Source organism: Triticum urartu, chromosome 2A (assembly GCF_056163025.1).
Source record: "Triticum urartu cultivar PI428250 chromosome 2A, HENAU_Tu73, whole genome shotgun sequence".
NCBI classification, from domain to species: domain Eukaryota; kingdom Viridiplantae; phylum Streptophyta; class Magnoliopsida; order Poales; family Poaceae; genus Triticum; species Triticum urartu.
The window spans coordinates 105846945-105919033 of record NC_141874.1 but is presented as its reverse complement, the minus strand read 5'-3'; the positions used below and the strand labels follow the sequence as shown (position 1 = coordinate 105919033).

Below are 72089 nucleotides of genomic sequence, written 5' to 3'. Positions count from 1 at the left end.
AAAAAAATTAAAAAAAATTTCAAAACTACTAATGGCGCACCGTGGGAGTGGTGTGCCATTGCGCACCATGCGACGGTGCGCCATTAGTAACTTGGCCACCACTTCCACCGAATGCACCCCCCCCCCCCCCCGTGGACCGCCTTTTCAGTTTTAAAAAAATAAAAAAAATGATGGAAATGTCAAAAAAAATAAAAGAAAATAAGTTTCCCATGTGATATGTGGTCTAGTTGTTGTGAAAATTTACAAATATGAATTTCGACTTTATTTGCGAAATCTCTCGAGAATTTGTAAAATGGGCATAACTTTTGCGTACGAACTCGGATGAAAAAGTTTTTTATATGAAAAATCATCTACTCGAAAAGTTACATCCGAATTTAACGGGGGAACTCTGTTAAACATTTTCAAAATCCTCAAAAACCTAACAGAAAAAAGATACGGGGCTTTTAAGATCTGGAGAGGCAAAAAAATTCAAAAAAATTCAAACTTACTAATGGCGCACCTACCCATGGTGCGCAGTTACTATCTTCCCGCCTTCTAAATTCAAAATAAGTCAAAAAAATAAAAAAAAAAGTTACTAATGGCGCACCTGCCCATGGTGCGCCATTAGTATCTTCCCACCTTCAAACTTCAAAATGAATCAGAAAAAAAAAGTTAGTAATGGCGCACCTGCCCGCGGTGCGCCATTACTATGCCGTATATATGGCTGGGCGTGGTCCTCTCCTTCTTACCTCTTCATTCTTCTCCTCCACTCCACCTCTCCTCCACTCCATCTCCTCCTCTCCTCCACTCCATCTTCCCTTCTCTCCTCCACCATACTACCCTCCTCCTCTCCGGCGACCTCCTCCTCCTCTCCTGCGACCTCCTCCACCTCTCCGGTGACCTCCTCCTCCCTCCTCTCCTCCCCTCCCCTCCCCTCACAGTTTCTCCTCCCTCCTCTCAAGTGAGCTCCTCCTCCCTCCTCTCCGGTGAGCTCCTCCTCCCTCCTCTCCTCCCATCCCCTCATGGTTTCTCCTTCCTCCTCTCCGATGCTCCGGTGAACTCCTCTCCGGCGACCTCCTCCTCCTCTCCGACGATGTAGGCGAGCGCCTCTCCGGTGACCTCCTCCTCCTCCTCTCCGGCGAACTCCTCTCCGGCAAAAGAACACGGCAAAAGAACGTACAAGATCCAAAAACAGGAACAAAATTTGAAATAATATCGTGCCAAAAAACGAGCAAAAAAATGAGCAAAGAATGGGCCAAAAAATCACGATCCAGATCCAAATTCAAAATTCAAAAATAGCAATGGCGCACGGTGGGGGTTAGACGGTGCGCCACTACTATTTTCCTGCCTTCAAAATTCAAAAATACTAATGGCGCACCAGTGGCCTATACTAATGGCGCACCGTGGCCTATACTAATGGCGCACCAGTGGTGCGCCATTAGTATACCAGATACTAATGGCGCACCAGTGGTGCGCCATTAGTAAAACATAATAGTGGCGTGATACTAATGGCGCACCAGTGATGCGCCATTAGTAAAACATAATAGTGGCGTGATACTAATGGCGCACCAGTGATGCGCCATTAGTAGGCAAAACTGGTGTGCCATTAGTAGCCCTTTTCCTAGTAGTGAATCCCGATAGGAGTCGCATGTATCTCATTCTCAGGGCAAACCGGATGAGCACTCCGTACAACTAAAACCAAACCTCGAGTTTCGCCGAGGGGGCGCTGCAAAGGACTCTAGTTTGGACCAACACTCAGAGGAGCACTGGCCCGGGGGTTTAAAATAAAGATGACCCTTGAGTCCACGGAACCCAAGGGTAAAAGGCTTAGGTGGAAAATGGTAAACCAAGGTTGGGCCTTGCTGGAGGAGTTTTATTGAAGGCGGACTATCAAGGGGTTCCCATTATAACCCAACCGCGTAAGGAACGCAGAATCAAGGAACATAACACCGGTATGACGGAAACTAGGGCGGCAAGAGTGGAACAAAACACCAGGCATAAGGCCGAGCCTTCCACCCTTTACCAAGTATACAGGTGCATTAAAGTAAACAAGATATAATAATGATATCCCAACAATAATCATGTTCCAACAAGGAACAAACTCCATCTTCACCTGCAACTAGCAACGCTATAAGAGGGGCTGAGCAAAGCGGTAACATAGCCAAACAACGGTTTGCTAGGAAAGTTGGGTTAGAGGCTTGTCATGGCAATATGGGAGGCATGATATAGAAAGTGGTAGGTATCGCGGCATAGCAATAGAGCGAACAACTAGCAAGCAAAGATAGAAGTAATTTCGAGGGTATGGTCATCTTGCCTGCAAAGTTCTCCGAGTTGACCTAACCTTGATCCTCATAAGCGTACTCAACGGGTTCCTCAATCACGTAATCGTCTCCTAGCTCTACCCAAAGCAACAACACAAGCAAAGGAAATGACAATCAACCATGGTGCAATGCGCAAGCAACATGATGCAAAACATGGCATCATATGCGGGATGTAATATGCAATGCATATGCGTGCTCCGGGAGAAAAAGATTGAACCAGGCCTCAACTTGGAAACCAAGTGTGCCGCTGGAAAGATGAGTTGATTTTGGTCGAAATTTATATAAAGATCACTGGAAACGGATGCATGGTTTGCAAATGGCAAGCAAAACAATAATGGCACAATTCTGCGATAAACAGCATGATGCCATCTAGAATGCAACAAGAAACTAAGCTACTGCACTCTAACATAGCAACAAAACACATGGCAGTGATCTACTCAAGATGCTTGACAAAAGATGAACACTGAGCTACGGCTAAATCACACAATAACAAGTTCAAACAAGCATGGCAAAAGTGCAAAAGATATCAGCATCACAGACTTAGTGAAAATAACAACATGCCAGGAATTAACATCAGGAAGCAATGTTTAGAGCAAGATAACAACATGCCACAGGAACATATCATGGCAAAACAAGGCATGGCATGAATCTACTCAAAGAATATAACAAAAGTCCCTTACTGACCATAAGCCAAAAAGGATCAGAAGATATGATGGCACCCATGTAAACATAGCAAGTTTCATTAAGAGATTCAGACTTGGCAGAAAACTGGACATGGCATAAATAGAATTATGAAGGCCTCTTTGCGAGCTCGATTCACTCACCACAAGGCATTGCATCACAAGATAAGCATAGCAATAGCAAGAATACATGTTCATGAAGCCATGGCAAGAACAATCTCATAGCATGCATGGATCAACTACAACAACCTTGGAAAAATTGATTAACACGTAAACAATCTACCAGGAACATTTTATAGCAAAAGTAGAGAAATATTGAGTCATGCTAGGGCACTCCATAAATGCAAACAAGGGCATGTATGGATAGAGCACGACCATATGTCCAAATCATCCTTACTGAACGTACTCAAAAGAAGTATGGATCTCACTGTAGCAACATGAATACATGGCATAAAAATAACAGTAGAGCAATGACTTAGTGAAATTCTAAGTCCCTGAAATCAGCAATATCATGAGAGCTACTTTGCATGCATGTGATAGTCACCACATTGATCACAAAAATACATGGCATACACCCCTCTAAAGGTGGCATGGCATAGCCCAAAACACATGTAGAGCTCAAGTCCATAGGAAGCACACAACAAATGTAGCAAAATGACAAATGCTCATAAACTGCTAAGTAACAGGAACTAACATTTTATAGCACTCTTGCATCAACAATTGGGCATCAAGATGGACTCAAACAAGCATAGCACAATGGAAGAAAATTAAGAGCACATCATGATGAACATTTTAAAATATTATGCACACGAAACGGAGCTACGATGACAGAGTTATGGCAGGATGAACAGGGTAATAAAATGTATCAGAAAAAGACTAAGAGGAAATCTGGACCTCCAGATCTAGGGTTCCACTGTAGCATGGATTACGAGGTTCGCCGGATCTCTCGCCGGAGACGGACGCCGGAGTGGGAGAAGGAGAGGCCGGCGAGATCGAGGCGGCCGGATCCGGTCCGGCCTGACCGGATCCGCGGCGCGCGGGGTGGCGAGGTCGACCAGGCGGCACGCGGCCTGGGGCGGCGGAGGCAGCGCAGCAGCGGAGGCGGCGCAGCGGCGGCGTCCGAGGCAGCAGGGCGGTCGCGGCGGCCGATGGTGGCGAGGCGCGGTGGCGTCGAAGCGGTGGCGGAGCGGGTGAGCGGCGCGAGGAGGCGGGCGGCGACGCGCGGGCCTCGCCGTGTCGGCGGCGGTGGGAGGCGGTGTGGAGACACGTGGCAGACCCTGGTTGGTCAGGCGGCGGTGGCGGACGCGTCCGGCTCCGCCCGGACGTGTCCGGCGGCGGGGGGGATGAAATTAGGGTTTTGGACTATGGAATTTCGGGGGGAGATGTGTTTTATAGGTAGAGGGAGCTAGCAGAGTCCAAATGGAGTGTGGTTTTCAGCCACACGGTCGTGATCGAACGGCCGAGAGGATGGAGGGGGTTTGGATGGGTTATTGGGCCACTTTGGAGGGGTGTTGGGCTGCAACACACACGAGGCATGTATGGTTCCCCGGTTAACCGTTGGAGTATCAAACTGACTCCAAATGGCATGAAACTTGATAGGCGGTCTACCGGTGGTGTACCAAGGCTGCTTGGCAAATCTCGGTCCATTCTGAGAAAGTTTAACACCCGCACACAAAAAGAGGCAAAAGGGGGCGCTGGAGGACGTAGGAGTGCCGGATTGCAAAACGGACAACGGGGAAAATGCTCGGATGCATGAGACGAACACATATACAAATGCGATGCACATGATGACATGATATGAAATGCATGACATGAACAAAATGCAAAACAAAGACAAAACCCAACCACGAATCACATAACTTAGAGCCGAAAATGGCAAGAGTCGGAGTACAAATATGGTAAGTTACATCCGGGGCGTTACAGCTTTCTTGGCAGCTATGAGGATAATCCTCAGGTTACGGACCCAGTCCGTGTAGTTGCTGCCATCGTCTTTCAGCTTGGTTTTCTCTAGGAATGCATTGAAGTTGAGGGCAACATTAGCGTGGGCCATTTGGTCTGCAAGACATATTGTAAAGATTTTAGACTAAGTTCATGATAATTAAGTTCATCTAATCAAATTATTCAATGAACTCCCACTCAGATAGACATCCCTCTAGTCATCTAAGTGATACATGATCCGAGTCAACTAGGCCGTGTCCGATCATCACGTGAGATGGACCAGTCATCATCGGTGAACATCTTCATGTTGATAGTATCTTCTATACGACTCATGCTCGACCTTTCGGTCTTCCGTGTTCCGAGGCCATGTTTGTACATGCTAGGCTCGTCAAGTCAACCTAAGTGTATTGCGTGTGTAAATCTTGCGTACACCCGTTGTATGCGAACGTTAGAATCTATCACACCCGATCATCACGTGGTGCTTCGAAACAACGAACCTTCGCAACGATGCACAGTTAGGGGGAACACCTTCTTGAAATTATAGTGAGGGATCATCTTATTTAAGCTACCGTCGTTCTAAGCAAATAAGATGTAAAAACATGATAAACATCACATGCAATCAAATAGTGACATGATATGGCCAATATCATTTTGCTCCTTATGATCTCCATCTTCGGGGCGCCACGATCATCATCGTCACCGGAATGACACCATGATCTCCATCATCGTGCCTTCATGAAGTTGCCTCGCCAACTATTACTTCTACTACTATGGCTAATGGTTAGCAATAAAGTAAAGTAATTACATGGCGTTTTCTTTGACACGCAAGTCATATAATAAATTAACTCCTATGGCTCCTGCCGGTTGTCATACTCATCTACATGCAAGTCGTGATTCCTATTACAAGAACATGATCAATCTCATACATCACATATATCATTCATCACATCCTTTTGGCCATATCACATCACACGGCATATGCTGCAAGAACAAGTTAGACATCCTCTAATTGTTGTTGCAAATTTTTTTACGTGGCTGCTATAGGTTTCTACCAAGAACGTTTCTTACCTACGCCAAAACCACAACGTGATATGTCAATTTCTATTTACCCTTCATAAGGACCATTTTCATCGAATCTGATCCGACTAAAGTGGGAGAGACAGACACCCACTAGCCACCTTATGCAACTAGTGCATGTCAGTCGGTGGAACCTGTCTCACGTAAGCGTACGTGTAAGGTCGGCCCGGGCCGCTTCATCCCACGATGTCGTCGAATCAAGATAAGACTAGTAAAGGCAAGTAAATTGACAAAATCGACGCCCACAACAACTTGTGTTCTACTCATGCATAGAAACTACGCATAGACCTAGCTCTGATACCACTATTGGGGATCGTTGCAGAAATTAAAATTTTCTACGCATCACCAAGATCAATCTATGGAGAAACTAGCAACGAGAGAGAGGGGAGTGCATCTTCATACCCTTGAAGATCGCGATGCAGAAGCATTGCAAGAACGCGGTTGGAGGAGGAGTACACGTAGCGATTCAGATCGCGGCCGATTCCGATCTAAGCGCCGAACAACGGCACCTCCGCTTTCAACACACGTGCAGCCTGGTGACGTCTCCCACGCCTTGATCCAGCAAGGAGGAGGGAGAGGTTGTGGAAGACAATTCCAGCAGCAGCACGACGACGTGGTGGTGGTGGTGGAGCGGCGTGGTTTCCAGCAGGGCTTCGCCATGCACTACGGAGAACGAGGATGTGGAGAGGTAGGGTTGTGCCGAGAGAGAGAGAGAGAGAGAGAGAGAGAGACTCGTGTCCTTGGCAGCCCCAAAAACCCCACTATTTACAGGAGGAGGGGAGGAGGGTGCGCCCCCTCTAGGGTTCCCACCCCTAGGGGGCAGCAACCCTAGATGGGATGGAGGGGCGGCCAAGAGGGGGAGAGGGGGGCGCGCCCTAGGGTGGGCCTTAGGCCCATCTACGCCTAGGGTTTCCCCCCTTCTCCTCCTAGTTGCGCCTTGGGCCCTGGTGGGAGGCGCACCAGCCAACTCAAGGGCTAGTCCCTTCCCACTCTTGGCCCATGCAAGCCTCCGGGGGTGGTGGCCCCTCCCGGTGGACCCCCGGAACCCTCCGGTGGTCCCGGTACATTACCGGTGATGCCCGAAACACTTCCGGTGGTCAAAACCTCACTTTCTATATATTATTATTTACCTCCGGATCATTCCGGAACTCCTCGTGACGTCCGTGATCTCATTCGGGACACCGAACAACATTCGGTAACCACGTACAAACTTTCCCTATAACCCTAGCATCATCGAACCTTAAGTGTGTAGACCCTACGGGTTTGGGAGGCATGCAGACATGACCGAGACATCTCTTTGGTCAATAACCAACAGCGGGATCTAGATACCCATGTTGGCTCCTACATGTTCCACGATGATCTTATGGGATGAACCACGATGCTGAGGATTTAATCAATCCCGTATACAATTCCCTTTGTCTACCGGTATGATACTTGCCCGAGATTCGATCGTCGGTATCCCTATACCTTGTTCAATCTCGTTACCGGCAAGTCTCTTTTACTCGATCCGTAACACATCATCCCATGATCAACTCCTTGATCATATTGAGCTCATTATGATGATGTCCTATCGAGTGGGCTCAGAGATACCTCTCCGTCACACGGAGCGACAAATCCCAGTCTTGATTCGTGCCAACCCAACAAACACTTTCAGAGATACCCGTAGTGCACCTTTATAGCCACCCAGTTACGTTGTGACGTTTGGCACACCCAAAGCATTCCTACGGTATCTGGGAGTTGCACAATCTCATGGTCTAAGGAAATGATACTTGACATTAGAAAAGCTTTAGCAGACGAACTACACGATCTTGTGCTACGCTTAGGATTGGGTCTTGTCCATCACATCATTCTCCTAATGATGTGATCCCGTTATCAATGACATCCAATGTCCATGGTCACGAAACCGTAACCATCTATTGATCAACGAGCTAGTCAACTAGAGGCTCACTAGGGACATGTTGTGGTCTATGTATTCACACATGTATTATGATTTCCGGATAACACAATTATAGCATGAACAATAGACAATTATCATGAACAAGGAAATATAATAATAACCATTTTATTATTGCCTCTAGGGCATATTTCCAACACACAGTAGCGTAAGTATTTCCCTCAGTTTTTGAGAACCAAGGTATCAATCCAGTAGGAGGTAACACGCAAGTCACCTAGTACCTGCACAAACAAACAAGAACCTCGCAACCAACGCGATAAAGGGGTTGTCAATCCCTTCACGGTCACTTACGAAAGTGAGATTTGATAGAGATAATAAGATAAATATTTTTGGTATTTTTATGATATAGATTGGAAAATAAAGATCACAAAATAAACGATAATATAAATAGCAAGTTGATATGGAAGTAATATGATGGAAGATAGACCCGGGGCCATAGGGTTCACTAGTGTCTTCTCTCAAGATAGCAAATTCTATGGTGGGTGAACAAATTACTGTCGAGCAATTGATAGAAAAGCGAATACTTATGAGAATACCTAGGCATGATCATGTATATAGGCATCACGTCCGCGACAAGTAGACCGAAACGATTCTGCATCTACTACTATTACTCCACACATCGACCGCTATCCAGCATGCATCTAGAGTATTAAGTTCATAAGAATAGAGTAACGCATTAGGCAAGATGACATGATGTAGAGGGATAAACTCAAGCAATATGATATAAATACCATCTTTTTATCCTCGATGGCAACAATACAATATGTGCCTTGCTGCCCCTGCTGTCACTGGGAAAGGACACCGAAAGATTGAACCCAAAGCTAAGCACTTCTCCCATTGCAAGAACGATCAATCTAGTAGGCCAAACCAAACTGATAATTCGAAGAGACTTGCAAAGATATTTAAATCATGCATAAAAGATTTCATAGAAGAATCAAATATTGTTCAGAAATAATCTTGATCATAAACCCACAATTCATCGGATCTCGACAAACACACCGCAAAAAGAATTACATCGAATAGATCTCCAAGAGAATCGAGGAGAACTTTGTATTGAGATCCAAAGAGAGACAACAAGCCATCTAGCTAATAACTATGGACCCTAAGGTCTGTGGTAAACTACTCACACATCATCGGAGAGGCAATGGTGTTGATGTAGAAGCCCTCCATGATCGATTCCCCCTCCGGCAGAGCGCCGGAAAAGGCCCCAAGATGGGATCTCACGGGTACATAAGGTTGCGATGGTGGAAATAGGTTTTCGTGGTGCTCCTGGATGTTTTCGGGGTATATGGGTATTTATAGGAGGAAGAAGTACGTTGGTGGAGCTGTGAGGGGCCCACGAGGGTGGGGGGCATGCCTACCCCCCTGGGCGCGCCTTCCTTCCTCGTGGCCTCCTCGCTTCTTTCTTGACGTCTACTCCAAGTCTCCTGGATCACGTTTGTTCCAAAAATAACTCTCCCAAAGGTTTCATTCCATTTGGATTCCGTTTGATATTCCTTTTCTGCGAAACACTGAAATAGGCAAAAAAACAGCAATTTGCACTGGACCGTTGGTTAGTAGATTAGACCCAAAAATAATATTAAAAGTCAAATTAAAGCCCATTAAACATCCAAAACAGATAATATAATAGCATGGAACAATCAAAAACTATAGATATGTTGGAGACGTATCAAGCACCAAAGAGGAAACGAGGACACTGGGCGCGCTGGTGCCCGCCTGGCGCCCGCCTGGCCCTGGTCGTCATGGCTTGCGTCATAGGAACCTCGCGAGGCGCCCCTTGCCTTGATCTCTCCGCCCCTCGCGAGCCAGCCTGGTGAGGCCGCCCCCGAGGAGGTCTTGCATCGTCCGCCTCGCGAGGCTTGGCCCCTCGCGAGGGTCTTGAGTGTTTTGCCAGTGAAGATGGGCCGTACAGGGCCGCTGGTGGAGCCACACTGTGGGCCGCAGGCAGGCAAGTCTGGGGACCCCCGTTCCTAGGACGCCGACACCCGGCACCCCGGTAATTATCCGGTGACCCTCGGAACTCATCCGGTGTCCGAATATAGTCATCCAATATATCAATCTTTATGTCTCGACCATTTCGAGACTCCTCGTCATGTCCGTGATCATATCCAGGACTCCAAACTACCTTCGATACATCAAAACACATAAACTCATAATACCGATCGTCACCGAACGTTAAGCTTGCGGACCCTACGGGTTCGAGAACTATGTAGACATGACCGAGACACATCTCCGGTCAATAACCAATAGCGGAGCCTGGATGTCCATATTGGCTCCCACATATTCTACGAAGATCTTTATCGGTCAAACCGCATAACGATATACGTTGCTCCCTTTGTCATCGGTATGTTACTTGCCCAAGGTTCGATCATCGGTATCTCAATACCTAGTTCAATCTCGTTAACGGCAAGTCTCTTTACTCGTTTCGTAATGCATCATCTTGTAACTAACTCATTAGTCACATTGCTTGCAAGGCTTATAGTGATGTGCATCACCGAGAGGGCCCAGAGATACCTCTTTGATACTTGAAGTGACAAATCATATTCTCGATCTATGCCAACTCAACAAACACCATCGGAGACACCTGTAGAGCATCTTTATAGTCACCCAGTTACGTTGTGATGTTTGATAGCACACTAAGTGTTCCTCCAGTATTCAGGAGTTGCATGGTCTCATAGTCATAGAAACATGTATAAGTTATGGAGAAAGCAATAGCAACAAACTAAATGATCACCGTGCTAAGCTAACGGATGGGTAAAGTCAATCACATCATTCTCTAATGATGTGATCCCGTTAATCAAATGACAACTCATGTCTATGGTTAGGAAACATAACCATCATTGATTCAACCAGCTAGTCTAGTAGAGGCATACTAGTGACACTCTGTTTGTCTATGTATTCACACATGTACTAAGTTTTCGGTTAATACAATTCTAGCATAAATAATAAACATTTATCATGACATAAGGAAATATAAAAAGTAACTTTATTATTGCCTCTAGGGCATATTTCCTTCACTTTACACTCTGCAACTGAACAAATATGGTGAACATTTTATTGATATGTACATTTGCAAAGAAGATGGCAGCAAGTGGAGAAGTACCTTTGTCTATGGTGAACCAAAGGCGAGCCAAAGGTATGTGATGTGGGAATTGTTAAGGCGTATTAAATCGCTTGGGACCGGACCATGGTTTATGGTTGGTGATTTTAACGAAGCTATGTGGCAGAATGAGCATTTTTCTCGTAACAAGTGGTCGGACAAACTTATGGCAAATTTTCATGAGGTTTTATCTAATTGCAATTTATTTGATTTGGGATTTTCCGGTGTTCCTTGGACTTAAAATAACAAGCAGAAAGGTCACAAAAATGTGAAAGTGCGTCTTGACCGTGCGTTGGCTTGTCCTCAGTGGTCCTCCATGTTCCCTAATTGCACGGTCTCACATATTATCAGCTCAAGGTCAAATCATTGTCCTCTTCTTATATAGGTGATGGGTGTTCCTCGTCCCGGGATGCTTATTAAAAATCTGAAATATGAAGCATACTGGGAGAGAGAGGCTTGAGCGCTGAAAGATCAAATTGAATTTTGTTGGAATAAAAGTACGCATGTCAGTGACCTAGGAGATGTGGTAAATAAGTTGGACGTTCTTATGAAGTCCCTTCATGGGTGGAGTAAGGAACTGTTGGAAATATGCCCTAGAGGCAATAATAAAATGCTTATTATTATATTTACTTGTTCATGATAATTGTCTATTGTTCATGTTATAATTGTGTTATCCGGAAATCGTAATACATGTGTGAATACATAGACCACAACATGTACCTAGTGAGCCTCTAGTTGACTAGCTCATTGATCAATAGATGGTTACGGTTTCCTGACCATGGACAATGGATGTCATTGATAACGGGATCACATCATTAATTAGGAGAATGATGTGATGGACAAGACCCAATCCTAAGCATAGCACAAGATCGTGTAGTTCATCTGCTAAAGCTTTTCTAATGTCAAGTATCATTTCCTTAGACCATGAGATTGTGCAACTCCCGGATACCGTAGGAATGCTTTGGGTGTGCCAAACGTCACAACGTAACTGGGTGGCTATAAAGGTGCACTACGGGTATCTCCGAAAGTGTCTGTTGGGTTGGCACGAATCAAGACTGGGATTTGTCGCTCCGTGTGACGGAGAGGTATCTCTGGGCCCACTCGGTAGGACATCATCATAATGAGCTCAATGTAATCAAGGAGTTGATCACGGGATGATGTGTTACGGATCGTGTAAAAGAGACTTGCCAGTAACGAGATTGAACAAGGTATAGGGATACCGACGATCGAATCTCGGGCAAGTATCATACCGGTAGACAAAGGGAATTGTATACGGGATTGATTGAATCCTCGACATCGTGGTTCATCCGATAAGATCATCGTGGAACATGTAGGAGCCAACATGGGTATCCAGATCCCGCTATTGGTTATTGACCAGAGAGATGTCTCGGTCATGTCTGCATGCCTCCCGAACCCGTAGTGTCGTGGAATTGTCACGGCAGATGTCCTTAGTGTGAGGACTTAGTCGTGAGGCCAACGCATCTATGTGGTAGCTTGAGAGGGGTTGAGTGGAATCGAGAGACGCAACGCAAGACAAGGGTTTAGACAGCTTCGGGCCCCGGGAAACATCATCCGGTAACAACCCTACATGCTTTTTGTGGCTAGGTCTCATTGTGATCATGGGGAAGTCACCGTAAACCGGCTCTCCCAGTTAACCCTAACCCTTTAAGATTGTTTCTTCTTACTTGTCCCTCTTTGGGGAGCCCTGCCTCTCCTTATATATGTTGAAGGGGCGGTTTACATGTAGAGTCCAACTCGGACTTGAGACTTAACTATTATGACTTCTCTTCTTGGGCTTCTTAACATCTTGGGCTTCATAACGTCTCGGGCTTCATAACGTCTCGGGCTTCATAACTCCTGCCAACCCAGTTACCACTACCTGCCGGGAGTTAACTGGTGCCGGTTTAAGATGGTCTGCCGGTTTAAGAATGCCTGCTGAGTTATCATCTGACTTAACTCTTGTCTTAACTGTCAGCCGGTTTAACAACCGACCGGTTTACCGTCTGGGTTAATTGCCTGTTTTACCTGTCTGTCTTAACTGTCAGCCGGTTTAACAACCTATCGGTTTACCGTCTGACTTAACACCAACCGGTTTACCACCTGCCTTAACACATGCCGGTTTACCACCTACTTTAACACATGCCGGTTTACTAAGTCCCAGCCGGGTTATAACTCCGTCCGGATCATACCGTGGGGTATATTCCCGACATTAGCCCCCAGTTTAATTTGGATTTATCCATGTTAAACTGATCCTGATCATCCTTAAGTCCTTGTCACTTCCTTCTTCTAGAAGATCCGGGTCAATAGGCCAGCTTCATAATCAATTTGCTGACTTTGGCTTGTCACGGATAAATATTGTGAAGAATAACTCCTTTGACTCAGCTCCCAATGCTTAACAAAAATATTGGTCTTTGAAATACTCATCTGATCTTCAGCCGGTTTAAGAATGTATAACTTGCTGGTTTATCATTGCTGGTTTACAAATATTGATGGCACCGGGTCATAGTTGTAGTTAACATCAAGCTTGAAAATGTACCTCTTATATGCCTATCACTTGTAGCCCCCAAGTCTTAAGAAGGTAGCATAGCAACAGCTTAAGACTTGCTTCAATATGAATGTCACAAGCTTGAAGAAATCCAAATTGTTCATCTCAGTCACTAATCAAAACTGAATATTCCACATATGTAGCCCCCAAGTACTGGGTTGTCATGCTTGCAGCAACCTGGGACTTGTAATTGCCTGATTCTCATAAAAACTTCAACCAGTGTAGCCCCCAAGGGTCGGGTCATTATGCAATAAAGAGCAGGGACTTTATAGATATGATCATGTAGACTTGAACAGCAACGTGTAGCCCCCAAGGGCCGGCTCAGTAAGATAATATTGAGCTGGGGCTTTATATATACTTCATTGAGAATAACATTATACAATGTAACCCCCCTCATGGGGCTTGAACCCACGTCCACAAGGTTGAGAGCTTTGTGCTTTACCAACTGAGCAGTGGATCCTTCAATAATAGATGAAAATTTGTGTACCTTGAATTGTTGACAGGAGTAATTGGTAGCCCCCAAGGGCTGGATCATTACGATGTGATGAGTCGGGTCTTCAATAAGTGAGCAAACAATGACTTTGCATTAGCCCCCAAGTGTCATGGTGCATGCTTGCAGCAACATGAGACTTGTGTATTTAATGTAATCCCAACTTGAATAATGTAGCCCCCAAGTGTCGGGTCGTAAGCCTGCAGCGACTCGGGACTATTCCTTCAATTGTAGAATAAATCATATCCATTGATAATATGATAGTCATTGCGCTAAAGCGACTTTGAAAACCTTAATCATAATACTGGTTATTGATAACCATAATAAAATCCAGCTGTGTTGGCTATTAAAGATTTTGAATAATATAACCTGGTTTGAAAACCGATTCCTGCCATATAAGCCAGTATATCCATGCACATATGATACATGCTATGATGATGTAATTATAACGCAACGTATGACGCAATATATGATGATGCATATGTATGATCAAGAGGGTTTAAGCGATGGTTCGGATACGACCAGAGCCCCCATATAATCATAATTGTGGCATTGCGCCGATCAAGAACTGTAGCTATGGTTCGAATACGACCAAGCCCCCAAGTGATTTCCCTGGTGCCCTTATGCCTATCAAGAGGTACAACTATGGTTCGAACCCATAGCCCCCAAGTGATTTCCCTGGTGGCCTTATGCCTATCAAGAGGTGTAGCTATGGTTCGGATACGACCAAGCCCCAAGTGATTTCCCTGGTGCCCTTATGTTGATCAAGAGGGTTTAAGCTATGGTTCGGATACGACCAGAGCCCCCAAGTGATTTCCCTGGTGGCTTTAAGCCTATCAAGAGGTGTGACTATGGCTCGAACATAGCCCCCACGTGATATTGTGAGCTGTGCTCAAGGGATACCCATGTTTGAGCTGTGCTGTGTAGCAAACTCTCTTTGGCCCCTTATGATAATATTGGCTTAATAGTGTTGGGGAACGTAGCAATAATTCAAAATTTTCCTACGTATCACCAAGATCAATCTATGGAGTCATCTAGCAACGAGGGAGGAGTGGATCTACATACCCTTGTAGATCGCACGCGGAAGCGTTCAAGAGAACGGGGTTGATGGAGTCGTACTCGTCGTGATCCAAATCACCGATGATCCTAGCGCCGAACGGACGGCACCTCCGCGTTCAACACACGTACGGAGCAGCGACGTCTCCTCCTTCTTGATCCAGCAAGGGGGGAGGAGAGGTTGATGGAGATCCAGCAGCACGACGGCGTGGTGGTGGGAGTAGCGGGATTCCAACAGGGCTTCGCCAAGCGCTGCGGGAGGAGGGAGATGTGTCATGGGAGGGAGAGGGAGGCGCCAGGACTTAGGTTGAGCTGCCCTCCCTTCCCCCCACTATATATAGGACCAAGGGAGAGGGGGGAGGCGCAGCCTTGGCCCTTCCTCCAAGGAAGGGTGCGGCCAGGGAGGAGTCCCTCCTCCCCAAGGCACCTCGGAGGTGCCTTCCCCCTTTAGGACTCTTCCTTTCCCTCTTCTCTTGGCGCATGGGCCTCTTGGGGCTGGTGCCCTTGGCCCATATAGGCCAAGGCGCACCCCCTACAGCCCATGTGGCCCCCGGGGCAGGTGGCCCCACCCGGTGGACCCCCGGGACCCTTCCGGTGGTCCCGGTACAATACCGGTGACCCCGAAACTTGTCCCGATGGCCGAAATAGCACTTCCTATATATAATTCTTTACCTCCGGACCAGTCCGGAACTCCTCGTGACGTCCGGGATCTCATCCGGGACTCCGAACAACTTTCGGGTTACCGCATACTAATATCTCTATAACCCTAGCGTCACCGAACCTTAAGTGTGTAGACCCTACGGGTTTGGGAGACATGCAGACATGACCGAGATGACTCTCCGGTCAATAACCAACAGCGGGATCTGGATACCCATGTTGGCTCCCACATGTTCCACGATGATCTCATCGGATGAACCACGATGTCAAGGACTTAATCAATCCCGTATACAATTCCCTTTGTCTAGCGGTACGATACTTGCCCGAGATTCGATCGTCGGTATCCCGATACCTTGTTCAATCTCGTTACCGGCAAGTCTCTTTACTCGTTTCGTAACACATCATCCCGTGATCAACTCCTTGACCACATTGTGCACATTATAATGATGTCCTACCGAGTGGGCCCAGAGATACCTCTCCGTTTACACGAAGTGACAAATCCCAGTCTCGATTCGTGCCAACCCAACAGACACTTTCGGAGATACCTGTAGTGTACCTTTATAGCCACCCAGTTACGTTGTGACGTTTGGCACACCCAAAGCACTCCTACGGTATCCGGGAGTTGCACAATCTCATGGTCTAAGGAAATGATACTTGACATTAGAAAAGCTTTAGCATACGAACTACATGATCTTGTGCTAGGCTTAGGATTGGGTCTTGTCCATCACATCATTCTTCTAATGATGTGATCCCGTTATCAATGACATCCAATGTCCATGGTCAGGAAACCGTAACCATCTATTGATCAACGAGCTAGTCAACTAGAGGCTTACTAGGGACATGGTGTTGTCTATGTATCCACACATGTATCTGAGTTTCCTATCAATAAAATTCTAGCATGGATAATAAACGATTATCATGAACAAGGAAATATAATAATAACTAATTTATTATTGCCTCTAGGGCATATTTCCAACAGTCTCCCACTTGCACTAGAGTCAATAATCTAGTTCACATCGATATGTGATTAACACTCAAGGTCACATCCCCATGTGACTAACACCCAAAGAGTTTACTAGAGTCAATAATCTAGTTCACATTACCATGTGATTAACACTCGATGAGTTCTGGGTTTGATCATGTTATGCTTGTGAGAGATGTTATAGTCAACGGGTCTGAATCTTTCAGATCCGTATGTACTTCGCAAATTTCTATGTCATCTTATAGATACAACTACTACGCTACTTTTGGAGCTATTCCAAATAACTGTTCTACTATACGAATCCAGTTTACTACTTAGAATAATCTGGATTAGTGTCAAAGTTTGCATCGGCGTAACCCTTTACGACGAACTCTTTTACCACCTCCATAATCGAGAAAATTCCTTAGTCCACTAGTTACTAAGGATAACTTTGACCGCTGTCTTGTGATCCATTCTTAGATCACTCTTGTACCCCTTGACTGACTCATGGAAAGGCACATTTCAGGTGCGGTACACAGCATAGCATACTGTAGAGCCTATGTCTTAAGCATAGGGGACGACCTTCGTCCTTTCTCTCTATTCTGCCGTGGTCGAGCTTTAAGTCTTAACTTCATACCTTACAACTCAGGCAAGAACTCCTTCTTTGACTGATCCATCTTGAACACCTTCAAGAGCATGTCAAGGTTTGTGCTCATTTGAAAGTACCATTAAGCGTTTCGATCTATCCTTATAGATCTTGATGCTCAATGTTCAAGTAGCTTAATCCAGGCTTTCCATTGAAAAACACTTTCCAAATAACCCTATATGCTTCCCAGAAATTATACATCATTTCTGATCCACAATATGTCAACAACATATACTCATCAGAAATTCTATAGTGCTCCCACTCACTTCTTTGGAAATACAAGTTTCTCATAAACTTTGTATAAACCCAAAATCTTTGATCATCTTATCAAAGCATACATTCCAACTCCGAGATGCTTACTCCAGTCCTTAGAAGGATTGCTGGAGCTTTGCATACTTATTAGCATCTTTCAGGATTGACAAAACCTTCCGATTGTATCACATACAACCTTTCCTCAAGAAAATCGTCGAGGAAACAATGTTTTGACATCCTATCTGCAAGATTTCATAAATAATGCAGCAATCGCTAATATAATTCCAACAGACTCTTAGCATCGCTACAAGTGAGAAAGTCTCACCGTAGTCAACTCCTTGAATTTGTCGGAAACTTCTTAACGACAAGTCGAGCTTTCTTAATGGTGACATTTACCATCATTGTCCGTCTTCCTTTTAAAATCCATCTGTACTCAATAGCATTACGAGCATCGAGCCGTTCTGCCAAAGTCTACACTTTGTTTTCATACATGGATCCTCTCTCGGATTTTATGGCCTCGAGCCATTTATCGGAATCCAGGCCCACCATCGCTTCTCCATAGCTCGTAGGTTCATTGTTGTCTAGCAACATGACTTCCAAGACAGGATTACGTACCACTCTGAAGTAGTACGCATCCTTGTCATCCTACGAGGTTTGGTAGTGACTTGATCTGAAGTTTCATGATCACTATCATAAGCTTCCACTTCAATTGGTGTAGGTGCCACAGGAACAACTCCCTGTGCTCTGTCACACACTAGTTGAAGAGACGGTTCAATAACCTCATCAAGTCTCCACCATCCTCCCACTCAATTCTTTCGAGAGAAACTTTTCCTCGAGAAAGGACCCGATTCTAGAAACAATCCCTAATTGCTTTCGGATCTGAGACAGGAGGTATACCCAACTGTTTTGGGTGTCCTATGAAGATGCATTTATCCGCTTTGGGTTCGAGCTTATCAGCCTGAAACTTTTTCACATAAGCGTCGCTGCCCCAAACTTTTAAGAAATGACAGCTTAGGTTTCTCTAAACCATAGTTCATATGGTGTCATCTCATCGGAATTACGTGGTGCCCTATTTAAAGTGAATGTGGTTGTCTTTAATGCCTAACCCATAAACTATCGTGGTAATTCGATAAGAGACATCATGGTATGCATCATATCCAATAGGGTGCAGTTATGATGTTCGGACACACCATCACACTATGGTGTTCCAGGCTGTATTAGTTGTGCAACAATTTCCACAATGTTTTAATTCTGTGCCAAACTCGTAATTCAGATATTCATCTCTATGATCATATCATAGATATTTTATCCTCTTGTCATGACAATCTTTCAACTTCACCCTGAAATTACTTGAACCTTTCAATAATTCAGACTCGTGATTCATCAAGTAAATATACTCAACATCTACTCAAATCATCTGTGAAGTAAGAACATAACAATATCCACTACACGCCTCAGCACTCATTGGACTGCACACATCAAAATGTATTACTTCCAACAAGTTAGTTCCATTTTACTGAAAACGAGGCTTTCAGTCATCTTGCCCATGTGGTATGATTTGCATGTCTCAAGTGATTCAAAATCAAGTGAGTCCAAACGGTCCATTTGCATGGAGTTTCTTCATGCATATACATCAATAGACATGGTTCGCATGTCTCAAACCTTTCAAAAATGAGTGAGTCCAAAGATCCATCAACATGGAGCCTCTTCATCACGTGGTGCTTCGAAACGACGAACTTTCGCAACGGTGCACAGTTAGGGGGAACACTTTCTTGAAATTTTAATAAGGGATCATCTTATTTACTACCGTCGTTCTAAGCAAATAAGATGTATAAACATGATAAACATCACATGCAATCAAATAGTGACATGATATGGCCATCATCACTTTGCTCCTTTTGATCTCCATCTTCGGGGCTCCATGATCATCATCGTCACCGGCATGACACCATGATCTCCATCATCATGATCTCCATCATCGTGTCTTCATGAAGTTGTCTCGCCAACTATTACTTTTACTACTACAGCTAACGGTTAGCAATAAAGTAGAGTAATTACATGACGTTTATGTTGACACGCAGGTCATAAATAAATTAAGACAACTCCTATGGCTCCTGCCGGTTGTCATACTCATCGACATGCAAGTCGTGATTCCTATTACAAGAACATGATCAATCTCATACATCACATATATCATTCATCACATCCTTTTGGCCATATCACATCACATAGCATACCCTGCAAAAACAAGTTAGACGTCCTCTAATTGTTGTTTGCATGTTTTACGTGGCTGCTATGGGTTTCTAGCAAGAACATTTCTTACCTATGCAAAAACCACAACGTGATATGCCAATTGCTATTTACCCTTCATAAGGACCCTTTTCATCGAATCCGATCCGACTAATGTGGGAGAGACAGACACCCGCTAGCCACCTTATGCAACTAGTGCATGTCAGTCGGTGGAACCAGTCTCACGTAAGAGTACATGTAAGGTCGGTCCGGGCCGCTACATCCCACAATGCCGCCGAATCAAGATTGGACTAGTAACGGTAAGCATATTGAACAAAATCAACGCCCACAACTACTTTGTGTTCTACTCGTGCATAGAAACTACGCATAGACCTAGCTCATGATGCCACTGTTGGGGAACGTAGCAATAATTCAAAATTTTCCTACGTGTCACCAAGATCAATCTATGGAGTCATCTAGCAACGAGGGAGGAGTGGATCTACATACCCTTGTAGATCGCGCGCGGAAGCGTTCAAGAGAACGGGGTTGATGGAGTCGTACTCGTCGTGATCCAAATCACCGATGATCCTAGCGCCGAACGGACGGCACCTCCGCGTTCAACACACGTACGGAGAAGCGACGTCTCCTCCTTCTTGATCCAGCAAGGGGGGAGGAGAGGTTGATGGAGATCCAGCAGCAGGACGGCGTGGTGGTGGGAGTAGCGGGATTCCAACAGGGCTTCGCCAAGCGCTGCGGGAGGAGGGAGATGTGTCATGGGAGGGAGAGGGAGGCGCCAGGACTTAGGTTGGGCTGCCCTCCCTTCCCCCCACTATATATAGGGCCAAGGGAGAGGGGGGAGGCGCAGCCTTGGCCCTTCCTCCAAGGAAGGGTGCGGCCAGGGAGGAGTCCCTCCTCCCCAAGGCACCTCGGAGGTGCCTTCCCCCTTTAGGACTCTTCCTTTCCCTCTTCTCTTGGCGCATGGGCCTCTTGGGGCTGGTGCCCTTGGCCCATATAGGCCAAGGCGCACCCCCTACAGCCCATGTGGCCCCCCGGGGCAGGTGGCCCCACCCGGTGGACCCCCGGGACCCTTCCGGTGGTCCCGGTACAATACCGGTGACCCCGAAACTTGTTCCGATGGCCGAAATAGCACTTCCTATATATAATTCTTTACCTCCGGACCATTCCGGAACTCCTCGTGACGTCCGGGATCTCATCCGGGACTCCGAACAACTTTCGGGTTACCGCATACTAATATCTCTATAACCCTAGCGTCACCAAACCTTAAGTGTGTAGACCCTACGGGTTCGGGAGACATGCAGACATGACCAAGATGACTCTCCGGTCAATAACCAACAGCGGGATCTGGATACCCATGTTGGCTCCCACATGTTCCACGATGATCTCATCGGATGAACCATGATGTCAAGGACTTAATCAATCCCGTATACAATTCCCTTTGTCTAGCGGTACGATACTTGCCCGAGATTCGATCGTCGGTATCCCGATACCTTGTTCAATCTCGTTACCGGCAAGTCTCTTTACTCGTTTCGTAACACATCATCCCGTGATCAACTCCTTGACCACATTGTGCACATTACAATGATGTCCTACCGAGTGGGCCCAGAGATACCTCTCCGTTTACACAAAGTGACAAATCCCAGTCTCGATTCGTGCCAACCCAACAGACACTTTCGGAGATACCTGTAGTGTACCTTTATATCCACCCAGTTACGTTGTGACGTTTGGCACACCCAAAGCACTCCTACGGTATCCGGGAGTTGCACAATCTCATGGTCTAAGGAAATGATACTTGACATTAGAAAAGCTTTAGCATACGAACTACATGATCTTGTGCTAGGCTTAGGATTGGGTCTTGTCCATCACATCATTCTTCTAATGATGTGATCCTGTTATCAATGACATCCAATGTCCATGGTCAGGAAACCGTAACCATCTATTGATCAACGAGCTAGTCAAATAGAGGCTTACTAGGGACATGGTGTTGTCTATGTATCCACACATGTATCTGAGTTTCCTATCAATACAATTCTAGCATGGATAATAAACGATTATCATGAACAAGGAAATATAATAATAACTAATTTATTATTGCCTCTAGGGCATATTTCCAACAGTCTCCCACTTGCACTAGAGTCAATAATCTAGTTCACATCGATATGTGATTAACACTCAAGGTCACATCCCCATGTGACTAACACCCAAAGAGTTTACTAGAGTCAATAATCTAGTTCACATTACCATGTGATTAACACTCGATGAGTTCTGGGTTTGATCATGTTATCCTTGTGAGAGATGTTATAGTCAACAGGTCTGAATCTTTCAGATCCGTATGTACTTCGCAAATTTCTATGTCATCTTATAGATGCAACTACTACGCTACTTTTGGAGCTATTCCAAATAACTGTTCTACTATACGAATCCAGTTTACTACTTAGAATAATCTGGATTAGTGTCAAAGTTTGCATTGGCGTAACCCTTTACGACGAACTCTTTTACCACCTCCATAATCGAGAAAATCCTTAGTCCACTAGTTACTAAGGATAACTTTGACCGCTGTCTTGTGATCCATTCTTAGATCACTCTTGTACCCCTTGACTGACTCATGGCAAGGCACATTTCAGGTGCGGTACACAGCATAGCATACTGTAGAGCCTATGTCTTAAGCATAGGGGACGACCTTCGTCCTTTCTCTCTATTCTGCCGTGGTCGAGCTTTAAGTCTTAACTTCATACCTTACAACTCAGGAAAGAACTCCTTCTTTGACTGATCCATCTTGAACACCTTCAAGATCATGTCAAGGTATGTGCTCATTTGAAAGTACCATTAAGCATTTTGATCTATCCTTATAGATCGTGATGCTCAATGTTCAAGTAGCTTAATCCAGGCTTTCCATTGAAAAACACTTTCCAAATAACCCTATATGCTTTCCAGAAATTCTACATCATTTCTGATCCACAATATGTCAACAACATATACTCATCAGAAATTCTATAGTGCTCCCACTCACTTCTTTGGAAATACAAGTTTCTCATAAACTTTGTATAAACCCAAAATATTTGATCATCTTATCAAAGCATACATTCCAACTCCGAGATGCTTACTCCAGTCCTTAGAAGGATTGCAGGAGCTTTGCATACTTATTAGCATCTTTCAGGATTGACAAAACCTTCCGATTGTATCACATACAACCTTTCCTCAAGAAAATCGTCGAGGAAACAATGTTTTGACATCCTATCTGCAAGATTTCATAAATAATGCGGCAATCGCTAATATAATTCCAACAGACTCTTAGCATCACTACAAGTGAGAAAGTCTCACCGTAGTCAACTCCTTGAATTTGTCGGAAACTTCTTAACGACAAGTCGAGCTTTCTTAATGGTGACATTTACCATCATTGTCCGTCTTCCTTTTAAAATCCATCTGTACTCAATAGCATTACGACCATCAAGCCGTTCTGCCAAAGTCAACACTTTGTTTTCATACATGGATCCTCTCTCGGATTTTATGGCCTCGAGCCATTTATCGGAATCCAGGCCCACCATCGCTTCTCCATAGCTCGTAGGTTCATTGTTGTCTAGCAACATGACTTCCAAGACAGGATTACGTACCACTCTGAAGTAGTACGCATCCTTGTCATCCTACGAGGTTTGGTAGTGACTTGATCTGAAGTTTCATGATCACTATCATAAGCTTCCACTTCAATTGGTGTAGGTTCCACAGGAACAACTCCCTATGCTCTGCCACACACTAGTTGAAGAGACGGTTCAATAACCTCATCAAGTCTCCACCATCCTCCCACTCAATTCTTTCGAGAGAAACTTTTCCTCGAGAAAGGACCCGATTCTAGAAACAATCCCTAATTGCTTTCGGATCTGAGACAGGAGGTATACCCAACTGTTTTGGGTGTCCTATGAAGATGCATTTATCCGCTTTGGGTTTGAGCTTATCAGCCTGAAACTTTTTCACATAAGCGTCGCAGCCCCAAACTTTTAAGAAATGACAGCTTAGGTTTCTCTAAACCATAGTTCATACGGTGTCATCTCATCGGAATTACGTGGTGCCCTATTTAAAGTGAATGTGGTTGTCTTTAATGCCTAACCCATAAACTATCGTGGTAATTCGATAAGAGACATCATGGTATGCATCATATCCAATAGGGTGCAGTTATGATGTTCGGACACACCATCACACTATGGTGTTCCAGGCTGTATTAGTTGTGAAACAATTCCCACAATGTTTTAATTCTGTGCCAAACTCGTAATTCAGATATTCATCTCTATGATCATGTCATAGATATTTTATCCTCTTGTCATGACGATCTTTCAACTTCACCCTGAAATTACTTGAACCTTTCAATAATTCAGACTCGTGATTCATCAAGTAAATATACTCAACATCTACTCAAATCATCTGTGAAGTAAGAACATAACGATATCCACTACACGCCTCAGCACTCATTGGACTGCACACATCAAAATGTATTACTTCCAACAAGTTAGTTCCATTTTACTGAAAACGAGGCTTTCAGTCATCTTGCCCATGTGGTATGATTTGCATGTCTCAAGTGATTCAAAATCAAGTGAGTCCAAACGGTCCATTTGCATGGAGTTTCTTCATGCATATACATCAATAGACATGGTTCGCATGTCTCAAACCTTTCAAAAATGAGTGAGTCCAAAGATCCATCAACATGGAGCCTCTTCATGCGTTTTATACCGATATGACTTAAGTGGCAGTGCCACAAGTAGGTGGTACTATCATTACTATCTTATATCTTTTGGCATGAACATGTGTATCACTATGATCGAGATTCAATGAACCATTCATTTTAGGTGCAAGACCATTGAAGGTATTATTCAAATAAACAGAGTAACCATTATTCTCTTTAAATGAATAACCGTATTGCGATAGACATAATCCCATCATGTCTATGCTCAACGCAAACACCAATCTAGATGGTAGAGGGAGCGTACGATATTTGATCATATCAACATTGGAAACACTTCCAACACATATCGTCAGCTCACCTTTAGCTAGTCTCTGTTTATTCCGTAGCTTTTATTTCGAGTTACTAATACTTAGCAACCGAACCGGTATCTAATACCCTGGTGCTACTAGGAGTACTAGTAAATTACACATTAACATAATGTATATCCAATATACTTCTATCGACCTTGCCAGCCTCCTCATCTACCAAGTATCTAGGGTAATTCTGCTCCAGTGGCTGTTCCCCTTATTACAGAAGCACTTAGTCTCGGGTTTGGGTTCAACCTTGGGTTTCTTCACTAGAGCAGCAGCTGAATTGCCGTTTCATGAAGTATCCCTTCTTGCCCTTGCCCTTCTTGAAACTAGTGGTTTCACCAACCATCAACAATTGATGCTCCTTCTTGATTTCTACTTTTGTGGTGTCAAACATCGCGAATATCTCAAGGATCATCATATATGTCCCTGATATATCATAGTTCATCACGAAGCTCTAGAAGCTTGGTGGTAATGACTTCGGAGAACCATCACTATTTCATCTGGAAGATCAACTCCCACTCGATTCAAGCGATTGTTGTACTCAGAAGATCTGAGCACAAGTTCAACAATTGAGCTTTTCTCCCTTAGTTTGCAGGCTAAGAAAATCGTCAGAGGTCTTATACCTCTTGACGTGGGCACGAGCCTGAAATCCCAATTTCAGCCCTCGAAACATCTCATATGTTTCACGACGTTTCAAAAACGTCTTTGGTGCCTCAATTCTAAACCATTTAGCTGAACTATCATGTAGTTATCAAAATGTGTATGTCAGATGTTCGCAACATCCACAGACGACGTTCAGGTTCAGCACACTGAGCGGTGCATTAAGGACATAAGCCTTCTATGAAGCAATGAGGACAATCCTCAGTTTACGGACCTAGTCCGCATAATTGCTACTATCAACTTTCAACTAAATTTTCTCTAGGAACATAACTAAACAGTAGAACTGAAGCGCGAGCTATGACATAATTTGCGAAGACCTTTTGACTATGTTCAGGATAATTAAGTTCATCTTATGAACTCCCACTCAGATAGACATCCCTCTAGTCATCTAAGTGATTACATGATCCGAGTCAACTAGGCCGTGTCCGATCATCACGTGAGACGGACTAGTCAACATCGGTGAACATCTTCATGTTGATCGTATCTGCCATACGACTCATGCTCGACCTTTCGGTCTGTTGTGTTCCGAGGCCATATCTGTACATGCTAGGCTCGTCAAGTCAACCTAAGTGTTTTGTGTGTGTAAATCTGGCTTACACCCGTTGTATGTGAACGTAAGAATCTATCACACCCGATCATCACGTGGTGCTTCGAAACGACGAACTTTCGCAACGGTGCACAGTTAGGGGGAACACTTTCTTGAAATTTTAATAAGGGATCATCTTATTTACTACCGTCGTTCTAAGGAAATAAGATGTATAAACATGATAAACATCACATGCAATCAAATAGTGACATGATATGGCCATCATCACTTTGCTCCTTTTGATCTCCATCTTCGGGGCTCCATGATCATCATCGTCACCGGCATGACACCATGATCTCCATCATCATGATCTCCATCATCGTGTCTTCATGAAGTTGTCTCGCCAACTATTAGTTCTACTACTACAGCTAACGGTTAGCAATAAAGTAGAGTAATTACATGACGTTTATGTTGACACGCAGGTCATAAATAAATTAAGACAACTCCTATGGCTCCTGCCGGTTGTCATACTCATCGACATGCAAGTCGTGATTCCTATTACAAGAACATGATCAATCTCATACATCACATATATCATTCATCACATCCTTTTGGCCATATCACATCACATAGCATACCCTGCAAAAACAAGTTAGACGTCCTCTAATTGTTGTTTGCATGTTTTACGTGGCTGCTATGGGTTTCTAGCAAGAACATTTCTTACCTATGCAAAAACCACAACGTGATATGCCAATTGCTATTTACCCTTCATAAGGACCCTTTTCATCGAATCCGATCCGACTAAAGTGGGAGAGACAGACACCCGCTAGCCACCTTATGCAACTAGTGCATGTCAGTCGGTGGAACCAGTCTCACGTAAGAGTACGTGTAAGGTCGGTCCGGGCCGCTTCATCCCACAATGCCGCCGAATCAAGATTGGACTAGTAACGGTAAGCATATTGAACAAAATCAACGCCCACAACTACTTTGTGTTCTACTCGTGCATAGAAACTACGCATAGACCTAGCTCATGATGCCACTGTTGGGGAACGTAGCAATAATTCAAAATTTTCCTACGTGTCACCAAGATCAATCTATGGAGTCATCTAGCAACGAGGGAGGAGTGGATCTACATACCCTTGTAGATCGCGCGCGGAAGCGTTCAAGAGAACGGGGTTGATGGAGTCGTACTCGTCGTGATCCAAATCACCGATGATCCTAGCGCCGAACGGACGGCACCTCCGCGTTCAACACACGTACGGAGCAGCGACGTCTCCTCCTTCTTGATCCAGCAAGGGGGGAGGAGAGGTTGATGGAGATCCAGCAGCACGACGGCGTGGTGGTGGGAGTAGCGGGATTCCAACAGGGCTTCGCCAAGCGCTGCGGGAGGAGGGAGATGTGTCATGGGAGGGAGAGGGAGGCGCCAGGACTTAGGTTGGGCTGCCCTCCCTTCCCCCCACTATATATAGGGCCAAGGGAGAGGGGGGAGGCGCAGCCTTGGCCCTTCCTCCAAGGAAGGGTGCGGCCAGGGAGGAGTCCCTCCTCCCCAAGGCACCTCGGAGGTGCCTTCCCCCTTTAGGACTCTTCCTTTCCCTCTTCTCTTGGCGCATGGGCCTCTTGGGGCTGGTGCCCTTGGCCCATATAGGCCAAGGCGCACCCCCTACAGCCCATGTGGCCCCCCGGGGCAGGTGGCCCCACCCGGTGGACCCCCGGGACCCTTCCGGTGGTCCCGGTACAATACCGGTGACCCCGAAACTTGTCCCGATGGCCGAAATAGCACTTCCTATATATAATTCTTTTCCTCCGGACCATTCGGAACTCCTCGTGACGTCCGGGATCTCATCCGGGACTCCGAACAACTTTCGGGTTACCGCATACTAATATCTCTATAACCCTAGCGTCACCGAACCTTAAGTGTGTAGACCCTACGGGTTCGGGAGACATGCAGACATGACCGAGATGACTCTCCGGTCAATAACCAACAGCGGGATCTGGATACCCATGTTGGCTCCCACATGTTCCACGATGATCTCATCGGGTGAACCACGATGTCAAGGACTTAATCAATCCCGTATACAATTCCCTTTGTCTAGCGGTACGATACTTGCCCGAGATTCGATCGTCGGTATCCCGATACCTTGTTCAATCTCGTTACCGGCAAGTCTCTTTACTCGTTTCGTAACACATCATCCCGTGATCAACTCCTTGACCACATTGTGCACATTATAATGATGTCCTACCGAGTGGGCCCAGAGATACCTCTCCGTTTACACGAAGTGACAAATCCCAGTCTCGGTTCGTGCCAACCCAACAGACACTTTCGGAGATACTTGTAGTGTACCTTTATAGCCACCCAGTTACGTTGTGACGTTTGGCACACCCAAAGCACTCCTACGGTATCCGGGAGTTGCACAATCTCATGGTCTAAGGAAATGATACTTGACATTAGAAAAGCTTTAGCATACGAACTACATGATCTTGTGCTAGGCTTAGGATTGGGTCTTGTCCATCACATCATTCTTCTAATGATGTGATCCCGTTATCAATGACATCCAATGTCCATGGTCAGGAAACCGTAACCATCTATTGATCAACGAGCTAGTCAACTAGAGGCTTATTAGGGACATGGTGTTGTCTATGTATCCACACATGTATCTGAGTTTCCTATCAATACAATTCTAGCATGGATAATAAACGATTATCATGAACAAGGAAATATAATAATAACTAATTTATTATTGCCTCTAGGGCATATTTCCAACAGATAGCCGGATCAAGAGGTGTAGGTATGGTTCGAATACGACCAAGCCCCCAAATGATACTGTGAGCCGTGCTCAAAGGGTACCTATGTTTGAGCTGTGCTGTGCAGCAGACTCTCTTTGGTCCCTTTAATTTTTTCTGAGAACTCGAACTTGCGAGAGATTACTCTTGTTGAACCGGAACTTGTTAAACCGGATACTGAGAGCTTCAAAGCTTTGTGGGAGATAGCTTTCCCTTGCGCCGGATTTTAAACCGGAATCCTTCTTTTTAAGCCGAAATTTTTCTAATGGCCTTTAAATTCGCACCAATATGGCGGTTTAGGGTCCTGCATTAAGTAACTTTTGCAACCCGAAGTAATTGCTCTTGTAAAGAAAGCAATATATAATATAAAAATATACTGGATTTCACCTGATATGTTAGGCCGGTTAATAGCCACCGCGGGGTTGATGATCACCATGGTGAAGCTGAAATCAATCATGGGTGAGTTGAGCGCAGGAGTAGAAAAATGAGCCGGCCGCGGCATTTTAAGTCAGCACTAGCGGGTGAATCAATCATCGGCGCGGTAAGCCATGCGAACGGTGAGTCAATCGCGGGCGCGGTCCCGCCGAGTTGATGTAGACTGAGCTGCACGGGCGGCGGCTTGCGCACACCCGTTCAACAAGTGGGCACGGACACCAGTGTGTGATGATGCCAACGCACACTTCATAGATATAGCATGGCACCAGTTCTATAATGAATCCTTGACCCAAGAGAAGAGACAATCCACTCCTTGATAGTCCGGACATTTAACATTGTTTCGGCTGTCATGAAGGTCTTTGAGACAACCACAACAAGAGTTGTTGCAAGATCTAAATCTTTGATGCTCCTGCAACATCAACAGGATCAACATTTGCAAGAAATCTCAGTTGTCGGCCCTTGGCACATTATGCTGCTTCCGGGTCAGTCTGGAGAGCCGTATGCACAAACAGAGGTCCAAGTAAGCTACCACCAATCCCAACTGAGACAACATTTGTCAATGGTTTCCCAGTTGCCCCAATCCATGAGCCAGTTCTGAAAGTCTTGAAGAGCTTGTCGATCTTCTCCTTGAGCTTTGCGGCCTCCGCCAGCTTGAAGAGCTTGTCGATGGTCTCGGTGGTGGCCTGCTGCCTCGAGTAGTCCAGGAAGACGCCTTCAAATTCCGCCGTCATTGCCTTGCATCGGTCGGTGTCCGTCATGAGATCGCGCAGGTGCGTCTTGTGGATCGCGCCGACGTGCGCCTGGAGGGCTTTCCACTGGTCGGTGTCAGAGATGAGCACCGGCGACGCCATGGCCGATGCCGGGCGGACCCTGGAGGATGTCGACGGCGGGCTGCCGGAGAACGGGGTGCGGTCACGGAGGAGATGACAGATAGGGTGGTGGAATACGGGCAGGGGAATAGCCAGGAAGAGAATAGAAGCGGGGTGACCCGGCGACGGCGGGCCATGGCGGACCCGGCGAAGGCATTCTGCGATTCAACGGGGTGGCCCGGATGGCTGCAGCGGCGGCGGAGGCGACGGCTTACGAAACTTCTCCAACCCCAGCGATACGGGTCATGGCAGAGGTGGCTCACGCCGCAACGGCGGGTTGATGTGTGGCATTTCAAGACAACAGCAGCGGCGGCGTTGTGGCGGTTCAGAAGCGGAGGGACGTGCGGGCGCGGTGGCCCGGCAGCGAGGCATAGGGGCGGCCGACGTCCACAGGTGAAACGGGAGCTGCGGCGTGGGAGAGAAAACTCGGTGCAGGGCCGTGCTTGAAGCGAGACCGGCAAAGGTAACCCAGCGGCGGGGTCGGGCGAGTTGGCAGCTCGAGGCCAGCGATTCAACAGCGGAGAAGGCAAATACAACTCGACGCGCGCAGTCAAAGCGCGAGGCCGGTTTCAAAGCCGCGATGGATGAGGTGGCGAGGTGAATCGGAAGCGGCGCGGCCTGGCCACGGCAGCTCCGCTTCGTCCGCAGGTGCAAGGCGAGTCACTCTGTGGTGATTCCTGTCGGGGCGGTTTGATGAGTCGTGACTACCGCGCACCTCGGTGACTGAAGGTAAGGTCGCGGCAGTGGTTCGCGTCAGAGCGGTGGCTTACCGGGCTGCTCAACAAGCGTGAAACGGCTGCAGAGGCGTAAGGCGCCGGGCGGCTCTGAGAATGAGGTCGGCGGCTTGGGAATGGCGAGTCAGCTCCGTCGAGGTCGAAGACTCAATGGCGATTAGACCATGGCAGACGCAGCGGCTCAGAGGAACGGTGACTTAAAGCGGTGGAAGATCGCGACGGGTCGACAAAGTGCGAGAGGCGGAGCCAATCCGCGGCAGAAGGGGCGGCTAGAAGCTGGCGATTCAGCGAGACACGGCACCGGCGGGTCAGTGGCCTGGCGCCGGACATGCAGCAAACCACAGTTGCGGCGGGTTACGATAGCAGTACAGGCAGGACGCGACTGACAGAGGCAGTACAGGCAGGACGCGACTGACAGAGGCAGTACAGGCAGGCCATCCTGGTGCCAGAGGCCCGGGGTGCAATAATGGCCACAGTACGGGCATAGGGCCGCGGCAGTAGAACGAGCCTACGCCCAGGATCCCATCCAAACCGGACCGTGATTGACTTGGCCACCCCACGCCCTTTTTTTCTTTCCTTCTTGTGTGCAACACTGTAGATTTGGACATCTCGTCTTATCTTTCCTTGTACAACCCGCCTCCACATATGTATAGCTATCCGAGATAACAATTCAGAAAATTGAACTAGCACTCATCCCACGTGAGCAGACTAGATCCTGTTGATCCTAATTTCAGAGGAAAAACTCCAATCAATCTCGGCGGATCAAAGTGATTAGATGAACCGCCAGACGGTCACAATGAACAGACCGTAATCCTAACTGCTTTGACTTTGGACAAATCTCGTATTTTGTCGCTCTGATTGCTTGATATTGAAACAATATAACTCCTTTGTCGATGACTCTTCTTCATCACGAAAAAATTGCGAACTTCTCGAACCTTAGAAAAGATTCCTCCAAGAACTCAACACCACCGTGCACGAGCCTCACGGTGGGCGCCAACTGTCGTGGAATTGTCACGGCAGATGTCCTTAGTGTGAGGACTTAGTCGTGAGGCCAACGCATCTATGTGGTAGCTTGAGAGGGGTTGAGTGGAATCGAGAGACGCAACTCAAGACAAGGGTTTAGACAGCTTCGGGCCCCAGGAAACATCATCCGGTAACAACCCTACATGATGTTTGTGGCTAGATCTCATTATGATCATGGGGAAGTCGCCGTAAACCGGCTCTCCCAGTTAACCCTAACCCTTTAAGATTGTTTCTTCTTAGTTGTCCCTCTTTGGGGAGCCCTGCCTCTCCTTATATATGTTGAAGGGGCGGGTTACATGTAGAGTCCAACTCGGACTTAAGACTTAACTATTATAACTTCTCTTCTTGGGCTTCTTAACATCTTGGGCTTCATAACGTCTCGGGCTTCATAACTCCTGGCAACCTAGTTACCACTGCCTGCCGGGAGTTAACTGGTGCCGGTTTAAGATGGTCTACCGGTTTAAGAATGTCTGCTGAGTTATCATCTGACTTAACTCATGTCTTAACTGTCAGCCGGTTTAACAACAGGCCGGTTTACCGTCTGGGTTAACTGCCTGTTTACCTGTCTGTCTTAACTGTCAGCCGGTTTAACAACCTGCCGGTTTACCGTCTGACTTAACACCAACCAGTTTACCACCTGCCTTAACACATGTCGGTTTACCACCTGCTTTAACACCTGCCGGTTTACTAAGTCCCAGCCGGGTTATAACTCCGGCCGGATCATACCGCGGGGTATATCCCCGACACGTAGGGTCTACACACTTAAGGTACCATGACGCTAGGGTTATAGGGAAAGTTTGTATGTGGTTACCGAATGTTGTTCGGAGTCCCGGATGAGATCCCGGACATCATGAGGAGTTCTAGACTGATCCGGAGGTAAAGAATAATATATAGGAAGTGAGGTTTTGACCACCAGAAGTGTTTCGGACGTCACCGGTAATGTACCGGGACCACCGGAGGGTTCCGGGAGTCCACCGGGAGGGGCCATCAGCCCCGGAGGCTTGCATGGGCCAAGAGTGGGAAGGGACCAGCCTCTTAGTGGGCTGGTGCGCCTCCCACCAGGGCCCAAGGCGCGGCTAGGAGGAGAATGGGGAAACCCTAGGCGCAGATGGGCCTAGGGCCCACCCTAGGGCGCGCCCCCCTCTCCCCCTCTTGGCCGCCCCTTCCATCCCATCTAGGGCTGCCGCCCCCCTAGGGGTGGGAACCCCAGAGGGGGCGCACCCTCCTCCCCTCCTCCTATAAATAGTGGGGGTTTGGGGGCTGCCAAGGACACGAGTCTCTCTCTCTCGGTGCAGCCCTACCTCTCCACATCCTCGTTCTCCGTAGTGCTTGGCGAAGCCCTGCTGGAAACCACCCTGCTCCACCACCACCACACCGTCGTGCTGCTGCTGGAGTTGTCTTCCCCAACCTCTCCCTGCTCCTTGCTGGATCAAGGCGCGGGAGACGTCACCGGGCTGCACGTGTGTTGAACGCGGAGGCGCCGTTGTTCGGCGCTCAGATAGGAATCGACCGCGATCTGAGTCGTTGCGTGTACAAATCCTCCAACCGCGTTCTTGCAACGCTCCCGCATCGCGATCTTCAAGGGTATGAAGATGCACTCCCCTCTCTCTCGTTGCTAGTTTCTCCATAGATTGATCTTGGTGATGCGTAGAAAATTTTAATTTCTGCAACGATCCCCAACAGTGGCATCATGAGCTAGGTCTATGTGTAGTTTCTATGCACGAGTAGAACACAAGTTGTTGTGGGCTTCGATTTTGTCAATTTAATTGCCGTTACTAGTCTTATCTTGATTCGGTGGCATCGTGGGATGAAGTGGCCCGGACCGACCTTACACGTACGCTTACGTGAGACAGGTTCCACTGACTGACATGCACTAGTTGCATAAGGTGGCTAGCGGGTGTCTATCTCTCCCACTTTAGTCGGATTGGATTCGATGAAAAGGGTCCTTATGAAGGGTAAATAGAAATTGGCATATCACGTTGTGGTTTTGGCGTAGGTAAGAAACGTTCTTTCTAGAAACCTATAGCAGCCACGTAAAAAAGTTTGCAACAACAATTAGAGGACGTCTAACTTGTTCTTGCAGCATATGACGTGTGATGTGATATGGCCAAAAGGATGTGATGAATGATATATGTGATGTATGAGATTGATCATGTTCTTGTAATAGGAATCACGACTTGCATGTCGATGAGTATGACAACAGGCAGGAGCCATAGGAGTTTTCCTAATTTATTATATGACCTGCGTGTCAATGAAAATGCGAGCCATGTAATTACTTTACTTTATTGCTAACCGTTAGCCATAGTAGTAGAAGTAATAGTTGGCGAGGCAACTTCATGAAGGCACGATGATGGAGATCATGATGATGGAGATCATGGTGTCATGCCGGTGACGTTGATGATCGTGGCGCCCCGAAGATGGAGATCATAAGGAGCAAAATGATATTGGCCATATCATGTCACTATTTGATTGCATGTGATGTTTATCATGTTTTTACATCTTATTTGCTTAGAACGACGGTAGTTTAAATAAGATGATCCCTCACAATAATTTCAAGAAAGTGTTCCCCCTAACTGTGCACCGTTGCGAAGGTTCGTTGTTTCAAAGCACCACGTGATGATCGGGTGTGATAGATTCTAACGTTCACATACAACGGGTGTAAGCCAGATTTACACACGCAATACACTTAGGTTGAATTGACGAGCCTAGCATGTACAGACATGGCCTCGGAACACGGAAGACCGAAAGGTCGAGCATGAGTCGTATAGAAGATACGATCAACATAAAGATGTTCACTAATGATGACTGGTCCGTCTCACGTGATGATCGGACATGGCCTAGTTGACTCGGATCATGTATCACTTAGATGACTAGAGGGATGTCAATCTGAGTGGGAGTTCATTGAATAATTTGATTAGATGAAATTAATTATCATGAACTTAGTCTAAAATCTTTACAATATGCCTTGTAGATCAAATGGCCCACGCTAATGTTGCCCTCAACTTCAACGCGTTCCTAGAGAAAATCAAGCTAAAAGACGATGGCAGTAACTACACGGACTGGGTCCGTAACCTGAGGATTATCCTCATAGCTGCCAAGAAAGCATATGTCCTTGAAGCACCGCTATGTGACGCACCCGTTTTCCCAGCAACTCAAGACGTTATGAACGCCTGGCAGTCACGTAGTGATGATTACTCCCTGGTTCAGTGCGGCATGCTTTACAGCTTAGAACCGGGGCTCCAAAAGTGTTTTGAGCAACACGGAGCATATGAGATGTTCCAAGAGCTGAAAATGGTTTTCAAAGCTCATTCCCGAGTCGAGAGATATGAAGTCTCTGACAAGTTCTACAATTGTAAGATGGAGGAGAACAGTTCTGTCAGCAAGCACATACTCAAAATGTCTGGGTTGCACAACCGCTTGTCTCAGCTAGGAGTCAATCTCCTGGATGACGCGGTCGTTGATAGAATCCTTCAGTCGCTTCCACCTAGCTACAAGAGCTTTGTGATGAACTTCAATATGCAGGGGATGGAAAAGACCATTCCTGAGGTATATTCAATGCCGAAATCAGCGGAGGTGGAGATCAAAAGGGAACATCAAGTGTTGATGGTGAATAAAACCACTAAGTTCAAGAAAGGCAAGGGTAAAAAGAACTTCAAGAAGGACGGCAAGGGAGTTGCCGCTCCCGGTAAGCAAGCTGCCGGGAAGAAGCCAAAGAATGGACCCAAGCCTGAGACTGAGTGCTTTTATTGCAAGGGAAACGGTCACTGGAAGTGGAACTGCCCCAAGTATTTAGCGGATAAGAAGGCCGGTAATACCAAAGGTATATGTGATATACATGTTATTGATGTGTACCTAACCAGCGCTCGTACTAGCTCCTGGGTATTTGATACCGGCGGGGTTGCTCATATTTGTAACTCAAAACAGGAGTTGCGGAATAGGCGGAGACTGGCGAAGGACGAGGTGACGATGCACGTCGGGAATGGTTCCAAGGTCGATGTGATCGTCGTCGGCACGCTACCTGTACATTTACCTACGGGATTAGTTTTGAACCTCAATAATTGTTATTTAGTGCCAGCTTTGAGCATGAACATTGTATCTGGATCTCATTTAATGCGAGATGGCTACTCATTTAAATCTGAGAATAATGGTTATTCTATTTATATGAGAGATATGTTTTATGGTCATGCCCCGCTGGTCAATGGTTTATTCTTATTAAATCTCGAACGTGATGTTACACATATTCACAGTGTGAATGCCAAGAAGTGTAAGGTTGATAATGATAGTCCCACATACTTGTGGCACTGCCGCCTTGGTCACATTGGTGTCAAACGCATGAAGAAACTCCATGCAGATGGACTTTTGGAGTCTCTTGATTATGAATCATTTGACACATGCGAACCATGCCTCATGGGCAAAATGACCAAGACTCCGTTCTCCGGAACAATGGAGCGAGCAACCAACTTATTGAAAATCATACATACTGATGTGTGCGGTCCAATGAGCGTTGAGGCTCGCGGTGGCTATCGTTATGTTCTCACCCTCACTGATTACTTGAGTAGATATGGGTATGTGTAACGCCCCGAGACCGATGTGCCAGGTGTCTTCCTGTTTTTCGCTGTTGTTGCTTTGTCATTGCTTGCGTGTCATGCATTGCATATCATGTCATCATGTGCATTTCTTTTGCATACTTGTTCGTCTCATGCATCCGAGCCTTTTCCCCGTTGTCCGTTTTGCATTCCGGCGCTTCGTTCTCATCCGGTGGTCATTTCTACCTTTCTCTCGTGTGTGGGGATTAAACATTTCCGGATTGGACCGAGACTTGTCAAGCGGCCTTGTTTTACTACCGGTAGACCGCCTGTCAAGTTTCGTATTATTTGGACTTCGTTTGATACTCCAACGGTTAACCGAGGGACCGAAAAGGCCTCGTGTGTGTTGCAGCCCAACACCCTTCCAAAGTGGCCCAAAACCCACCTAACTCTGCTCCATCATCTAGAGCGTTCGATCACGATCGCGTGGCCGAAAACCGCACCTCATTTGGACTCTCCTAGCTCCCTCTACCTATAAATATGTGCTCTCCTCTGAAATCTCGCGTAGTCGAAACCCTAAAAATTCCCCTGCTCATCGCCGGACATGTCCACCCCGCCGCCAGACACATCCAGCCGCCGCGCCAGACGAATCCAGGCGCGACACGTCAGCGCCGCCGCTCCTCTCTCTCCTCCCCGCCGCCGGGCCCGAGGGAGCCCAGATCGGGCCCGCCCCGGGCCAAATCGGGCCGCCACCGCCCGCGCCCTTCCGCGCCTCGCCACTGCCGCCATGCGCTCGCCGCTGCCCGAGCCTCCCCGCCGTTCGCCGCCGACGGCCCGAGCTCACCGGCTCCGCCGCGCCTCCTCTCGCGCCGGCCGGCAGCCTCGGCTCGCCGCCACCTCGATGTCGCCGACGCCGCCCGCCGTTCCGCCGCCCCGCTCTGCCTCTTCCCCGCGCCGTCGTCACGCCGGCAAGCCACGCCCGCGCCGGCCTGCACTTCACCGCTCTAGCCACCTCCCTCAACTCCGGCGAGATTCCGGCCGGATTCGGATCGGGACCAGATCCACCAGTCCCCGATCCAAACGCCCTCGCCCGTCCCCGCCCCGCTCCGTCCCGGAACCGCCTCGTCCCGAGTTGACTTTTTCCACGGGGTAAATTTCTTCTAAGTCCTGAGATTTCACAGATCCATATGCCTATGTTCATGGCCTCGTAACTTTGCATCCGTAGCTCCGATTCATGCATATAGCATATCAAAATGTTCATCTCAGAGAGTACATCATTTCATTCCATTGCATCATTTTCATTTGAGTTCATCTTGATGCCCGAAATGCTGTTAGAAGAGGGCTACTTGAGATAATTGTCAGATCTGCTGCTCCATTTAGACTTTTGTCATTTTTGCCATGATTATTGTGTGCATGATATGCCCTGATGCTCTACATATGTTTTGTTAAGGGTTTTGTCATCTTTCGAGAGGTGCAACCCATGTATTTTTGTGATGTGTGTGGTGTCTAGTGCAAGCTTGCCAAGTGAGGCACTTGGTAATTCTGTTTTCAGGGACTTACCATTTCCATTAAGTCCTTGACCTGTTTATCTCATGTTGTCATATGTTCATGTTGTTTCCTAGTGATCCGTGCCTCTTTTGAGGATGATCAGTAAGGATGTTTTATTAATATTGTGGTGCTCTATCCATCCATGTCTTTGTTTGTAATTATGGAGCACCCTAGCTTGAGTCAATCGAGCTCTACTTTTGCTACTTTGCGAATCTGGGCAGATTGTCAACTTGTTTGCAATTTTGCCGATGATATTGTAGTTGATCTGTGCATGCTATGCTATTGTTCTTGCCATGTCTAGCTTGTATTTTGTGTGTTCTTGATATATGTATGCTTATCTTGTCATGACTTGCTCCGTAGTGAGTGCATCGAGCTCGTAAACATGCCTACTTGAGTTATGTTTCAGCATGTGCCAGTTTTCATTAAGTCTGAAAACTGATTATGTTTTTGCTATGTTCACGTGCTTGTTAGTATATTTTCTGATCCCTTTTGGCTCAAGGTCACTAAGGGACTTTTGTTAAGCTTTTTGAGTAGCTCCATGCCATGTTTTACTTTGCCATGTTCAGGTCCTGTAGCATGTACTTTTGTTGCTCCGAAGAGTGCTACTTGGTCTGAAATTCCAGACAAGTGTTAATTTCACTAAGTCTGAGATCTGTTTGCCATATGCATTTTTGCCATGCTTGTTTGAACCTGTTAATGGGTGAATTGGCCGTAGCTCAGTGCTAGAATTTTGTTAAGCATCTTGAATGCATCCCTGCCATGTATTTTGTTGTCATGTTTGAGTGCTGTAGCATGCTCATCTCATTGCATTTAGATGATTACTTGCTGTAAATCGCAGACCGGTGTCATATTTGAATCGCTTGCCATTTCCAAACCGTGACTCCGATTCCGGCGTTCTTTATATCGTTTTCAAGCGATTTCATCTCATCTTTCCAGTGGCACACTTGGTTTTCCAGGTTGAGGCCAGGTTCATGCATTCCTTGCCACATCATGCATATGCATCGCATACCGCATCCCGCATATCATACCTTGTTCATGTGTTGGTTTGTTTACTATGTTGTGTGCTTCTTTCTGGTGTTTGCTTCTTCGGGTTGATTCCGGTAACGTCGCGTTTGTGAGGATTCGTTCATCTACGTCCGTTTGTCTTCTTCATGGACTCGTTCTTCTTCCTTGCGGGATTTCAGGCAAGATGATCATACCCTCGATATCACTACTATCTTTGCTTTGCTAGTTGCTCGCTCTTTTGCTATGCCTATGCTACGATACCTACCACTTGCTTATCATGCCTCCCATATTGTTGAACCAAGCCCCTAACCCACCTTGTCCTAGCAAACCGTTGATTGGCTATGTTACCGCTTTGCTCAGCCCCTCTTATAGCGTTGATAGTTGCAGGTGAAGATTGAAGTTTGTTCCTTGTTGGAACATGGAGATGTTGTTCCTTGTTCGGAACATGTTTACTTGTTGGGATATCACAATATATCTTATTTAATTAATGCATCTATATACTTGGTAAAGGGTGGAAGGCTCGGCCTTATGCCTGGTGTTTTGTTCCACTCTTGCCGCCCTAGTTTCCGTCATATCGGTGTTATGTTCCCGGATTTTGCGTTCCTTACGCGGTTGGGTTATAATGGGAACCCCTTGACAGTTCGCCCTGAATAAAACTCCTCCAGCAAGGCCCAACCTTGGTTTTACCATTCGCCTCCTAGCCTTTTTTTTTCCTTGGGAGTCGCGCATCCCGAGGGTCATCTTTATTTTAACCCCCCGGGCCAGTGCTTGTCTAAGCGTTGGTCCACACTAGAGCCTCTTGCAACGCCACCTCGGGGAAACTCGAGGGCTGGTTTTAGTTGTACGGATTGCTTATCCGGTGTTGCCCTGAGAACGAGATATGTGCAGCTCCTATCGGGATGTCGGCGCATTGGGTGGTCTTGCTGGACTTGTTTTACCATTGTCGAGGATGTCTTGGAGTACCGGGATACCGAGTCTGATCGGAATGTCTCGGGAGGAGGTCTATTCCTTCGTTGACCGTGAGAGCTTGTCATGGGCTAAGTTGGGACACCCCTGCAGGGATTTGAACTTTCGAAAGTCGTGCCCGCGGTTATGGGCAGATGGGAATTTGTTAATGTCCGGTTGTAGAAAACCTGAAGTTGACCTTAATTAAAATGAATCAACCGCGTGGGTAACCGTGATGGTCTCTTTCCGGCGGAGTCCGGGAAGTGAACACGGTTGTTGGAGTTATGCTTGACGTAGGTTGTTTTAGGATCACTTCTTGATCATACTTTTATCGACCGTGCTTTGCCTTCTCTTCTCGCTCTCATTTGCGTATGTTAGCCACCATATATGCTAGTCGCTTGCTGCAGCTCCACCTCATACCTTTTACCTTACCCATAAGCTTAAATAGTCTTGATCGCGAGGGTGCGAGATTGCTGAGTCCCCGTGGCTCACAGATACTTCCAAAACCAGCTTGCAGGTGCAGATGAGTTGACGCAACCAAGCTCAGGAGGAGCTCGATGAAGATCTTGTCCTTGGTGTTGTTCCGTTCTAGTTGATCAGTAGTGGAGCCCAGTTGGGGTCGATCGGGGACCTTGTCGCATTTGGGGTTCTTCTTTTATTTTGGTTCCGTAGTCGGACCTTGATTGTATTTGGTTGATGTAATGCTTTATTCATGTAATTGTGTGAAGTGGCGATTGTAAGCCAACTATGTATCTCTTTCCCTTATGTATTACATGGGTTGTGTGAAGATTACCTCACTTGCGACTTATGCCTTCAATGCGATTATGTCTCTAAGTCGTGCCTCGACACGTGGGAGCTATAGTCGCATCGAGGGTGTTACAGTATGTCTACTTAATGAAACACAAGTCTGAGACCTTTGAAAAGTTCAAGGAATTTCAGAATGAGGTAGAGAATCAACGTGACAGGAAAATAAAGTTCTTATGATCAGATCGTGGGGGAAAATATTTGAGTCACGAATTTGGCACGCACTTAAGGAAAATGTGGAATTGTTTCACAACTCACGCCACCTGGAACACCTCAGCGTAATGGTGTGTCCGAACATCGTAATCGCACTCTATTGGATATGGTGCGATCTATGATGTCTCTTACCGATCTACCGCTATCATTTTGGGGTTATGCTTTAGAGACTGCCGCATTCACTTTAAATAGGGCTCCGTCGAAATCCGTTGAGACGACACCGTATGAATTATGGTTTGGAAAGAAACCTAAGATGTTGTTTCTGAAGGTTTGGGGATGCGATGCTTATGTCAAGAAACTTCAACCTGAAAAGCTCGAACCCAAGTCGGAAAAATGCGCCTTCATAGGATACCCTAAGGAAACTATTGGGTATACCTTCTACCTCGGATTCGAAGGCAAGATCTTTGTTGCCAAGAATGGATCCTTTCTAGAGAAAGAGTTCCTCTCGAAAGAAGTAAGTGGGAGGAAAGTAGACCTTGATGAGGTATTGCCTCTTGAAACGGAAAGTAGCGCAGCTCAAGAAAATGTTTCTGTGATGCCTGCACCGATTAGAGAGGGAGTTAATGATAATGATCATGAACCTTCGGATCAAGGTACTACCGAACTTCATAGGTCCACGAGGACACATTCCGCACCAGAGTGGTACGGCATCAAGATCTATAGAGATAGATCGAGGCCTCATTGGTCTTTCACAAAGCACGTACCTTGACAAGATATTGAAGAAGTTCAATATGGATCAGTCCAAGAAGGGGTTCTTGCCTGTATTGCAAGGTGTGAGATTAAGCACGGCTCAATGCCCGACCACGGCAAAACATAGAGAAAAGATGAGTGGCATACCCTATGCCTCGGCCATAGGGTCTATTATGTATGCCATGTTGTGTACCATACCTGATGTGAACCTTGTCGTAAGTTTGGTAGGAAGGTACCAAAGTAATCCCGGCATGGAACACTGGACAGCGGTCAAGAACATCCTGAAGTACCTGAAAAGGACTAAGGATATGTTTCTCGTTTATGGAGGTGACAAAGAGCTTGTCGTAAAGGGTTATGTTGATGCTAGCTTTGACACAGATCTGGATGACTCCAAGTCACAAACCGGATACGTGTATATTTTGAATGGTGGGGCAGTTAGCTAGTGCAGCTGCAAGCAAAGCGTCGTGCCGGGATCTACATGTGAAGCGGAGTACATGGCAGCCTCGGAGGCAGCACATGAAGCAATCTGGATGAAGGAGTTCATTACCGACCTAGGAGTTATTCCCAATGCGTCGGGCCCGATGACTCTCTTATGTGACAACACTGGAGCCATTGCCCTTGCCAAGGAGCCCAGGTTTCACACGAAGACCAGGCATATCAAGCGTCGCTTCAACTCCATTCATGAAAATGTTCAAGATGGAGACGTAGATATTTGTAAAGTGCATATGGACCTGAATGTCGCAGATCCGTTGACTAAACCTCTTCCACGAGCAAAACATGATCAACACCAGAACTCTATGGGTGTTCGATTCATCACAATGTAACTAGATTATTGACTCTAGTGCAAGTGGGAGACTGTTGGAAATATGCCCTTGAGGCAATAATAAAATGGTTATTATTATATTTCCTTGTTCATGATAATTGTCTATTGTTCATGCTATAATTGTGTTATTCGGAAATCGTAATACATGTGTGAATACATAGACCACAACATGTCCCTAGTGAGCCTCTAGTTGACTAGCTCGTTGATCAATAGATGGTTATGGTTTCCTAACCATGGACATTGGATGTCATTGATAACGGGATCACATCATTAGGAGAATGATGTGATGGACAAGACCCAATCCTAAGCATAGCACAAGATCGTGTAGTTCGTCTGCTAAAGCTTTTCTAATGTCAAGTATCATTTCCTTAGACCATGAGATTGTGCAACTCTCAGACACCGTAGGAATGCTTTGGGTGTGCCAAACGTCACAACATAACTGGGTGGCTATAAAGGTGCACTACGGGTATCTCCAAAAGTGTCTGTTGGGTTGGCACGAATCAAGACTGGGATTTGTCGCTCCGTGTGACGGAGAGGTATCTCTGGGCCCACTCGGTAGGACATCATCATAATGAGCTCAATGTGATCAAGGAGTTGATCACGGGATGATGTGTTACGGATCGAGTAAAAGAGACTTGCCGGTAACGAGATTGAAAAAGGTATAGGGATACCGACGATCGAATCTCGGGCAAGTATCATACTGATAGACAAAGGGAATTGTATACGGGATTGATTGAATCCTCGACATCGTGGTTCATCCGATAAGATCATCGTGGAACATGTAGGAGCCAACATGGGTATCTAGATCCCGCTGTTGGTTATTGACCAGAGAGATGTCTCGGTCATGTCTGAATGCCTCCCGAACCCGTAGGGTCCACACACTTAAGGTTCGATGACGCTAGGGTTATAGGGAAAGTTTGTACGTGGTTACAGAATGTTGTTCGGAGTCCCGGATGAGATCCCGGACGTCACGAGGAGTTCCAGAATGATCCGGAGGTAAAGAATAATATACAGGAAGTGAGGTTTTGACCACCGGAAGTGCTTCGGGCGTCACCGGTAATGTACCGGGACCACCGGAGGGTTCCGGCGGTCCACCGGGAGGGGCCACCAGCCCCGGAGGCTTGCATGGGCCAAGAGTGGGAAGGGACCAGCCCCTGAGTGGGCTGGTGCGCCTCCCACCAGGGCCCAAGGCGCAGCTAGGAGGAGAAGGGGGAAACCCTATGCCCAGATGGGCCTAAGGCCCACCCTAGGGCACACCCCCCTCTCCCCCTTTTGGCCGCCCCCTCCATCCCATCTAGGGCTGCCGCCCCCTAGGGGTGGGAACCCCAGAGGGGGCGCACCCTCCTCCCCTCCTCCTATAAATAGTGGGGGCTTGGGGGCTGCCAAGGACACGAGTCTCTCTCTCTCTCTCTCGGCGCAGCCCTACCTCTCCACATCCTCGTTCTCCGTAGTGCTTGGCGAAGCCCTGCTGGAAACCACCCTGCTCCACCACCACCACGCCATCGTGCTGCTGCTGGAGTTGTCTTCCCCAACCTCTCCCTCCTCCTTGCTGGATCAAGGCGCGGGAGACGTCACCGGGCTGCACGTGTGTTGAACGCGGAGGTGTCGTTGTTCGGCGCTCAGATCAGAATCGACTGTGATCTGAATCGCTGCGTGTACGACTCCTCCAACCGTGTTCTTGCAACGCTTCCGCATCACGATCTTCAAGGGTACGACGATGCACTCCCCTCTCTCTCGTTGCTAGTTTCTCCATAGATTGATCTTGGTGATGCGTAGAAAATTTTAATTTCTGCAACGATCCCCAACAGGAACATATTGGATATTGGACTAAAAAGGTTGAAACGGCGCGAAAAAGATTAAATGTGCTCTTCAAAAGAAATGACCATACTGCTGTTATGGAAAGGAAGAAAATCCTCATGGAGATGGATGAACTTTTGATAAAGGAAGAAATAATGTGCAAGCAGAGATCGTGTTTGGACAAAATGAAATGGGGTGATAGGAACACAAAATTATTTCATAGAAAGGCCACATGGAGAGCTAAGAAGAATAATATCTCGGCCCTTAAAAGGAGCGACGGACGGGTCCCTCTCTCATGATGTGGACGAGATTAAAGGTATCACAAACTCATTTTTAAGAATCATTACTCTTGGGACAATACAGTAAACCCTTCTCATATTATCTCGCTTGTGAAACCTCTGGGGAATGATGAGATGAATGAGGATCTTTGTAAGCCTTTTACTGAAAAAGAGATTAGTGATGCTCTCTTTCAAATTGGTCCGTTGAAGGCTCCAGGGCCAGATGGGTTTCTAGCTGGTTTTTTCGAGAGGAATTGGGGTTTGCTAAAGGAAGATATTGTTCTTGCAGTTCAACAATTTTTTATTTCGGGATGTATGCCAGAGGGGATAAATAATACAACTATTATGCTTATTCCTAAAGTGAAGAACCCCCAGTTGATAAAAGATTTTCGGCCAATCAGTCCATGCAATGTCATATATAAAATTATCTCCAAGTGTCTTGTCAATAGAATGAGACCTCTGTTGGACGCTATGATTTCTCCTACCCAAAGTGCGTTCATTCCTGAAAGATTAATTTCTGATAATGCTCTCATAGCCTTTGAATGTATGCATTCATTGAGTATGCTAAAAGACAGTTGGGGTGAATACTGTGCGTACAAGCTGGACCTAGCCAAGGCATATGATCGTGTGGACTGGAGGTTCTTGGAAAGTATGATTCAAGCATATGGTTTTGCTCCAGTTTGGGTTGAGTGGATTATGACCTGTGTTACGTTAGTGAAATTTTTTGTGCGGTTTAATGGTCAAATGTTAGATTGATTCCAACCTTCTTGTGGTCTCAGGCAAGGGGATCCTCTATCTCCTTACCTATTCATGTTTGTGGCTGAGGCCCTTTCGTTGTTACTTCATGATGCTACGGCGAAAGGGGCTATCCAGGATTTTCGGCTGAACAGACATGCTTCATGGTTCTCATATTTATTATTTGTTGATGATAGCCTTCTATTTTTTAAGGGTTCTTTGGAGCAAGCTCTGGTCATTAAATGGATTTTGGCAGCTTATGAGGAGGGGACGGGTCAATTGTTAAGCCCGGATAAATGCTCAGTTTTGTTTGGTAAAAAGTGTAGTCTGGAAGATCAAGTTTCTATCTTGGTGGTTCTCAAAATCACTGTTGATGGTTTTGAGGATAAATATCTTGGTTTACCTATGCCGGAAGGGCGGATGAAGGCCGGTAAATTCCAGTCTACAAAAGATAAAGCGCTTAAGCGGGTTTCAGACTGGATAGAAAAATATGCTTCTAGCGGAGTGAAGGAGTTCCAGATTAAGTCAGTCATACAGGCTCTTCCGGTCTATGCCATGGGTATTTTCCAATTTCCTGCTTCTATTTGTGAAGAGTTATCCCAAATCGTTGGGAATTTTTTTGTGGGGTGACCAGGAGGATAGGAAGAAAACTCATTGGCTGGCGTGGGATAAGTTGACAAGACCCAAAGATGAAGGAAGTAAGGGATTTAGAGATTTGAGATTATGTAATCAAGCGCTTTTGGCGAAACAAGCTTGGCGTTTATTGGTTTTTTCGGACTCGTTATGTGCAAAGGTGATGAAAGCAAAGTATTATCCTCATGGACATTTGCTAGACATTGTATTCCCTCATGTGACGTTGACTACTTGACAAGGTATTGTGCATGGTCTTGAGCTGCTGAAAAAGAGGGTCATTTGGAAAGTTTGCGATGGTGCAAATATAAATATATGGAGAGACAGTTGGCTTCCTAGAGATTCGGGTCTTCAAATTTCTGCAAAAAAGAACAGAACCAGACTCAAATGTGTGTCTGAGTTATTCATTGGTGGCTCAAAAAGATTGGATGAGAATCTTATTCGGCATCTGCTCTTTCCACATGATGCTGAGGAAATTTTGAAGTTGCGTATTCTGACTGTTGGTGAGGGATATTTCATTGCTTGGCACTATGAGAAAAATGGTTTGTTCTCAGCTAAAAGTGTGTATATACTTGCGCTCAAACCTAAGGAAGATGAATCTGTATTTCATGCACTGGTAAGTTGTCCCAAGGCTCATGCGCTACGTTTGGTGGTAAGAGGGGTTTGGAATTTACCAGATGAAGTGTTTTTCAATTTTTGGGGCCGGATTGGTTATTTATCTTATTAGATCAAGTAAGGCCGCCGGTGCGTGAGCAAATTATATTCATGTTTTGGAGAGCATGACACCCGAGGAATGATTTGATTTTTGATAAGGGAAAGGAAAAAAATCTCCGCTCTGTGAGTTTCATTCAGGATTATTGGGCGTCATTCTCGTCCTGTCATCCCAATGTGAAGACGGAGATTAACATCAAAGGTAAAGAGAGGGTGGATGGCTTAAATTTTACTAATGATATGCAAAAGAATTTTGTGACTTGGCAGGCTACCGCTACGGAGTTCATTAAGATTAATGTTGACGCAAGTTATGTGGAGGATTTAAGGATTGCAAGTGTGGGCGTCGTGGCCAGGAACCATACTGAAGAAGTTATCATGTTGTCTTAGGATTATATTGGGGTGTGCAATAGCGCGGATGAAGCGGAACTGAGAGCGACCCTTGTGGGGTTGTACATTGGTATTACTCTCCACAAGCCCATCATTTTAGAAACTGATTGTTCTTTTGTGGCTTCTTTCCTTGAAAATGATCTCAAGTTGATGTAAAGGTAGAAGCATTGAGTTTATCCGAGTTGATGATAAATTGTAAGATATTCAAAATTAACAGAAGGGCTAACAGGATGGCGCACGAGATTGCGAAGTTCAGCTTTGATAATAGGTCTGATGGTGTGCTTCTTAATAGTGTTCCGCCCTGTGTGGCTGAATTTGTAACGGATGATTGTATGAATATTTAAAATTAATTAATATATAGGAGGGGTTAAAAAAAGAAATTTGACCCCATCATCTCACCAAAATGACGCACCTGAACTCCAACAAGGCAAGAATCATCTGCTTTTCTCCGCCTAATCCCTGCGTGGCAGCGCACAGCTGGGCAGCTCACAGCTAGGATCACACGACTCCAGCCCCCAACCAAACCCAACGGCTCCGCAGTCCGCACCAACCCCTCCCCCTCGCCCCAACCGCCGCCCTCCTCGCCTCCACCGGAAGAGCTGCTCCCCCCGCAACCGGGCGGATCCCGCTAGGCGGAGGCGGAGATCCGGCAGCCGCCATGGCGGCGAGCGACGTGCCCATGAGCCCCGAGCTCGAGCAGGTCGACGGCGAGATCCAGGACATCTTCCGCGCCCTACAGTGAGCCAGATCTCTCTACCTTTTTTTTTGTTCGCCGCAGTGCTGCCGTTTCTTGAAACTTTTTAGGAGTACCAATTTCGTTCGTGGCTGTCCTGCAAAAGTAAAAAAGAAGGTTTACTGGCATCAGATTTCGCGTACCCGTGCTCAGACTATGGCTGGTTGCTTCCCGTGCTGGGTTGGTTGATTCTGAATTTCTGATGGGCGGTGGTTGTTTGCTGCAGGAATGGGTTCCAGAAGATTGACAAGATGAAGGACTCCAACAGGCAGTCCAAGCAGCTGGAAGAACTCACTGGGAAGATGAGGGAGTGCAAGCGGTAAGTCTTGTTATCGAACACTGCCATCGATTTTCCTACTTGAGCTGTTGAGCATGCAATTTCAGATCTTCTGCGTGTGGCATGATGAAATTTTGCAATCTCTTTACCTGGAGAATGTGCCACTGCCGAGTTCTCATACCATGTCTTAATTCTAGTAAATATGCCCGCGATTTCTTGCAGCTTAATCAAGGAATTTGATCGTGTACTCAAAGATGAGGAGAAAAGCAATACTTCTGAGGTCAACAAACAGCTAAATGACAAGAAGCAATTTATGGTTCGTGGTTTCCTTCATTCCTGTCTTTGTTGCGTCATGTTCCACACATGTATAATTTGTACCTTTGTGTGTTATGGCAGATCAAGGAGTTGAATTCTTATGTCACCATGAGGAAGACGTGAGTACACTTTTTTTTTCATGCTGTCTATAGATTTGAAGGATGTAATTTCGCAAAAAATCACTGATAAACCACATATTCTTAAATTTCATATATACACCTCCTGAAACTGCAATGTCTTCCGTCCCATTGTAAATCTGTTGGCGCTAATAGATGTGCTTTTCGGTTGTCATGGTGTTGCAGGTACCAAAGTAGCCTTGGTAATAAGAGGATCGAACTATTCGATGCTGGTAATGACCAGGTAGCTGAAGATAACATTCAAATGGCATCAGGTAAAATTAAGTACTGTCATAAATTTTTGGTTATTATTAATCTTATGAAATGTTAACATTCTCATCCAAGTACCTCATTATTTTTTGCAGAAATGTCAAATCAACAACTGATTGATTCTGGAATGAAACAAATGGACCAAACAGACCAAGCTATTGAGCGTTCGAAAATGGTGCACTGCAAACTTACACTTTCGTTTGTTGTTCACTCTTTCATAAGGTGTTTTTACAAGTCGCAAACAAAGGAAATTTACAGAAATTTGTTGTTGTAGGTTGTTGCACAAACTGTTGATGTTGGAGCTCAAACTGCTACAACTCTAACACAGCAAGTAAGTTTTCTGGACCAATGAAATTGGATGTTTCTTGATTTCAAGTATGTTCTGAATGGGAATTTGGGAACTATATTGCCCTTTTAATGCCTAAGGGATAGTTCAACTGTGGTTCCTATTCTGTTTCTCCATTTCTAGTATATTCAGATCACCTCTGTAATCCAAAGGCAACATCCCTCCAGTTCCTTTATACTCAACAAACTGTAAGGTGTATCGATCAATCTGTATTTTCCGGAGAAAACCGCAAAACCAGAACCAGTGGATCTGTTTACACTGGAGACTGTTTTCAGGATAGCTTTGTAAAACCCAAGTAGGATGTGTAAACATTACTTGGTTAAAGAATCTTATTTATCGCTCCGTTATAAGTTGTGGTTTGAAGTTCAGCTTTTATAAGCTTTACCTACCATTGGTGCCATATCCTTTCTCGTAAGTTATCTATCATTTTTCAGACTGACCAAATGAAGAGAATTGGCAATGAGCTAGATTCCGTTCACTTCTCATTGAAGAAAGCTAGTCAAATGGTGAAAGAGATTGGTCGTCAGGTTATCTCTCCCTGTCCTTACATGTCTTTGTTTGGTATATGTGAAGAGACAATGGCTGAGACTTGCAATATTTGTTGTTGCAGGTTGCAACTGACAAATGCATCATGGGGTTTCTGTTTTTGATAGTTTGTGGTGTGATTGCGATCATTGTTGTCAAGGTATGATATGCACTGTGTTAGTATTTGTATTGGGTATGAATAGGATTAGTTGTTTTAGAGGCTGTGGCTGGTTAAGGAACAAACCCTCCATACTTACATGTTCAACTAAAAGCCAAGTTCCTCTAGAGAACGGAAATACGTGTACTGTCAGTTGAGTTAGCTGCTGCAATTAGCTCGTTTCCTGACAAGAGTATACATTGGAGATAAAATATCGGATGAAAAAGCGGGGATAATGAAATTCTGTGCACATTCAGTGGTGGAGTCAGCTGCTGCACTTAGCTAATTTCGTGATAATAGGATGCAGAGAAATGTCCAATGAAAAAGTGGGGACAACTTAGTCAGTAAAGCTAGAACAAAATGACTTTGTATCAATTTTGGGAAATAAAGGAGGCAAAGCAAAATCCCCTTTGGTAGTTTGGTGGAGATAAAAATGACTCCTGCGCCTATCTAAATTCTTGATAAGAATATGGTTGGAGATAAAGAATCCCATGACATGTGTCATCGCATGCATACTTGCTTTGTCCCAAATTGGCAAAACAAAATTTGATTTTGACTTTACACACTTGTTTTCCTACCTGCAAATGATAATCTGACCTTGTCTTTCTCGCAGATCGTCAACCCGCATAACAAGAGCATCCCAGACATCCCGGGACTGGCGCCTCCTGCACCTCCTGCGCAGAACCGGAAGCTGCTATCCGTAGATCCTTTCAGAATGCTCTGAGCATTCGGGAATGGAAGTCTCGTGCCGTGCAGGTCTCTCGCTCTGAAGCCAAAACACACGATGTCAACTGTTCCATTGGTGCTTGCTTGTACATTATACCCGTATGTAATTTTCTTTGATTGGTTCATTCTTTCCACACTGGTTGCTGTTAGCTTCGGATTGTTAGTAGCACTTCGGTTGTGTGGTGTTTAAATTGCCTGGCTTTCTTGGTTGTGTACATGCGTTAGTGGTGACCAGTGAGAGTTATGCGATTAATGTTTGCTCGTATACCTTCCTAAAACCAGCCGATTCTATTCATTATGAGAATGTGAATGTTGGCCATCCATTATCCTGGCCTTGTGAGCATGTTTCGGTAATTCATTTTGCTGCTGAAATGCCTTGTCAGATCCCAGTTCTGATGGCAAGATCTGATGAGTATAAGTGTAAATCTAAGAAGAAATTGGGGATAAGCTGGCCAAATCAAGGTGCCAGATCTGTGTTAAAGTATTTGTAACGTATATGTTCTAGGTCTAGGGCCGGAATGAGGGGAATAATTCTCGATGCCTATTCAGCCACAACCCGGCTGTTATATAGGTTCAACTTTAACTGCAGGTGAAAGTAACGAAAATTGCTTTTCGAGGTCGAGCTCCATGGAGGTCGGTTTTTGATAAATTCAAAATTCATCAAAAATCATATTTTAATATTTTAAAAAATTCTGAAAAAACACAGATATACATGGAGGCATAACACACATGTGTACAAATTTTCAGAACGAAATATGTTGAAATGAGGGTTGTGCAAAAAAAAAATACATGGCTTTTCGGCACATGATTGTTCATCCCCAAAGTCCATAAATTTATTTATTTTTGCACAGATCGCACTTCAAAGGTATTTCATCCTAAAATTTTGTACATATACACATCACATCCTTGTATACTTATACATTTTTAGAATTTTTTTAAACTAATAAGTTTGAATTTTGAAATTTTCAAAAATTTCGGCCTCCATGGAGTCCAAAACGCCCCACTCTATAGTTCTTGTGTCTTAAGCAATCTCAGCCGTCGAGCGAGGTTTAACCCGAGTGCTGATGGCTGTCCGATTCCACAAAGCGTTTTCAAAACTCAGCTAACTGAAGAAACTCGACGCTTCATCAGGTTCAGGTTCTGACATGCTTGCTCCCTGAAGTACATTCATTTTGTTGCTGAATGGTTGCAGCTGCATATAGCAGCTTTACATAGATATATTCAAGCAGTCCTACAAGCGACAGCAGCCATATTACATAATTAGACAGCAAGCTCTCTTGCATGTCATGTGGGGACGAACAAACATGTGTGTTCGATCTCTAGTGCCCACCACATTCCTAAACCCTAAACCCCAAGCCAACGAAATGGTTAGTCGACAGGCAGATGCAACTACAGGGGAGGCATTGCTGAGGGTCGCACATCCTCCTCTTCCAACAGCAGATCGCTGAAAATGGGATCAGCAAGGCAATCTCTAGCAGAACCGCACGAGGAAAGCCGTTTCTTGAACGACCGGAGCTCTCTCTCATCTGTGGAGTTGCACGCCTAGCAAAGTGTTCACAAAGTTAGAGAATCTGGCAAATTTGACCTGCCGGGATTAACAAAACCGATGTGAATTCCCGAGTCGTCAGAAAAGTAGCGACTCACCTCGTATTTCTTCTGTAGCACAATATCCACAAGGTAAATTAGCCAGATGACATTCGTCTTTGGGAAGCTGCAATAACACAGGTACATGATCAGCACATGTCATGTCAGCAAATTTTGCAGTTCAGAAGAAATAGCTAATTCATTTGTAATTCCTGAGCATTTTTTTTGTTCCATTTGATAGTTAATTATGCATTTATGCACAATATTTTTGCAACTGAAGAACCAAGATGGTCATTTATGTTCCATTACCAACAAGGAAGAATTTTGGTGAAGAAAAGTCTGCTGTGATATGCAAATTTACCTGCCTTCCCAGCATTCCTTGGTAATTTGTTTCATCTTGCGATAAGTTTCTGCCTGCATATATGAGAACCATGCATTATAATAGCTCAAAAGGGTTTATCATGGTAATCTGAATATTAATCATCTGAAAACCTGCTTGTCTCCTTTTGGTCCTTTAAATAAGTCAGGGTCCTCAGACAGGTCAAGAAAGAGAATGGCATTCCCTACAGATTGACATTACAAAGATAAAAGATTATCAAGGTATCGGAAACATACGGGGAGCTATATGTCTTCAATGTTCTATCATCACATTGCTTTAGGGGAAGGCTATTGCATTTGATATACTCGTCCGAAAAAGCTTGTCCCAAACTTGTCCTAACTTGGTGTTAGATACATCCATTTGAGGGACAAGTTTTTTCGGACGGAGGGAGTACAACTTTAAACTTTTTATGAAGCCAACGTTATCCTGGTGACTGGTTCTAAACATGTTATCCTGGTGACGCCCACTTCCTTCATGAATTTCAACTGCATTATGCAGTCAAACATTGTATTTTTTAAGAGCCATCTCGGGAATAAGGGATACTGGGTCCAGCAAGTATTTGTAAATTTCATTTTACTATTGTACGATTTGGCTTTCCTATGGCTGAGATAGTTGTATGATTCTCACAGCTCACAAATGTATTAAATAAACTTAACCGATTTCACTTTTTTGCATAGTTCTAGGAAACTTAATCCATATCATAATGTAAATCACAGAGCAATCAAAAATTGCACAAAGACAATAAGCACAGTGTAGTTCTAGGAATCTTAATCTATATCAAAAGGTAGATTGCAGAGGAATCAAAAATTGCATGAAGAAAATAAGCACAATGTATTCCGACCAAGAAGTCAATGTAAGCACCTGTATTGATCCGAGAAAGAGTGAAGTCAATTATGGAGATGGTCAAACCAAAAGTTCTAGCACGAATCCTCTTCCCTTGAAGAGTGATGCTCATTGTATGATCCTTGTTTGACATTTCATCACGAGCCAAAAGAATATTACCCCTGCCATGTGTTATGGTGGTAAGTGACCATTAATAGCTAACACTGCATATCAACGAGAAAGAAAAAGTGGAATCCTAGGCTACACATGAATGAGAAGCAGCATTGAAAGGACAAACCAATGCAGATCGCGATGTTCAAATTCGCAGGCACTCTCAGCTACAGCTAAAGAGGCAGTAACCTGCATCAAGGATGTTAATTTAGTTATGCTAGCAACTTTGTAGTTCAAGTAAGAATGTAGTTTAGGAAATGCCAAGTGCATACTTGAAGCAGTAGACTGCGAGCCTCATTATAGTCGAGTAAAGCGAATTTTTCAAGGTCTCTCCCACCGTCTGCTTGTACAAAGATAATATAATGCTGAAACAAAAGTTACATGTGTGAGGGTAGGTAATTGAGGAAACATGGTTCTCAGTCCTCACTGATGCGCCAACACAACGAGTAAATGATAAGTGATCTATTTGATCTAAATTCTTACCTGATCGTTTGAGAAGTCCTTTGGATGATCATTCTCAGATTCATGTTTGGAATCCCAATCTTCCCAAGCACTAATCAGTGAAGGGTCATATGGTCCCTTACAAACCCAAAAGCTGCAAATACGCAAAAGAGAGGACCATTTATGATTTCATACTAACTATTATGCATGATCCTGCAGACAGAATCAAACATCTTACATGTTGTATCACATAGGCTTCATCAATTTTTTGTGGTTCTAGAAAACACCGAGTTGTAACATTTTAAAGGGATATAACATACAAATTCTTCAGACAGAGTGCTATGGGTATGTCTGGATGGTGGCCAAAACCCACCACACCAATTCTTTGTTCTGCCAGTGCATCTTTGTCTACCCTAGTTCATTTTTCTTTCCAACGTTGGCCAACTTATGGGCAAGCAAAAGCTTCACCACATTTTGGGTAGCCAACTAATTGGTAGGGCAAGCCTGGGCTCAAATATACCACCCTATATGTGTAGTAATTCTGGTAAAAAAAACATGCACAGTAAATATGTGTGCATTTTTTCCCACGGAAAGGGACATACTCTTTAGTCTCAATGAAGCCATCGCATGAATAGTCTTTTCCTTTATCTCCCTGGTCCGTTCTCAAATTATTTAGTGTTAGACAAAGCAAAGCTTCCTCGAGTACTTCTTCCGATTTCTACAAAACAGAACCATCTAATGAGTAGCACAACATTTCAGAGTTGAGAACAACCCAAATGAATGAAATAAACCTTCTGAGTCTCTCCATTGACCAATGAATCCCCATCGAAGGGTACCACTTTACAGACAGTGCTTCCAGCCCTGTAGGCCTCGCCATAAGTTCCTTCACCAAGCTTCACTATGCTGTCTAACTTGCTGCTTTCACAAATATCTTTGTCAATTGATAAATAAAAGCAACAGTGCAGGTAAAAAAAGTAAATTAACTCATTTTGAAATGTTATGACAAACTGATCTTCTTTCAGCTGCCCAAAAAACAGAGTAACGACAAATTTATGTGGAAGGTTGAAATACCTACCAGTAAGCAGAAAAAACATCTGCTAAAGTAGCTGGTGCAGATTGCCTGCAAACCATGAGAAGTTGTGCAGAGGCAGTCAGAGCTTCACCACTTGATGAAGGAATGCTGGTGCGGGGGGGTTCCTCAATGTTAAGCTCACTAAAGGACGTGACAATGCTGGTTTCGCCTGCAATGTTCTTTGTACTCTCATTAGTGTATCCTGAAAGGATTGTCCTTCTTGTTGGGTGCATCCCTGACCCTCTGTCCTTTTCAGGTGTCCTATAAGCTTTTTCAGAATAATTTTCTGTACTGCAGTTACTGATGACTGATGGGATAAGTGGGGTCTCCATGATATCAAACAATTGATTGGATGCTGCACATCTTGCAAGCTTGAAGATTTTCCACCTCTCCAATATTGCAGGCAGATCATGCACAATGAGACTCTGCTCCATCCCTCCTGCCCATGTGCCAAAGTTCTTGGGCGAAGGGCTCTCTTCCATCAGCTCAAAAGCATCGACTTCTTCAAAATAAGCCTTTTCTTTACTCAAGTCGGGTGGCCCTCCAAGAGGTTTTTTCTGATAAAAGAGAAGCAAGCTTAGAAGGCAAACAACTTTAACATTATCAGTAAGTACGCCTGAAAAATGTTAGCCGCACCACTCTGTTACACGGTTTTGGTGGTCGTTTGAGTGCTCTGCAGAGTTTCTGTTGAGGCTGAAGATTTGTCCCGGGTGCAAAAAATATACTTTCCCGCCCTCTATCAAGTTTCACCAAACAATGTCAGAGGTAAAAAAAAGAGATCTATAGCACTAAATTTCAGTAATTAAAATGGGGAAAATCCTCACAAAGCAAACAAAGGAGACAATGCACATGGAAACAAACACTCTCCACCCTCATGTATTCTATTGTGAATGACATGTTGCAGGCTGAGAGAATGCCAGGTTTAGCTTACCACACTCCAATTTGATTGATGCAGCAAAATGCTAACACGAAGTAAGCCTAACTCAATTGAGTGGGGGAGTGAATGCACAATCAGACCCAGGTTCAAGATGCAAATTTGGGTCCTAATTCTTCTCTATCAACAGAACATGTAGTTCCTCCTGCAAGTTCCTTCAAAAATACTCCCTCGTGAAAAACGCTCTTATATTATGGGACGAGGGAGTACTTACGAAATTTATTTCAAACAAACACACAACATATTTTCAGTTCAAAAGAATAATTTTCTGCAACAAAACAAAATGATTGCACCAAAAGTTCGAATCTTCATAGCTTATGCTGCCTAGGTCGCTAAAATTATCTTGTTTTGGAAAGGCCCATAAAACTAGCTTACTTTTGCCACTTAAGTAATTTTCTCCGTCAGTTAAACAGTAGCGATGACATCCCAAGTACCTAAGACTTGCTCCGCAGCTTAAATATCAATACGTCAGAAAATCAAGGTAATTTCGAAGTCCACTATAATGACACATGCATAAGAACAGAATTCATGGAACAAAAGAGGTTAAAAAAGGCAGTTTCCCCCTTTTAGACTAAAGCCACTGTAAATAAGGTGGAGGTCTCCTTAAGACAAGTGTAAAACTAGTGATATAAGGGGGATCCCGCAAAGTAAAGCAATTTAACAGTTTCCAGCTTCAGGTTGAGAAAAGGCACTTGAGATATCAATGACAGTAAAGTCTCCAAAACGTCTACTATTTGTTTACAGCGGGAGTACTACATAAGATGCATTGATTCCCTAACATTGCACCTTGAAACACATCAAAGTTTGGATTCGAACACCACAGAACCACATCAGAAAGAGATGGAAGGGGATTGCTAAATGGAAAAACGAGAATGAAAACCTTAATCACATGCTAACTCATACGAAGGGCTTGCTCTCTCTAGCTTCACTAGTGAACTATCCACTGACAAAACTGACTCCACTCCTGGGACGAGCAAGCCTTTCAGAAGGCTTCCCTGAGAAGCTAAGCCTCACACATAAGGCCAGGTTCCCTTATAAGCTAGCCTCCTCACATAAGGTTCAGAGGTTGTTTCGTTGCCTACGTGGAAAGATACAAAAGTTGGCAGTACAGACGAGACAAGGTGCTCGACTGAACTTGTTTACTTCCTTGTGATACTAGTATTGACCAGGCACATAGGAGTAGATGAAACACAAGCAAGGAAAAACTAAATACTCTTCTCATCGAGGAATAATGAGAGAGAACAGCTTATGCGATTGGTCGTGCATAAGTGTTCACGAAGGAAAACGAAATGAATAAGACAAGACAAGACCACAATCATTATAATATTCAACAAAAATGAGGAAAAAACTTACAATTTTTTTTTTTTGAAAGAGAGCGGTAATAAATTTCAACTTGGTATGGAGTTAGGCACGACTACGGGTGGATAATGGCCGGAGGCAGCACTGAATCACGGCAGATCAACGCCTCCAACACAGGCCAACGGCCGAACACTGAAACACACCCACAAAATGCAGCGAAATGGCCGAGACGCACCTGATGGAGAGCGACCGGTTCCAGCTGGTCCGCTTGACCGGCGCGAAGCTCGGCCGGTTCTCGACAGCCGCCGCGACGCCGCCTCTCCTGGGCGCAGCAAAAAAACACGGCGAGATCAGCGAAACCCTAGGACCGACCGAAATCCCCCCGCGCCCGCCGCCGGCGGCCCCGGCACTTACGCGTCCGCGTTCCTCTGCCTCGACGCCTCCTGCGCCCGGCGGCGCTCGTACACCGCGCCGATGCGAGGCCCGCCGCCGCCGCCGCTGGCCAGGATCTCCGCCCACGCGTCGCCGCCGCCGCCGCGAGCGCCTGCGGGAGAGAGAGGGCACGGCCGGGTTAGTGAGGGGGGGCGTAGAGGGCGGGCGGGCGCGGCCAGGGCTCGCGGTTCGTACCTTCCCGTGCCGCCACGGCCATGGGGCCTCGTCAGAGGGGAGTGAGAGCGAGGGAACTGCGGTGTATGGAACGCGGAGCGGAAGACGAAGTTTTGAGGGTGGAGCGAGCGAGTTCGAATTTTGAGTTTGGACTTCTCCGGCCGTTGCGGTGCCTCGGGACCGAACACGTGCGCGTACTGGCTGCCTCCTTCCATCTATACAGGGCGTAATGCGTTTTTTAAGATAAGTTTAACTATTAATAAGATTAATAATACATAAAATGTATAATGTGAAAATTATAATTGAAATCTCCTTTCACATACGAATTTGACGGTATGCTTTGTGTAACTTGATGTCATATATTATTGTTCTTAAAAAACGCATTACGCCCTATATAGATGGAAGGAGGGAGTACCCCGAAATTTCATTCTTGCATTTTTAAATGATCTGAAATGTGTAGCAACTCGTAGCGAAGAGTTTTTCTCTCCGTGCCTCGCGGAAGGAACCCTAGCAGCCGCCGGGAGAGGCCAACCTTCCGGCGCCGTCCTCTGGCGGCTCCCCTCCACCGAGGGTCGTAAGTGGTGAAAGGGGTTGCCGGATTCACACGTGTGGATTGTTTTTAGTTTAGTATTTTTAGATTGTTCATAGTTTTGGCTCTGCGAGTGGTGATGGCAGCGCTGAATAAAGATTCTTTAGATCCTTCCTCGACATAGTGATCGGTTCTATAGTTGGGAATGGATTTAGAAACTAGATTGTTCAAGAAAGAACGGTGTGACGGTGGTGGCATCCTCATGATGGACCTGTGTTCTCGGGCTCCGACGTTGCGGCGACGTTTGCTCCAACGCCGGCGCGGAGATTGGGAGGTAGTCTAGGAGCGGATGCAGATTGTGGTCTGCATCGACGACATCTGAAAGATGGTAGGTTATGTCTTGGGTTCGTGGTTCATGGATAACAGGTATGATTTCCTCCTCTGATGTCTTAGTCATGCGGGATCTGGAGTTCGATGGCGTGTACATAACTAGAAATTAAATAAATCCTAAATCTAAACTACGGTAGTCGTCAGAGCACACACGTGCAGTGGCGGTGGAGCCTACTGAAAGATCGTGGATGTCGCCTAAAGGGGGGGGTGAATAGGCGCTTTAAAATAATTACAGTTTAGGCTTGAACAAATGCGGAATAAACCTAGCGGTTAATTTGTCAAACACAAAACCTACAACAACTAGGCTCACCTATGTGCACCAACAACTTATACTAAGCAAGATAAACAACTATGTGATAGCAAGATATATGACAAGAAACAATATGGCTATCACAAGGTAAAGCGCATAAGTAAAGAGCTCGGGTAAGAGATAACCGAGACATGCGGAGACGACGATGTATCCCGAAGTTCACACCCTTGCGGATGCTAATCTCCGTTTGGAGCGGTGTGGAGGCACAATGCTTCCCAAGAAGCCACTAGGGCCACCGTAATCTCCTCATGTCCTCACACAATGCAAGATGCCGTGATTCCACTAAGGGACCCTTGAGGGCGGTCACCGAACCCGTACAAATGGCAACCCTTGGGGGCGGTCACCGAACCCGTACACTTTGGCAACCCTTGGGGGCGGTCACCGGTACCCGTCAAATTGCTCGGGGCGATCTCCACAACCTAATTGGAGACCCCGATGCTTGCCCGGAGTTTTACATCATAATGATTGAGCTCCGAACACCACCAACCGTCTAGGGCGCCAAGGCACCCAAGAGGAACAAGCTCTAGGGTGCCCAAACACCCAAGAGTAATAAGCTTCTCAAACTTCACTTCCACGTATCACCGTGGAGAACTCAAACCCATGCACCAAATGCAATGGAAAGGGCACACTGAGTGCCCAAGTCCTTCTCTCCCAATCCCACCAAAGCAACTAATTCTAGGGAAGAAAATGAGAGGAAGAACGAAAGAAGAACACGAAGAACTCCAAGATCTAGATTCAAGGGGTTCCCCTCACTTAGAGGAGAAAGTGATTGGTGGAAACGTGGATCTAGATCTCCTCTCTCTTTTCCCTCAATAACTAGCAAGAATCATTGGAGGGATTGAGAGTTAGCAAGCTCGAAGAAGGTCAACAATGGGGGAAGAACACGAGCTAAAAGGATTAGGTTCATTGGGGAAGAAGACCCCCTTTTATAGGTGGGGAAAAATCCAACCGTTATGCTCACAGCCCGCACAGAGCGGTACTACCGCTCCAAGGAGCGGTACTACCGCTAGGGCGGAAGTACCCCTTTGAAAAACAACAGCGATGAGGCAAAAGGCCAGAAGAACCGCCGGAGCGGTACTACCGCTCGTCCTCACGGTACTATCGCAAATGGTAGCGGTACTACTGCTTGCGAGCGGTACTAAAAAAATACATCCGGGCCTACCACCGCAAGACTTGGGACGAGTTTTTGGTCCGGAGTGGTACTACCGTTGTAGGAGCCGCGGTAGTACTGCTCTGGAGCGGTAGTAAAAAATTACATCCGCTCCAATTCGCGGTAGTACCGCTGCAGCCTTTTCAGAACATCAAAACTGCCATAACTTTTGCAAACGGACTCCGAATTCGATGAAACCAACTTTGTTGGAAAGCTAGCGACAAGGGCTAACACAATCTTGAAAGAAATATCAATAAGAAGCAAATTAGAAAAGGCCCATAAGAAAATGGTGAGGGCCCTTCCTCGGATAAGACCGGTAAAACCTACAACACCGAAAACATCATAGAAGACGCATGCGAACTCCGTTTTCGATGAACTCAAGCTTGTCATCAAGATGACCATAAGCTCTAAGACTCACAAAGAAAACCAAACAAGAACCAAGAAACATGATGCAAGGATGCAATGTTGGGGAACGTAGTAATTTTAAAAAATTTCCTACGCACACGCAAGATCATGGTGATGCATAGCAACGAGAGGGGAGAGTGTGATCTACGTACCCTTGTAGATCGACAACGGAAGCGTTAACTTTGGTTGATGTAGTCATACGTCTTCACGGCCCGACCGATCAAGCACCGAAACTACGGCACCTCCGAGTTCTAGCACACGTTCAGCTCGATGACGATCCCTGGACTCCGATCCAGCAAAGTGTCGGGGAAGAGTTCCGTCAGCACGACGGCGTGGTGACGATCTTGATGTACTAATGTCACAGGGCTTCGCCTAAGCACTGCTACAATATTATCGAGGACTATGGTGGAAGGGGGAACCGCACACGGCTAAGAATATGATCACGTGGATCAACTTGTGTTTCTCTGGGGTGCCCCTGCCTCCGTATATAAAGGCTCAAGGGGGGGTGCGGCCGGCCAAGAGGTGGCGCGCCAGGAGGAGTCCTACTCCCTCCGGGAGTAGGATTCCCCCCCCCCCAATCCTAGTTGGAATAGGATTCGCGGAGGGGGGAAAAGAGAAAGGGGGTCGGCCCCCTCTCCTTGTCCTATTCGGACCAAGGGAGGGGAGGGCACGCGGCCCATCTTAGGCTACCTCTTCTCTTTTCCACTAAGGCCCACTAAGGCCCATATAGCTCCCGGGGGGTTCCGGTAACCTCCCGGTACTCCGGTAAAATCCCGATTTCACCCGGAACACTTCCGATATCCAAACATAGGCTTCCAATATATCAATCTTTATGTCTCGACCATTTCGAGACTCCTCGTCATGTCCGTGATCACATCCGGGACTCCGAACAACCTTCGGTACATCAAAACGTATAAACTCATAATATAACTATCATCGAAACCTTAAGCGTGCGGACCCTACGGGTTCGAGAACAATGTAGACATGACCGAGACATGTCTCCGGTCAATAACCAATAGCGGGACCTGGATGCCCATATTGGCTCCTACATATTCTATGAAGATCTTTATCGGTCAGACCGCATAACAACATACGTTGTTCCCTTTGTCATCGGTATGTTACTTGCCTGAGATTCGATCGTCGGTATCCAATACCTAGTTCAATCTCGTTACCGGCAAGTCTCTTTACTCGTTCCGTAATACATCATCTCGCAACTAACTCATTAGTTGCATTGCTTGCAAGGCTTAAGTGATGTGCATTACCGAGAGGGCCTAGAGATACCTCTCCGACGATCGGAGTGACAAATCCTAATCTCGAAATACGTCAACCCAACATGTACCTTTGGAGACACCTATAGAGCACCTTTATAATCACCCAGTTACGTTGTGACGTTTGGTAGCACACAAAGTGTTCCTCCGGCACACGGGAGTTACATAATCTCATAGTCATAGGAACATGTATAAGTCATGAAGAAAGCAATAGCAACATACTAAACGATCGGGTGCTAAGCTAATGGAATGGGTCATGTCAATCAGATCATTCAACTAATGATGTGATCCCGTTTAATCAAATGACAACTCTTTGTCCATGGTTAGGAAACATAACCATCTTTGATTAACGAGCTAGTCAAGTAGAGGCATACTAGTGACACTCTGTTTGTCTATGTATTCACACATGTATTATGTTTCCGGTTAATACAATTCTAGCATGAATAATAAACCTTTATCATGATATAAGGAAATAAATAATAACTTTATCATTGCCTCTAGGGCATATTTCCTTCAGTCTCCCACTTGCACTAGAGTCAATAATCTAGATTACACAGTAATGATTCTAACACCCATGGAGCTTTGGTGCTGATCATGTTTTGCTCGTGGAAGAGGCTTAGTCAACGGGTCTGCTACATTCAGCTCCGTATGTATCTTGCAAATCTCTATGTCTCCCACCTGGACTAGATCCCGGATGGAATTGAAGCGTCTCTTGATGTGTTTGGTTCTCTTGTGAAATTTGGATTCCTTTGCCAAGGCAATTGCACCAGTATTGTCACAAAAGATTTTCATTAGACCCGATGCACTAGGTATGACACCTAGATCGGATATGAACTCCTTCATCCAGACTCCTTCGTTTGCTGCTTCCGAAGCAGCTATGTACTCCGCTTCACATGTAGATCCTGCCACGACGCTTTGTTTAGAACTGCACCAACTGACAGCTCCACCGTTTAATGTAAACACGTATTCGGTTTTCGATTTAGAATCATCCGGATCAGTTTCAAAGCTTGCATCAACGTAACCGTTTACGATGAGCTCTTTGTCACCTCCATATACGAGAAACATATCCTTAGTCCTTTTCAGGTATTTCAGGATGTTCTTGACCGCTGTCCAGTGATCCACTCCTGGATTACTTTGGTACCTCCCCGCTAAACTTATAGCAAGGCACACATCAGGTCTGGTACACAGCATTGCATACATGATAGAGCCTATGGCTGAAGCATAGGGAACATCTTTCATTTTCTCTCTATCTTCTGCAGTGGTCGGGCATTGAGTCTGACTCAACTTTACACCTTGTAACACAGGCAAGAACCCTTTCTTTGCTTGATCCATTTTGAACTTCTTCAAAATCTTGTCAAGGTATGTGCTTTGTGAAAGTCCAATTAAGCGTCTTGATCTATCTCTATAGATCTTTATGCCTAATATGTAAGCAGCTTCACCGAGGTCTTTCATCGAAAAACTCTTATTCAAGTATCCTTTTATGCTATCCAGAAATTCTATATCATTTCCAATCAGTAATATGTCATCCACATATAATATCAGAAATGCTACAGAGCTCCCCCTCACTTTCTTGTAAAATACAGGCTTCTCCGAAAGTTTGTATAAAACCAAATGCTTTGATCACACTATCAAAGCGTTTATTCCAACTCCGAGAGGCTTGCACCAGTCCATAAATGGATCGCTGGAGCTTGCACACTTTATTAGCTCCCTTTGGATCGACAAAACCTTCCGGTTGCATCATATACAACTCTTCTTCCAGAAATCCATTCAGGAATGCAGTTTTGACATCCATCTGCCAAATTTCATAATCATAAAATGCGGCAATTGCTAACATGATTCGGACAGACTTAAGCATCACTACGGGTGAGAAGGTCTCATCGTTGTCAACCCCTTGAACTTGTCGAAAACCTTTTGCGACAAGTCGAGCTTTGTAGACAGTAATATTACCGTCAGCGTCAGTCTTCTTCTTGAAGATCCATTTATTCTCAATTGCTTGCCGATCATCGGGCAAGTCAACCAAAGTCCATACTTTGTTCTCATACATGGATCCCATCTCAGATTTCATGGCTTCAAGCCATTTTGCAGAATCTGGGCTCACCATCGCTTCTTCATAGTTCGTAGGTTCATCATGATCTAGCAGCATGATTTCCAGAACAGGATTACCGTACCACTCTGGCGCGGATCTCACTCTGGTTGATCTACGAGGTTCAGTAGTATCTTGTCCTGAAGTTTCATGATCATTATCATTAGCTTCCTCACTAATTGGTGTAGGTGTCGCAGAAACAGTTTTCTGTGATGTACTACTTTCCAATAAGGGAGTAGGTACAGTTACCTCATCAAGTTCTACTTTCCTCCCACTCACATCTTTCGAGAGAAACTCCTTCTCCAGAAAGTTTCCGAATTTAGCAACAAAAGTCTTGCCTTCGGATCTGTGATAGAAGGTGTATCCAATAGTTTCCTTTGGATATCCTATGAAGACACATTTCTCCGATTTGGGTTCGAGCTTATCAGGTTGAAGCTTTTTCACATAAGCATCACAGCCCCAAACTTTCAGAAACGACAACTTTGGTTTCTTGCCAAACCATAGTTCATAAGGCGTCGTCTCAACGGATTTTGATGGTGCCCTATTTAACATGAATGCGGCCGTCTCTAAAGCATAACCCCAAAACGATAGCGGTAAATCAGTAAGAGACATCATAGATCGCACCATATCTAGTAAAGTACAATTACGACGTTCGGACACACCATTACGCTGTGGTGTTTCGGGTGGCGTGAGTTGCGAAACTATTCCGCATTGTTTCAAATGTACACCAAACTCATAACTCAAATATTCTCCTCCACGATCAGATCGTAGAAACTTTATTTTCTTGTTACGATGATTTTCAACTTCACTCTGAAATTCTTTTAACTTTTCAAATGTTTCAGACTTATGTTTCATTAAGTAGATATACCCATATCTGCTTAAGTCATCTGTGAAGGTGAGAAAATAACGATATCCGCCACGAGGCTCAATATTCATCAGACCACATACATCTGTATGTATGATTTCCAACAAATCTGTTGCTCTCTCCATAGTACCGGAGAACGGTGTTTTAGTCATCTTGCCCATGAGGCACGGTTCGCAAGTACCAAGTGATTCATAATCAAGTGGTTCCAAAAGTCCATCAGTATGGAGTTTCTTCATGCGCTTTACACCGATATGACCTAAACGACAGTGCCACAAATAAGTTGCACCATCATTATCAACTCTGCATCTTTTGGCTTCAACATTATGAATATGTGTGTCACTACTATCGAGATTCAATAAGAATAAACCACTCTTCAAGGGTGCATGACCATAAAAGATATTACTCATCTAAATAGAACAACCATTATTCTCTGATTTAAATGAATAACCGTCTCGCATCAAACAAGATCCAGATATAATGTTCATGCTTAACGCTGGCACCAAATAACAATTATTTAGGTCTAATATTAATCCCGAAGGTAGATGTAGAGGTAGCGTGCCGACTGCGATCACATCGACTTTGGAACCGTTTCCCACGCGCATCGTCACCTCGTCCTTTGCAAGTGTTCGCTTAATCCGTAGTCCCTGTTTCGAGTTGCAAATATTAGCAACAGAACCAGTAACAAATACCCAGGTGCTACTGCGAGCTCTAGTAAGATACACATCAATAACATGTATATCACATATACCTTTGTTCACCTTGCCATCCTTCTTATCCGCCAAATACTTGGGGCAGTTCCGCTTCTAGTGACCAGTCTGCTTGCAGTAGAAGCACTCAGTTTCAGGCTTAGGTCCAGACTTGGGTTTCTTCTCTTGAGCAGCAACTTGCTTCTTGTTCTTCTTGAAGTTCCCCTTCTTCTTCCCTTTGCCCTTTTTCTTGAAACTAGTGGTCTTGTTGACCATCAACACTTGATGCTCCTTTTTGATTTCTACCTCCGCAGCTTTCAGCATTGCGAAGAGCTCGGGAATAGTCTTATTCATCCCTTGCATATTATAGTTCATCACGAAGCTCTTGTAGCTTGGTGGCAGTGATTGGAGAATTCTGTCAATGACGCAATCATCTGGAAGATTAACTCCCATCTGAATCAAGTGATTATTATACCCAGACATTTTGAGTATATGCTCACTGACAGAACTGTTCTCCTCCATCTTGCAGCTATAGAACTTATTGGAGACTTCATATCTCTCAATCCGGGCATTTGCTTGAAATATTAACTTCAACTCCTGGAACATCTCATATGCTCCATGACGTTCAAAACGTTGTTGAAGTCCCGATTCTAAGTCGTAAAGCATGGCACACTGAACTATCGAGTAGTCATCAGCTTTGCTCTGCTAGACGTTCATAACATCTGGTGTTGCTCCAGTAGCAGGCCTGGCACCCAGCGGTGCTTCCAGGACATAATTCTTCTGTGCAGCAATGAGGATAATCCTCAAGTTACGGACCCAGTCCGTGTAATTGCTACCATCATCTTTCAACTTTGCTTTCTCAAGGAACGCATTAAAATTCAACGGAACAACAGCACGGGCCATCTATCTACAATCAAACATACATAAGCAAGATACTATTAGGTACTAAGTTCATGATAAATTTAAGTTCAATTAATCAAATTACTTAAAGAACTCCCACTTAGATAGACATCCCTCTAATCCTCTAAGTGATCACGTGATCCAAATCAACTAAACCATGTCCGATCATCACGTGAGATGGGGTAGTTTCATTGGTGAACATCACTATGTTGATCATATCTACTATATGATTCACGCTCGACCTTTCGGCCTCCGTGTTCCGAGGCCATATCTGCATATGCTTGGCTCGTCAAGTATAACCTGAGTATTCTGCGTGTGCAACTGTTTTGCACCCGTTGTATTTGAACGTAGAGCCTATCACACCCGATCATCACGTGGTGTCTCAGCACGAAGAACTTCTGCAACGGTGCATACTCAGGGAGAACACTTCTTGATAATTTTAGTGAGAGATCATCTTATAATGCTACCGTCAATCAAAGCAAGATAAGATGCATAAAAGATAAACATCACATGCAATCAATATAAGTGATATGATATGGCCATCATCATCTTGTGCCAGTGATCTCTATCTCCGAAGCACCGTCATGATCACCATCGTCACCGGCCCGACACCTTGATCTCCATCGTAGCATCGTTGTCGTCTCGCCAATCTTATGCTTCCACGACTATCGCTACCGTTTAGTGATAAAGTAAAGCATTACAGTGCGATTGCATTGCATACAATAAACCGACAACCATATGGCTCCTGCCAGTTGCCGATAACTCGGCTACAAAACATGATCATCTCATACAATAAAATTCAGCATCATGTCTTGACCATATCACATCACAACATGCCCTGCAAAAACAAGTTAGACGTCTTCTACTTTGTTGTTGCAAGTTTTACGTGGCTGCTACGGGCTTAAGCAAGAAGCAATCTTACCTACGCATCAAGACCACAATGATAGTTTGTCAAGTTGGTGCTGTTTTAACCTTCGCAAGGACCGGGCGTAGCCACACTCAGTTCAACTAAAGTTGGAGAAACTGTCACCCGCAAGCCACCTATGTGCAAAGCACATCGGGAGAACCGGTCTCGCGTAAGCGTACGCGTAATGTCGGTCTGGGCCGCTTCATCCAACAATACCGCCGAACCAAAGTATGACATGCTGGTAAGCAGTATGACTTATATCGCCCACAACTCACTTGTGTTCTACTCGTGCATATAACATCAACACATAAAACCTAGGCTCGGATGCCATTGTTGGGGAACGTAGTAATTTCAAAAAATTTCCTATGCACACGCAAGATCATGGTGATGCATAGCAACGAGAGGGGAGAGTGTGATCTACGTACCCTTGTAGATCGACAACGGAAGCGTTAACTTTGGTTGATGTAGTCGTACGTCTTCACGGCCTGACCGATCAAGCACCGAAACTACGGCACCTCCGAGTTCTAGCACACGTTCAGCTCGATGACGATCCCCGGACTCCGATCCAGCAAAGTGTCGGGGAAGAGTTCCGTCAGCACGACGGCGTGGTGACGATCTTGATGTACTAATGTCGCAGGGCTTCGCCTAAGCACTGCTACAATATTATCGAGGACTATGGTGGAAGGGGGCACCGCACACGGCTAAGAATATGATCACGTGGATCAACTTGTGTTTCTCTGGGGTGCCCCTGCCTCCGTATATAAAGGCTCAAGGGGGGGTGCGGCCGGCCAAGAGGTGGCGCGCCAGGAGGAGTCCTACTCCCTCCGGGAGTAGGATTCCCCCCCCCCAATCCTAGTTGGAATAGGATTCGCGGAGGGGGGAAAAGAGAAAGGGGGCCGACCCCCTCTCCTTGTCCTATTCGGACCAAGGGAGGGGAGGGGCGCGCGGCCCATCTTAGGCTGCCTCTTCTCTTTTCCACTAAGGCCCACTAAGGCCCATATAGCTCCTGGGGGGTTCCGGTAACCTCCCGGTACTCCGGTAAAATCCCGATTTCACCCGGAACACTTCCGATATCCAAACATAGGCTTCCAATATATCAATCTTTATGTCTCGACCATTTCGAGACTCCTTGTCATGTCCGTGATCACATCCGGGACTCCGAACAACCTTCGGTACATCAAAACGTATAAACTCATAATATAACTGTCATCGAAACCTTAAGCGTGCGGACCCTACGGGTTCGAGAACAATGTAGACATGACCGAGACATGTCTCCGGTCAATAACCAATAGCGGGACCTGGATGCCCATATTGGCTCCTACATATTCTACGAAGATCTTTATCGGTCAGACCGCATAACAACATACGTTGTTCCCTTTGTCATCGGTATGTTACTTGCCTGAGATTCGATCGTCGGTATCCAATACCTAGTTCAATCTCGTTACCGGCAAGTCTCTTTACTCGTTCTGTAATACATCATCTCGCAACTAACTCATTAGTTGCATTGCTTGCAAGGCTTAAGTGATGTGCATTACCGAGAGGGCCCAGAGATACCTCTCCGACGATCGGAGTGACAAATCCTAATCTCGAAATATGTCAACCCAACATGTACCTTTGGAGACACCTGTAGAGCACCTTTATAATCACCCAGTTACGTTGTGACGTTTGGTAGCACACAAAGTGTTCCTCCGGCACACGGGAGTTACATAATCTCATAGTCATAGGAACATGTATAAGTCATGAAGAAAGCAATAGCAACATACTAAACGATCGGGTGCTAAGCTAATGGAATATGTCATGTCAATCAGATCATTCAACTAATGATGTGATCCCGTTTAATCAAATGACAACTCTTTGTCCATGGTTAGGAAACATAACCATCTTTGATTAACGAGCTAGTCAAGTAGAGGCATACTAGTGACACTCTATTTGTCTATGTATTCACACATGTATTATGTTTCCGGTTAATACAATTCTAGCATGAATAATAAACCTTTATCATGATATAAGGAAATAAATAATAACTTTATTATTGCCTCTAGGGCATATTTCCTTCATGCAGTGGTTTGAGCTCTCGACAAACGATACGATCAAGCTACTCACTTGAGAGCCCCCCTTGATAGTACGGCTATCGATCCTATAACCCGGTCTCCCAACTACCACCATGAGACCGGTAAAATAGAAAACCTATCAAGGGCAAACCTTTGCCTTGCACATGATCCACTTGAGTTAGATGATGACGATCTTGTCCTCCTCAAGATGGACCACCTTTCTTGATTGCGTTGGGTCGATGAAGACTAGATGATTGCTCCCCCATACTCCACTATGGGTGAGCCACTCTTCGGCACATCTTCACAAGTCCATTGACACCACAATGGATGGCAAGCTTCAAGCACTTGATCTCTTCGTGATTCTCCACTTGAAATTGCACACGGCAATCTTGATGACGATCACCACTTGATGTCATCCTTCCCATGGGTTGTATGATATCATCCTCTTGACGCAAGCCCATGGACACGTACCTAACCCCACATAGACTCTCACATAGACCATGGGTTAGTACACAAAGTGCAATGGACAATGCTTACCATACCATGGGATCACTTGATCCCTCTCGGTACATCTTCTACTCTTTGTGAGTTGATCAACTTGATTCACTCTTGACTTAGTCTTGATCAACCTTGAATCTTTCCAACTCTCTTCATTTGGATGATGTCTTGAAGGTAAACATGAATGATCACACAATCTTCTTCTTCAAGACATGCTTGCAATAAGCTCAACTCTCAAATGACCACGCTTTGGATAATTCCTTAATAGCACCTTGGTCAACACAAACTCTCCTTGAAACCAACACATGTACTTCAAAAAAAGCCTATGGACAAAACCTTCAAATATAACTCAAGGAAACCATTAGTCCATAGAGAGTGTCATCAATTACCAAAACCAAACATGGGGGCACCGCATGTTCTTTCAATCTCCTCCATTTTGGTAATTGATGACAATCACTTTCAAGAGAGTTTATACAAGGAATTATGCATCACCATGCACTGCAACAACCAATAATGCATGCGAATGAGATGCAAAAGCTAAGGAACATATGAAAGGATCGAGATGGACCTAGAGGGGGGGGGGTGAATAGGTACAGCTACAAATTTTAATTGTTACTTAACAATTTTTAGGCAATAATGCGGAATGTGTAAGTGAGCATAACAATTGCAAGTGAAGTACTAACTACTAAGAAGGTAACACAAGTAGTAACTAGGCAAATACAAAGTGATGAAGTAAGTGCTAAGAGACAAGTAACCACAAGTAGAGAGTTAGGGTTAGGGATAACCCAACTCCGGGAGACGAGGATGTATGCCGATGTTCACTTCCTTGGAGGGAAGCTACGTCACCGTTAGAGAGGTGGATGTTACCACGAAGGCACACCAACGCCACGAAGGCTCACCCTATTCTCCCTTTGAGACAACACCGCGAAGGCGTTTCTCAACCACTAGTGGTAGACCTTGGGGTGGTCTCCAATGTTGGGGAACGTAGCAATAATTCAAAATTTTCCTACGTGTCACCAAGATCAATCTATGGAGTCAACTAGCAACGAGGGAGGAGTGGATCTACATACCCTTGTAGATCGCGCGCGGAAGCATTCAAGAGAATGGGGTTGATGGAGTCGTACTCGTCGTGATCCAAATCACCGATGATCCTAGCGCCGAACGGACGGCACCTCCGCGTTCAACACACGTACGGAGCAGCGACGTCTCCTCCTTCTTGATCCAGCAAGGGGAAAGGAGAGGTTGATGGAGATCCAACAACACGACGGCGTGGTGGTGGAAGTAGCGGGATTCCAACAGGGCTTCGCCAAGCGCTGCGGGAGGAGGGAGATGTGTCATGGGAGGGAGAGGGAGGCGCCAGGGCTTAGGTTTGGTTGCCCTCCCTCCCCCCACTATATATAGGGCCAAGGGAGAGGGGGAGGGCGCAGCCTTGCCCCTTCCTCCAAGGAAGGGTGCGGCCAAGGGGGGAGGAGTCCATCCTCCCCAAGGCACCTCGGAGGTGCCTTCCCCCTTTAGGACTCTCCCTTTCCCTTGATTCTTGGCGCATGGGCCTCTTGGGGCTGGTGCCCTTGGCCCATATAGGCCAAGGCGCACCCCCTACAGCCCATGTGGCCCCCCGGGGCAGGTGGCCCCACCCGGTGGACCCCCGGGACCCTTCCGGTGGTCCTGGTACAATACTGGTGACCCAGAAACTTGTCCCGATGGCCGAAATAGCACTTCCTATATATAATTCTTTACCTCCGGACCATTCCAGAACTCCTCGTGACGTCCGGGATCTCATCCGGGACTCCGAACAACTTTTGGGTTACCGCATACTAATATCTCTATAACCCTAGCGTCACCGAACCTTAAGTGTGTAGACCCTACGGGTTCGGGAGACATGCAGACATGACCGAGATGACTCTCCGGTCAATAACCAACAGAGGGATCTGGATACCCATGTTGGCTCCCACATGTTCCACGATGATCTCATCGGATGAACCACGATGTCAAGGACTTAATCAATCCCGTATACAATTCCCTTTGTCTAGCGGTACGATACTTGCCCGAGATTCGATCGTCGGTATCCCGATACCTTGTTCAATCTCGTTACCGGCAAGTCTCTTTTACTCGTTCCATAACACATCATCCCGTGATCAACTCCTTGATCACATTGTGCACATTATGATGATGTCCTACCGAGTGGGCCCAGAGATACCTCTCCGTTTACACGGAGTGACAAATCCC

General features: G+C 45.6%; 2 protein-coding genes and 1 pseudogene across 2 annotated transcripts; 1 reads left to right on the top strand and 2 right to left on the bottom strand.

Moving 5' to 3' along the window:
- Positions 1-29797: 29797 nt before the first annotated feature.
- LOC125522460 (glucose-6-phosphate isomerase, cytosolic pseudogene) lies at positions 29798-30181 on the bottom strand (annotated as a pseudogene).
- Positions 30182-47516: 17335 nt separating this feature from the next.
- Positions 47517-50836, top strand: LOC147984120 (putative plant SNARE 13). The gene is made up of 10 exons (XM_087543381.1): positions 47517-47786; positions 48008-48100; positions 48281-48374; positions 48455-48492; positions 48676-48764; positions 48855-48934; positions 49034-49090; positions 49540-49632; positions 49716-49790; positions 50401-50836. The coding sequence occupies exons 1-10, from the start codon at positions 47707-47709 to the stop codon at positions 50509-50511; spliced, it is 810 nt and encodes a 269-aa protein (XP_087399507.1). The 5' UTR covers positions 47517-47706; the 3' UTR covers positions 50512-50836.
- Positions 50837-51645: 809 nt separating this feature from the next.
- On the bottom strand, positions 51646-57993 carry HASPIN (Protein kinase superfamily protein). Its single transcript, XM_087543380.1, has 15 exons — positions 57843-57993; positions 57630-57759; positions 57451-57537; positions 55619-55718; positions 54986-55539; positions 54702-54825; positions 54513-54628; positions 53953-54064; positions 53742-53834; positions 53597-53658; positions 53338-53480; positions 52590-52660; positions 52459-52511; positions 52158-52224; positions 51646-52055 (listed from the first exon to the last, which is right to left on the bottom strand). The coding sequence occupies exons 1-15, from the start codon at positions 57862-57864 to the stop codon at positions 51903-51905; spliced, it is 1887 nt and encodes a 628-aa protein (XP_087399506.1). The 5' UTR covers positions 57865-57993; the 3' UTR covers positions 51646-51902.
- Positions 57994-72089: the final 14096 nt, after the last annotated feature.

Coding starts and splice junctions, on each gene's coding strand:
- HASPIN (XM_087543380.1), bottom strand. CDS start 57,864: ATGGCCGTGGCGGCACGGGAAG. Junction 54,826..54,985: donor GATGTTTTTTCTGCTTACTG/GTAGGTATTTCA, acceptor TTGTGAAAGCAG/CAAGTTAGACAGCATAGTGA. Junction 52,512..52,589: donor GACCAAAAGGAGACAAGCAG/GTTTTCAGATGA, acceptor TCATATATGCAG/GCAGAAACTTATCGCAAGAT.
- LOC147984120 (XM_087543381.1), top strand. CDS start 47,707: ATGGCGGCGAGCGACGTGCCCATGAGCCCCGAGCTCGAGCAGGTCGAC. Junction 48,101..48,280: donor AAGATGAGGGAGTGCAAGCG/GTAAGTCTTGTT, acceptor GATTTCTTGCAG/CTTAATCAAGGAATTTGATC. Junction 49,791..50,400: donor TTGCGATCATTGTTGTCAAG/GTATGATATGCA, acceptor TCTTTCTCGCAG/ATCGTCAACCCGCATAACAA.